This window comes from Nycticebus coucang, chromosome 3 (assembly GCF_027406575.1).
Source record: "Nycticebus coucang isolate mNycCou1 chromosome 3, mNycCou1.pri, whole genome shotgun sequence".
Classification (NCBI taxonomy): Eukaryota; Metazoa; Chordata; class Mammalia; order Primates; family Lorisidae; genus Nycticebus; species Nycticebus coucang.
Window position 1 is genome coordinate 30926042 of NC_069782.1, and position 72089 is coordinate 30998130.

At 35.9% G+C, this 72089-nt stretch overlaps 2 protein-coding genes and 1 pseudogene across 4 annotated transcripts; 2 read left to right on the forward strand and 1 right to left on the reverse strand.

Annotated features, from left to right (window-relative positions):
• The first annotated feature begins 13515 nt into the window (after positions 1–13515).
• On the forward strand, positions 13516–21850 carry LUM (lumican). Its single transcript, XM_053582592.1, has 3 exons — positions 13516–13931; positions 16357–17239; positions 20186–21850. The coding sequence occupies exons 2-3, from the start codon at positions 16378–16380 to the stop codon at positions 20338–20340; spliced, it is 1017 nt and encodes a 338-aa protein (XP_053438567.1). The 5' UTR covers positions 13516–13931; positions 16357–16377; the 3' UTR covers positions 20341–21850.
• Positions 21851–24862: 3012 nt separating this feature from the next.
• On the reverse strand, positions 24863–25652 carry LOC128580576 (CCR4-NOT transcription complex subunit 7-like; annotated as a pseudogene).
• A 24620-nt stretch (positions 25653–50272) lies between these two features.
• KERA (keratocan) lies at positions 50273–58351 on the forward strand. Of its 3 annotated transcripts, XM_053584728.1 has the most exons (4): positions 50273–50340; positions 50524–50574; positions 52008–52904; positions 57422–58351. In XM_053584728.1, the coding sequence occupies exons 3-4, from the start codon at positions 52016–52018 to the stop codon at positions 57592–57594; spliced, it is 1062 nt and encodes a 353-aa protein (XP_053440703.1). In that variant the 5' UTR covers positions 50273–50340; positions 50524–50574; positions 52008–52015; the 3' UTR covers positions 57595–58351. The 3 variants fall into 3 exon arrangements, with proteins under 3 accessions (XP_053440703.1, XP_053440702.1, XP_053440704.1); XM_053584727.1 differs by having other exon boundaries at positions 50318–50574; XM_053584729.1 differs by lacking the exons at positions 50273–50340; positions 50524–50574 and adding an exon at positions 51718–51795.
• The last annotated feature ends 13738 nt before the right edge of the window (positions 58352–72089 follow it).

Genomic DNA, 72089 nt, shown 5'->3' on the forward strand with positions numbered 1-72089 from the left:
ATCCAAACAGAAAATGTATTTTTGAAGGCTCCCAGTTTTTCAATATGTTTATTTCTTAAATTTGTATTATTTGTGGACTTGGTAGCTAGGCGGGAGGAAAACAACTCTGAGCTACACTCTGAATCCTCCTAGAGGACCCTCTCTTGACTTTCAATTTCTTTCACTGTAGACAAATACTTTATTAAATTTTTTTTTTAAAAGGCAAAGAATCTCTCTCTAAAGGACAACTGAAAATGAAGGAAGGCTGTGAAGGAGCTCTTTAGTGTAGAAAATTACAAGAAATCAAGGATTTGGAATCTGAGGTCTTTAGAAGATCATTTCAACAGTGCAATGGAGGAAGCTTTTCACGCCATATTGATCTGAGGCCTCTAAACTTAAGATGATAGGATTATCTATTACATAGAGAAGTAAAACTAGGGGGATTAATGGAATGTAAATTATTTCCACCCCCATTATCCTGATCCTTTTACATAATAGTTAAAAATATGTATTCCTCAGTCATGCCTATGTAATCAGGATCTCCAAGGGAAATCTCTTGGGTATCTGTATTTTCTAAAGTTACTTAATTATCAACATTAAGTTGATCAACAGCCAACTTTAAAAATCCTTATGTTATTTCAAAATTGGAATTATGGTCAACCTTAACTAGAGAAACAAAAATAAAAGACCTAAAAACTACAAAAATATCTCAAACAAAAAATCTTTGCCAAACTTAGTATAACGTGTTACCCAATTTTCTTCTTAGAAGGATTTTCTGTTGACATTAAGGTAATTCTTGTGCAAAGGAAGAAATTGGGCCTGGGTTGGAATATGATAGGTTTGGGTGAGTATTCAGAAAATATTTAGTCTACAGGAGGGAAGCTTAGAAGCATAACTAGAGTTTTCAATATTGAAATAATTATCATGAAAACATCTTTGTGGTTTATGAATAAGTCATCTACAACTTGTATTTTAAAACCCCAGAGCTATTTTCTGAAATTCCCTTCTGAAGCTTAAGGGAACCCATATAACTCTGGAAAATGTGTATCATCTGAAAGTATGTTAACTACATAATCTTAAGCCTCAATAATGTCCTTACAAATATAATAGAGGAAGGATATGGGAAATGTCAGGTACATATCACATTTCAAGACCAAAACTTTCAACACTAAAATAATGAGTACATATACCATTTGCCGTTAGAAGTCCGTTTGTTTTAAGTGGAACTTATTTTCTAATGAGTCAACATTATGTCATTGCTAAAACATGTCACATGGTTTTGGTCTACAAAAACACACATAGGATTATTTAAATCCTCAAAACTTTATGAGGATATGCCTACTGGACTCCTAAGAAAGTGTTGACTTGTACATAAGTTAAGTCAGAAATATATTTAATCTTAAATGTTACTTTCAAGTAACATTTAGAGTAATTTAGCTCCTTGGGAAATGATGTGTTCTGAGCCGTCCCAAAGTTAATCCAAAGAAAAGGAGGTTTATTTATAACTTGGAATATCTCTACAGACCTATTCTTGAATTCAGTCACAGAGAACCAGTCAATTTTCCGAAGTATAGGTTTCCCCCTTCATTTAAACCTTTATAAAAACTTCCCTCTGCCTGGAATTGCCTGGACATTTTTTTTCCTCTGGCTAACATCAGTCTGTCCTTTGCTCTAAAGCTGTATTTTAGTCTTCACTTCTCTGATAACCCAGGGCTGGGTATGATGCTGTTGCTGTACTATCCCATACTACCATGTTCTTCCTCCTGGGGAAACATTCATCACATGGAATAGTAACTGCAGCTTTATTTGCATCTCTTTCACGTAGTCTATGTGTTTCTTGAGGTCAGGAGTTGTTTTCTAGTGCAAACTGGTGCCTAAGTCTTTATAGATATTTATGTATGGAACACTGAATAAATGATGGGGGTTTCCATGAAGGGGCAAAAATCAGAGTTAAAGAAAAGTTTTATGTTTACTTTATAGGTTTGTATTGATTTTAATTTGAATTGCTACAGAAGTTATAAGGGAGTATTTCAAATATGGCCTTTTTATTATTAAATCATAGCTGTGTACAATAATGTGATCATGGGGCACCATACACTGGTTTTATAGACCATTTGATATATTTTCATCACACTGGTTAACATAGCCTTCCTGGCATTTTCTTAGTTATTGTGTTAAGACAATTATATTCTACATTTACTAAGTTTCACACGTACCCTTGTAAGATGCACCATAGGTGTAATCCCACTAATCACCCTCCCTCCGCCCATCCTCCCCTTTCCCCATATTCTTAGGTTATAACTGGGTTATAGCTTTCATATGAAAGCCATAAATTAGTTTCATAGTAGAGCTGAGTACATTGGATACTTTTTCTTCCATTTTTGAGATACTTTACTAAGAAGAATATGTTCCAGCTCCATCCATGTAAACATGAAAGAGGTAAAGTCTCCATCTTTCTTTATGGCTGCATAATATTCCATGGTGTACGTATACCACAATTTATTAATCCATTTGTGGATCGATGGGCACTTGAGCTTTTTCCACGACTTAGCAATTATGAATTGGGCTGCAATATACACTCTGGTACAAATATCTTTATTATAATGTGATTTTTGGTCTTCTGGGTATATACCTAGTAGAGGAATTATAGGATTGAATGGCAGATCTATTTTTAGATCTCTATGTGTTCTACAAACATCTTTCCAAAAGGAATGTATTAATTTGCATTCCCACCAGCAGTGTAGAAGTGTTCCCTTTTCTCCACATCCACGCCAACATCTCTGGTCTTGGGATTTTGTAATATGGGCTAATCTTACTGGAGTTAGATGATATCTCAAAGTAGTTTTGATTTGCATTTCTCTGATGATTAAGGATGATGAGCATTTTTTCATGTGTCTGTAGGCTGTGCGCCTGTCTTCTTCAGAGAAGTTTCTCTTCGAGTCCCTTACCCAGCCTGAGATGGGATCACTTGTTCATTTTTTGCTTATATGTTTGAGTTCTCTGTGGATTCTGGTTATTAAACCTTTGTTGGAGACATAACCTGCAAATATCTTCTCCCATTCTAAGAGCTGTCTGCTTGCTTTAATTACTGTGTTCCTGGATGTACAGAAGCTTTTTCGTTTGATCAGGTCCCAGTAGTGTATTTTTGAAGCTGCTTCAATTGCCCAGGGGTCCTCCTCATAAAATATTTGCCCAGACCGATTTCTTCAAGAGTTTTCCCTGCACTCTCTTCTAGTATTTTTATAGTTTCATGTCTTAAGTTTAAATCTTTAATCCAGTGAGAGTCTATCTTAGTTAATGGTGAAAGGTGTGGGTCATGTTTCAGTCTTCTACAGGTTGCCAGCCAGTTCACCCAGTACCATTTGTTAAATAGGGAATCTTTTCCCCACTGAATGTTTTTAATTGGCTTGTCAAAGATCAAATAATGGTAAGTAGCTGGATTCATCTCTTGGTTCTCTATTCTGTTCCAGACATCTACTTCTCTGTTTTTGTGCCAGTACCATGCTGTTTTGATCACTATTGATTTATAGTATAGTCTGAGGTCTGGTAGCGTGATTCCTCCTGCTTTGTTTTTATTTCTGAGTAATGTCTTGGCTATTTGAGTTTTTTTCTGATTCCATATAAAACGAAGTATTATTTTTTCAAGATCTTGAAAGTATGACAGTGGAGCTTTAATAGGGATTGCATTAAAATTGTATATTGCTTTGGGTAATATGGACATTTTAACAATGTTGATTCTTCCCAGCCATGAGCATGGTATGGTTTTTTCCATTTGTTAACATTTTTAGCTATTTCTTTTCTTAGAGTTTCATAGTTCTCTTTATAAAGGTCTTTCACGTCCTTTGTTAGATAAACTCCCAAATATTTCATCTTCTTTGGCCCTACTGTAAATGGAAAAGAGTCCTTAACTCTTTTTTCAGCTTGACTATTGTTGGTATATATAAAGGCTACCAATTTATGAATGTTGATTTTGTAACCTGAGACGCTGCTGTATTCCTTGATCACTTCTAAGGGTTTTGTAGTAGAATTCCTGGTGTTTTCCAGATATACAATCATATCATCTGCAAAGAGGGAAAGTTTGATCTCTTCTGACGCTATATGGATACCCTTGATCACCTTTTCTTTCCTAATTGCAATGGCTAAAACTTCTATTACAATGTTAAAGAGCAGTGGAGACAATGGGCACCTTGTCTGGTTCCTGATCTGAGTGGAAATGATATTATGGCCTTTTGATATACTGGACTAAAGAATAAACCTCCACGTCTCTCTGACCTTCCCTTTTCAACACGGGGAGTGATTCTCTCTAGAATTGTCTTATCTGACCAAGGAAAATTATCTCTAAGAAAAAAAAAAAAAGCAATTGTCTTAAGACAGTTTTCTCTAGAAATTTTATCAAATAACCAGGAAAGATGAATGACCAGAAAAGTGACTGAAAGTCACTCATCATCAGGTCCAGATAGACTTTTCATCTATTCTCAGGGGGCAGATCTAATGAATCCAGGAGACTTTACACACTAAGGTGAGCTTTTCCAAGGTGCAGTTCTGCCCCTCACCTTCCTTTAATTTATTGGCCTTCTTCAGTTTTCTAAGAAAATGATTTACAAGATAATGTCTGCCTCTGAGAACTATTCATTCCCCCTGAAAATCATTTACTGGTCCTCAAAATTGTCAGATTTTTCCCATTTTTTATTCTTGTACGAGAAGGGTATATAAGCATCTGCACATGACTGAGTTACTGGGTAACCCTGTCTTGTGAGTTTCTCCCACGAACATTAATAAATTTGTATATATTGTTCTCCTATTCATCTTCTTATCATAAGATCAGTTTCAGCAAACCTTCAGGGCATAAACAGAATGTTTTCCCTCTTTTCCCCTACTCTTGACTGTGTTGTAATTGTATATTCCAAGTACATTCCAATGTAACCTCTTTAGGGCAAAACATCATCTTTATTTATTGCTTAGACTAATACTGGTGTATTTCATTTGGACGTCCCACCTCCCATTCTCATTCCACTACTTTCAGTCATTAGCATCACAAAGACCTTGAACAAAAATCCAAAATCCATAGTATGCCCCCGACACCTCACATAAACCAGTCACCATTACATGTCCATTCACCATTTCCATGCCACTCAACCACTTTTACTGTCTCATGACCATTCAAAAATTCTGCATTGAAATGCCTGCATTGAACACCTTTCCTCTACTTCCTTACCTTTTCCTATCCAGCTTAAATATTATTTTATACAAGAGGGAGGCTTGTCCTGCTTTATAAAATTTCTTGTATTTATATAAGTATTATATTCCCTTTTGCTGCTTTTTTATTACTTTGTTTTATAACATTTAAAAATAACTTGTCATTCTTATTGGGTTTCACACCTTTTTAAATGTAAACATTAGCCTGAATATTAAGCACCCATTGATGAATATTAGTCTAGTTTGTATGTATGGGTTTATAAAAATCAATCACTACATGATTACAATGTTCTAGCAATTTTATTTATCAATTCGATACCCTTAATATCCCCATGATGGATGTAATTAACTCTATCTTACAAATGTTAGGAATGAAGTTTAGAGTTTATATACATGGAGGAAATAGCTGCAAAGCCAACAATAAAAGAGACAGAGTGGCGATTCTCACCTCAGGGAACTTGCTATTGCTACACTACGCACGGTGTTCCTGTGAACCTTTCAGAGATGCTGAAAGGATCTCTGTGATGGTAACAACAACTAAGACTGACTGAATGCTCACTCTATTGAAAGAATTATTCCAAGAAGTTTACATGTATTCACCAGTGAATCTCACAAAGAAAGTTTTATGAGATAGGCACATGACAATTCTTGTTTTAAAGATAAATAAACTGAGGCTAAGTGAATTGCCTTTGATCACACAACAAAGTGTTGTTGGATTATCTTCTTGTACTTCCTTATGTTCATATTTCAAATGCTATATTATACTTCTTCATATTTCACTTGAATTAAATCCAGGGCTATGTGTAATCATTATATATCATTACATATATCATTATATATAAACGCAGACAAACATATATATGCATAAATCTAAAGCATCTGACAGAAGTGCGTCACACTCAGTGGCATTCACCTGTTCTGAGAGCTTTAGAAGACATGCTGGACGGACTTCTAGGTTTCAACCCAGAACTTTGAAACAAAACTGTAAGTGTCATAAAAAAAAACTATATTAAAAAAAAAAACTGTAGCGTCAAAACTACAAGTGGCATTTTTTCTTTTCCTTTACTTGCCTTTCCCATATCAGCATTTTATCTCCTATGTTTGAATGGTTCATTTATTAAGACAAGAGAGTTTGGACCTAAAAAAAAAGCATTAAAAGAAAAAAGCTATTTTAAATTCTTTAGTACTTAAGATAGGATCCATAATAATTCTGTCATAGCATGGAATTTTCAAAAGTTAATTTATTATTGTGATTCACTTAAAAAAGCTAGATGTTCACACACACACACACACACACACACACACACACAAATGCTGAGACAATCCACCCTTGTGGTCAAAACACAACATTAGTAAGATGTCAATGATGTCAACTTCTCCTCAGATGATCTGTAAAATCAGCGTGATCAGTCTCACTGATATGATAATGATATCATTTCTGATACAGAAAAAATGTATATAAAATATATCTGAAAAACTAGACAATCGAGAATAGCAAGAAATATTTTAGAAAAATATTTTGTTCATTCAACAAATACGCATCGAGGCCTACTCAGTGTCAAGTCTAAGGGACAGGCTTGTTCTTGTGGAAGTGACATACTAGAATCTCAAAGTTAGAAAATAGTTGGCTAAGAAATGAACCCACTAAAATAGCTTCTAAGAGTGGTAAATGATTCAAAACTATTAAAATTATAGAGAATAACTAGACAAGGAGCTTGGAGACCACCCCAGGGTGGGAGGTTAGGAAACCTCACTGAGGAAGCTGAGACCTAAGTTACAAGAAGCCAACCATGGGCAGTGCCTGTGGCTCAAGGAGTAGGGCGCCGGCCCCATATGCCGGGGAGGTAGGGGGTTCAAACCCAGCCCTGGCCAAAAACCGCAAAAAAAAAAAAAAAAAAAAGAAGAAGCCAACTGTAATGTGGCTGAGGGCAGCAGTTCTCTGTGATGACTCATGAATCTTGAGGAAATCTATCCCATAAAAATTATTTTTATAATGATAGTAAGTTGTCATTTGCATTTTTCACTTTAATTCTCTTCAAAGTGAACAATGGCATTTTTCAGAAGCTACATCTGATGATGTCATTGTTCTTAATAGCTAATAAAATATCTGCTTATGAATTCTGGTATTTTCTAGAATTTTCTATAATGGTGGCATTAGACTACAAACCTGTTTTTAGAGATTACCTCGATTTACTTTTGGTAGCACTCTTGTCTTTCTAACTACTTAGTTTATGCCTGTTATTGATTTTGTGCACTAGTTATTATCCAATAAATTATTATTTATTATAATAATAATTATTGTAATTTGCTATAATCACTGCAAATTTATTTTGCAATATCTTTATTTTTTCAAAAATTTTAACCTTTGAAATTTTATGTAATGTTACTTATATTTTGAATTAATATTTTATTCATTTATTGAATTAATGATAAATAAAAGTTATAATATGTTCTTTGTATATAGATGGACAATTGTCTTTACGGCAAAAATTGATATATCAAGGAGTTCTCTGAATCATGAAAGGAGGACTCTACTCACAAAAAAGTAGGTGAAAATGGAAATAACAGAAAGATTATGAAAGTTATATTTATGTTGAAGTTATAGATGTTAACACTTTAACTTATTTTGTCTTATACAGCAGAACATTTAAAATAGATTTAGGGTAACATTGAGTTGTGGCATGATTTAGAGACCAATTATCGAGATTTTAAAGAAAAATGAACTAAACATTCAACTGTATATATGATGAACTCTAAAAGCAAAAGATTGTTTACTATGTGGAACATATTGAATGGTCTGAGAAGTGCTCACAAAAGCTGAGGACCTAAGCTGGCATTGCTGACAGCTTACTAGATGAAAAGTCAGTAAAATAAATCAGAGTGAACCACTTTCATGATCTGTTAATTTATCACAATAAGTATTATCCAAAACCTGAAGTTTGAGCTAACATCGTATCTGCAGAATTGTATTTTGTCTTAGAAATGAACAAATCTAGAGACAACTCTGGCTGAAGTAACCGCTTTTTTTTTTTTTTAATGGAACATAATTTTTAATTAAAAGTGTAACTGAATACAAATTACGATTTTTTAGATATTTGGTAAATATATTCTCAGGAAACAAAGTAAAGTGTGTCTTTTTTTTTTTTTTTTTGTAGAGACAGAGTCTCACTCTATGGCCCTCGGTAGAGTGCCGTGGCCTCACACAGCTCACAGCAACCTCCAACTCCTGGGCCCAAGCGATTCTCTTGCCTCAGTCTCCGGAGCAGCTGGGACTACAGGCGCCCGCCACAACGCCCGGCCATTTCTTGGTTGCAGTTTGGCCGGGGCGGGGTTTGATCCCGCCACCCTCCGTATATGGGGCCGGCGCCCTACCGACTGAGCCACAGGCGCCGCCCCAGTAAAGTGTGTCTTTTAGTTCAAGGAAAACAATTGACAATAGTTGACAAAACCTGAACTTACAAGAAAATATCAGAATTTTGGAAACTACATTAGAAAATGTTCCTTGATATGATTTCAGTTTCACATTGAAACTAATCTTTATTTTTTGTTAAAGAAAGGCAGCTGAAATTACCTAAAAATGCTATTACTATACTTTTTTTCAATTTGATATCTATGTGTGGTGAGATTTCCCTTGTATTCAACCAAAGCAACATATCATACCATATTGAACTGAACGGCAGACGTAAAAATCCAGCTCACTTGTATTAATTAACACATTAAATAGATTTGAAAACATATAAGGCAATATCATCCCTATTACTATGTATTTATTTATTTTTTTTTTGTAGAGACAGAGTTTCACTTTATTGCCCTCGGTAGAGTGCCGGGGCATCACACGGCTCACAGCAACCTCCAACTCCTGGGCTTAGGCGATTCTCCTGCTTCAGCCTCCGGAGCAGCTGGGACTACAGGCGCCTGCCACAATGCCCGGCTATTTTTTTTTTTGTTGTTGTTGCAGTTTGGCCGGGGCTGGGTTTGAACCCACCACCCTCAGCATATGGGGCCGGCGCCCTACTCACTGAGCCACAGGCGCCACCTGCTATGTATTTTTAAATATAGGTATTTTCATAAAAAAAATGTTATTTAGATTAACATGAAACGGTTCCATTATTATCTTAATGAATTACTTAAATACTTAAAATATTTCTCAGTATTAATTCTGAATGTGGTAAATAGTGAGAGATGGACCCTACATATATCTTTAGGATCCTCAAAATATCAATAATTTCTTAAGAATATAAAGAATCCGAAGGGGCGAGAGCAATTGGTGGGAGGAGAGAGGGCATTTGGTGGGAATCTCATCTAATGTGTGCCATGAAAGGCTTTGTTTCAAAATAACTAAGAGTAAATTTTAAATGTCTTAACACAAAATACAAGTAAGTGAGGTGATGGCAATGTTAATCAGTTTAATTTAAGAATTCTACTTTGTATATCAAATCATCACATTGTACCCCATAAATGTATACAGTTGTGATTTTAATTAAACATTAAATTAAAAAATAAAATATATCTTTAAAAAAAGAATCAATCATATAATAATTAACTGACTTGGTTAAGGGTTCAGGAGTGAGCCTTTCTTCCTCCCCACCACAAAAAAGAATATAAAGAATCCAGTGAACAAAAATGTTCCACAACTGCTGATCTGTGGGAAAAGCTTCTGAGTCAGAGAGAACAGCAGTTTAAGGCCCTGACAGAGGAACAACTTGGCGTATCCGAGGGCCAGGGTGAGCGCCAGAAAGGCCAGACCAGAGCATAAGGGAAAGAAGAAGGAAAGAAAATGACAGCAGGGAGTTTAGCCATGGGCAGGTCCGTAAAGGCCCTATAGGCCTACAATTAAAGAATAAAGCAGGGATGATGACACTACTGGATACTATTAAGGAAATAAAACATTCAAGAGCTCACAGGAATTCTCCACTTGATCATATTCAAACTTCAGGAAGGAATGGTGAAATTCTTATATACCATTGATGGCAGTGATACCCGAACAAAATTTTGAAGGTAATTAGGCAGTAGCTACACCATCTTAGCAAGTGTTCTCTTTTCTTCAGAAATCTCACTTACTTTTGGAATTTTCCTTAAGCCACTCTGCATACGATTTGTTTGATAACATGTTTTTGTTATAAGGAAAGAGGATTCATTTCTCCCTAAAACAAATTTATGACTCTCTCCTTGCCTAAGTGAAGCAAGCGTCTTAGTGCTGAGCTATTTAAGGTATCTCATAGGTTGTCATAAAAATGGAAATGAAATGCCATTGCGTGTACAGGACATGTCCAAAATATCTCAAGAAAATCTAAACAGCAATGACTCCTAGAGAGTGTGATTGGAGAGACAGTTGAGGGAAGGATACTTTTATATTTAGCCTGATATCTTGCTATGCTGGTAAATGTTTTAGCAAATTGTACCATTCATGTATGTTTATTCTAATGAAAACATAAGAATAAAAATATGCAGCAAACCATATCACTGATAATTCTAAAAATATATTTGTCATGTAAGATAGCAAGAAAAATGAAGGCAATTATAGAATAAGTTTAAAAATATACATCCATATGAGCATAAGGAACTGCGGAGATGAAAGATTGCTTCATGGCTCATAAACAATATTAAAATTCAGAGTGATAATGAGATTGAGGTGGGGAAGAAGAATAAAACTTTTTATTGTCTTATTTGAAAGTATAAACCACTTAATCAAGAGGTGTTTTTATTTAAATGTGTCCATTGAGATAAACAGAGTGGACAGAGCCCTGTTCAATTCAAAGAATAAAATTCCATTGTATGTGATACTGCTTTGTAAATTATAGGAGAAAGCAAGGGTTCCACAATAAAAATTAGCAACTACGTTATGAAACATTGACATAATAGAATTTCATGTGTCAAATAAAAGTGACATTAGAAAATAACATTTAATGATATAGAAAAGTATCCACAACTTAAAGGTGATATGAAAGTGGGTATAAAACTATAAGCATAATCTTATCTTTATGTGAAAACCAAAATGTCCATGTGTTTATGTTTGTACCCACTCACACATTAAGGAAAAACACAAAAAGATGGTTATTTCTGGGCTCACCATTTACTTTCTGCTTTTCTCCCACAAGTATTCTCCAAAAAAGGCTAGCATTTTTCTTTTTTTTTTTTTTTTTACTCCTGTAAGTCAAGGTCTGGGTTCAGAACAAGGTTGGTAAAATAATGATAACTTTCCTCGTTATTCTTGCTGGTTTTAGAGAACAGAGGGACTCCAGCAGGCTGGAGGGGGACAACTCAGTCATTTAAACCTGTGTTCTGATGGAACACATTCAGCCCTCAACACCTGTTACCATAAATGATGCAAGTCCCCATTTGTCACGGTGAAAAGTTCACCCTTCACCCCAAAGTTCTGAAATGTGGATGTGGCGATGTGTGTGCGTGTGAGTGTGTGATACACAATGAAGAAACTACTGCTCAGTTCACATTTGACTTAAAAATATCTATTGCCCAGTTAATATTGAAGCTTTTTCTCAATTCGTAATGCTATTGATTTTGATAATAATATTGCTTATAAAATATTTTAAGCCGATTGAATTAACCACCTTGTCTCAACTTTACTCTGTCCATCCTCTTTCCAATAAATGAAGGTGTTTCCTGGTTTCATTCCTATATTTACTTGACAGGTGACTTAGGTTTTCGAAGTCTCCATTTCTACTTCTGAAAATAAATGTATAAGTTTTTAAAATATGAGATTTAAAGTAAGAAATGTGAATATTTTGAGAATAAAGCATAGAATAGATTAGAAACACCATAAACATTAATTTCATTTCTTTCTAATAGACCCTGGCAATATATTTTGAAATGTGCAAGTTATTCAATTATTGGTCTCATAGAACTGATTTTATTAAAAATTATAGGTTGACAATATTAGCTTCACAAGGAGCTAAATTCAATTAGTTCTTTAAAATTTGTTATAGATTACCACACATTTACTGCTTTATAAAGAAAATCTTAAGGAATAGATAGGTGTAATTTTTCAAACATGATCTCAGATTATAGAACTCGAGGCACTCAAAACTGATACTTAATAATTGTTTTGACAACTTGCATATAACAAGATCACTATTTTGTCTTTTATGTTCTTGTTTCCTTTTAAGTTTATTTCCTTTATTAAAAAACTGATGTCTCTCCACTTTCTTAAAACAATAATAGTAAAAAATACTATACTTACGAATCATCTTACAATTTTGTGAATTGTTCTCAAGAAGGTTACTTTTTATTTTTCAAGATTTTTTTTAATAACAATAACATTGTTTAAGACAAGGACTAGAAAAAAACCTCATAAGAACGAACGAATATAAATACATTCGGAAAAGGAATCAGACAATTGCTACATTGAAATATTAAGCAATAACAATAATAATAATAATGCAAAGAAAGTAACATTCACATTGTCAAACAAGAGTATGTCTATTATAGAATGCTTTGACTCTGAGATTCAGTATGGAGATTCAAGATTTCTTTTAAAAAAATAAAATATTCAAACTGTCTTCTCAGGCAAACACAGCATTAGTATTAACTTTGCAGAGGTCTCACTGCTAAGAGGTGATATTGTTATCTTAAAAGGGAAAAAGATTACAATGTGGCAACTTAACATTGAAATGTCTGCTTGAAAGAGTCCTTTGAAACATGAAGAAATAAACCTTTTGGAGAACAAAAACCTCAGTAATACATCTGATAAAAATCACAAAATAAAATAGACAAGGACCCCAATAAATCTCTCCTTTGCTGAAAGCATGCATCAGGAACTGACAATGAAAGAAATTTCAAACCAGGCAAATGGGAGATCACAGCTTTGAATAACTCTTATATTTAGAAAAAAAAAAATCACTAACATGCACTGAAAGAATGAAATATTATTGCCTTGTGATATTCTTAGTAGACCTTTTTTCTCTGTTCTTTTATATTTTTTGGCATTAAGCTATAGAATGCTATTTCTAAGTAAGGTTTTGGGTGAATTACTAAATGAAACTCACAAAAATAAGAAACAGGCAAGCCATTGCTGATTGGTTCCAGACCTGAATAACATAAAAAGAGTCCTCTTAGCATAGAAGTAAACTGAAAATATTGACATTTTCCATCTGTAATCAGGTGTATATGAAGCATTTTTGTATTTCAGAAACTAATGTAGGTTATTCTCATGGCTAAAAATTAAATTAGTCCAAGTAAATCAATATAAATTCCAAGAATGAGGGGCAAACAAATTCAATTCCTTCAAATCTGCTTATTTGCATTTTCCTCAGATTATTTGTTCTGTATATAATTTACGACACTTTTAGATGAACATGACAGTTGGCTGAATGAATTGCACTTAATTGTTGCCACAGCCCCAGAAGTAAAGAGATCTGTGAGAGAAATGTTCTCACGGCAGCAGCCTTATTTAGAGTTGGACTCGATTCTGGGTTAAAAGCTATGGTATTTGAGCTAGTTAAACATGTCTCTCTCTCCCATTCCATAGGGAATGAGCTGTCCTCGTTCCCCACGTCCACCTGCACTTCGTTAAAGAGCAGTGTATCCGCATGCCACACCACAAGATCCCCACAATGACATAACTCCATTCGGAGACTGGCGTGACTGGGCTGGGTCCCCCCCCACCCCCTTCAGCTCTTGTATCACTAAGAATCTGGCAGTCAGCTCCCTCTTGACAGAGTTTACAGCACATATTGGTGGACTCCTGTCCATAGTGCATCTGCTTTAAGAATTAACGAAAGCAGTGTCAAGACAGAAAGGTAAGTGCTGTTTTAACTGTAGCACTGGGGATGCTGTTTGGGATAGCGTTTGTTGTAACAGGAACAGAAAAAATTCCAGAGCAACGTTGCCAATTGCTATTCAACAGCAAATCCACAATTTTGAGCATTTACTTTCACATTCTGTTTAATGTGCTTTCCATGATTTATGGATTTGAGATACATTTTATGCAATGTATGCTGTAGTGCTTGGCAAAGAAAGTTATAAAAAGTTTCAATGTTAGAATGAAGTAGACACGGTGGAAAAATATGGAAATTAGGATGTTTGTTACTAGTTATGCTAACTAGTTAATATCTGTTAGTGTTGTTGGAATTTAATATTGGAGCGAAGAAAGGTCATTTCAATCAGCATTCAAAATAGTTTACAATAAATGTGTTGTGACAATTTGCTGTAATTTGCAATGACATTCTATGCTGCTATAAGAGAGAACTGAAGGACTTGGACACTTACAGATTACTTGTTTTTATTCTGTTAGTTTTAAAGATTTGTTTTTGGATGTGTGTCGTAAGGAACATGTTTTAGACAAATTCTGGGAAAAGATTTACATCTTGAGAACAGCATTTTCTCTATTGCCACAGGCATTTGAACAAATGAGGGGAAGTACAGTGTGCTTTTGCCTCATAGTGGAGTCATTATATGGTTATAAACTTTCATTGAATTTAGATCCCCTGTTTTACTCTGCCAAAAATATGCAAGCATTTTTTTCCTTACTACTCAATACTCACACTATAGTCACCATGAGGATTTTGGTGTGTACTCAATTTGAAATAGCTTATTAATGAAGAAAGACAAATCTTTATAGTATTAACATCCTAGGAATATGTCATCATGCTCTTTCTAGTGCTATGAAGTTATTGTCACGGCCAAGTTCTGTCAACTAAATGAAATGCCTCTGTCACAATCTCAGGGAATAATTTACCAAGATCTGGCTGCATGCTGTTACATTATGTCAGCAATCAAACTATAACAACTGTTTTTAGTATTTCATCTGATGAACTAGAGCGCCTTATAATCCCAAATTAAAGAAAAGATGCTTTAAGTTTCTAATCCCAAAGATTCTGCTTATCTCAAACCACCTTGATCCAAAAGCTTGTATCATACTTTCATAGGAAGATAGAGTTTGCGTTATCTAAAAAAAACGTGAATCCTTCATATTTCTATTCTCCATCTATCGACTTCACCTGAGCCATAAACTCTTCACTCTAATAAAGTCCAACTCTTAGATAATAATTTTGCTTTCCCTAACTCTGAACTTCCCCAAGAAAAGTGAAATGGGCTTTTTTGAGCTTCATCTTAGATATATGTTAGAAATATGTTAATATGAAAAGATAACTATTACAAGTTATTTTAAATTTATGTTCTCAATTGAATCTTTTCCTAGATGATTCCTACTGCTAGTGTTAAATATAGACATTTCCTTTATTCTCACCTCTCTTCCATCTGCTTTCTGTGAGGCCACTAAAATCTGGATAAACAAACACTGTCACCTTAACTTTTGCATGAGAAGGAAGGGAACTTGTGATTTACTGAGAGAGACTATTACTTTGATTCAAAACTTGGAAAGAATATCTTTCTCTACCTGTTGGATATCTTTCTAGATTTAAAAGTTCTTAGAATGTGTGTGACATTTCCCTGATTAATACATACAGTTTTGCTAAAACTAGTTTACTAAATATTAGTTACAGTTAGTAACTAAATGTTTCTAAATATTAGTTACAGTTCTAAACATTAGAACACAGTTTTGCAGTGTTCTTAAAAGAATGGAATGTTAAAGCAATCTTGAAATGATATGCACGCACACTAGCACCAAGAATTCTATTCCCTTTCCTGGGAACCAACAATAACCAGATACTTTTAAAGACATGTATTCCCCTCTTCTCCCCCACATATGGTAAGAACAGCTTTCCTTCAGGCAAAACCACAGATTGCCCAAGTTCCCAGTAAAGCTCTTAATGAGACATCTTGATGATGTCAAATGGCAGGGTAGAGTGTACAGCTTACAACCGTCTTCTCATTTTCATTTCTTCTGGTTTTGAGGGATGTTCTGAGCAGTGGTCTAATATAGAGGTCAGCGAGCACCACCCGGAAACCTCTTGCAGGAAAGCATTTAATCAAAAAGGAGCTAAGCGACTCAGTGAAACAATTAGACCCGGCTCTCCCAGAAGGGGGCTCATGTGTATGCAGTCTAAGCTGAATCCTGTTCACCCCAAAGTTGTAAACAGACACCTTCATCCTCAAAATATAAACGAAAATTAAAAGATACCATTATATACACTCAAAAAAAGGTGACAAAATAACAAAGTGCACATTTACTAATGCATTTAGTGTTGCAGATTTAATTTATTTTCTTCTTTTGTGGGGGGAAGTCTACCATTTTATAGTAACAAATGTTCCCTCTTTATTTAGGGTTCAAACCATTTGCCAAAAATGAATCTGGGTGCATTTGCTCTCTGTTTGGCTTTAATTGGGGGTGCCAGTGGCCAGTACTATGATTATGATGTTCCCATGTCCATCTATGGGCTGTCATCGCCAAACTGTGCACCAGAATGCAACTGCCCGGAAAGCTACCCCTCTGCCATGTACTGTGACGAACTGAAACTGAAAAGTATGCCGATGGTGCCCCCCGGGATCAAGTACCTTTACCTGAGGAATAACCAGATTGACCATATTGATGACAAGGCCTTTGAGAATGTCACTGATCTGCAGTGGCTCATCCTAGACCACAACCTCCTAGAAAACTCCAAGATAAAAGGGAGAGTTTTCTCGAAGTTGAAACAGCTGAAGAAGCTTCATATAAACTACAACAACCTGACAGAGTCTGTGGGCCCCCTTCCCAAGTCTCTGGAGGATCTGCAGCTTACTAATAACAAGATCACAAAGCTGGGCTCCTTTGAGGGACTGCTAAATCTGACCTTCATCCATCTTCAACACAATCTGCTAAGGGATGAAGCGATTTCAGCTGCTTTCAGAGGACTTAAATCTCTGGAGTACCTCGATTTGAGCTTCAATCAGATGACTAAACTGCCTTCTGGCCTCCCAGTGTCTCTTCTCACTCTCTACTTAGACAACAATAAGATTAACAACATCCCCGATGAGTATTTCAAGCGCTTTAATGGGCTGCAGTATCTGCGTTTATCTCACAATGAACTGGCTGACGGTGGAGTCCCTGGAAATTCTTTCAATGTATCATCCCTGGTTGAGCTGGATCTCTCCTATAATAAACTTAAAAGCATTCCGACTGTCAATGAGAACCTTGAAAACTATTACCTGGAGGTCAATGAACTGGAAAGTAAGTAGAAATTGTGCCTGTGTTTGGTTTATGTATCCTCAACCTTTAAATGCCTGAGCTATGCAACACCAATATTACTCTGGCTCCATTAAAATAATAAATAAAAATGCCAATGAAGTATCCCTCTACTTCAAACATAAAAGAATTCTATCTCAATTATGTGCCCAATATCTAGTCTTTTCTTTGGAGTATCCAGATCAAGAACAATTAAGATCATAAAAATTAATATCTAATTCCTTCAAATTTAATATTCTGTGCTAATTTATCCTTCTGTGTTATCTCTTGATATTTATCTTGTATTCATTGCCCCCTTTATAACAGGTTTTCTGTGTCTTACATTTATTATTTATTTATTTATTTATTTATTTTGAGACAGAGTCTCAAGCTATCACCCTAGGTAGAGTGCTGTGGCATCACAGCTCACAGCAACCTTGAACTCTTGAGCTTAAGCGATTCTCTCGCCTCAACCTCCCAAGTAGCTGGGACTACAGGTGCCCACCACAATGCCTGGCTATTTTTTTTTTTTTTTGGTTGTAGTTATCATCATTGTTGTTTGGGGAAACCGGGCTGGATTCCAACCCACCAGTTCCGCTGTATGAGGCTGGTGCCCTAGCCACTTGAGCTACAGGTGCCAAGCCCTTACATTTATTTTTTAACAAGATCTAGCTTAGGAAGGAAGGAATGATCAAGTTCAGAAGGAGTACAGTTGGCAGGGGCATTCAAATCATCTTCCATAACCCCGGAGATGCCCATAAATTCTTATGGTCTTCCTTGACATGATTACTTGTAGCTCTGATGACCATTCATCTACCTCTGCTTGGAAGTATGTGGTCTTTGTAGTATTCTGATGAGGACTGTGAGAAAAATTAAGGAGGGAAGGAATATGATGAGGGTTTGGAACATCTTTATAAAAAATATGTATGACAAGGGTGGCACCTATGGGTCAGTGAGTAGGGCACTGGTCCCATATACAAGGGTGATGGGTTCAAACCCAGCCCCAGCCAAACTGCAACAAAAAAAATAGCTAGGTGTTGTGGCAGGTGCATGTGGTCCCAGCTACTCGGGAGGCTGAGGCAAGAGAGTCACCTAAGCCCAAGAGCTGGAGGTTGCTGTGAGCTGTGATGCCATGGCACTCTGCTAAGGGTGACAAAGTAAGACTCTGTCTCTAAAAATGTGTATATATATATATATATATATATGTATGTATGACAGGGCCCCTTTTCTTATGTACAACCTTTCTCCTCATCGGATGTTTCCACGGTTTCTTCCTTCCTTCTCCTGCTGCCATGGTTACCTTTTCATTTATGTTCTGGATGGACTTTGACCTGATTCACATAGATTATACACTTACCTGCTCTTTGGAGACTTTCAATTCTAGAAATACAGATTCAGGTGGGAAATTATTTCCCACTAACAGCGTTGACTGAAAAGAAAAGCCATGATTCATGGACAAGTGTTTAAAGTAAAAATCATGTGAGAAGCATCAACTCACATATACAGCAATTATATAGAAAAAATAATCTACCAAAATTAAACATCTTTATCTGCTAAAATATTTTCCTGCCATCCTGAATAAAGATAATGCTATCAGAAAAACTTGCAGCCTTATCCATGTCGCACTTTTATTCTTCCTTATCCACCTTATCCATGTCGTACTTCTTTCTTCCACAGTTTGATGTAACTCCTAGTAGGGTTGTGGTTATGAAGGAGGCCAGGATTGCCAGCTCTGAAGTACCACATGTTCTTTGCTATATCTGGAAAGCATCCAAGGTAACAGTTGGTGCGGCTTGACTGTCACACAACTGTTAAGCTAACAGTTAAACTCCTAGAGTTGTTTCCAGTGGAAAATTCACTATGTGGCAATACGTGATACCACATTTTAAACATGTGTGGTTAAAAAGAAGCATACTCTGAACGACTAAAATGCTAAAGGAGTTTGAGACGTTTCAGGGCTGAAGAAATCCATCAGCATTGGTGGGTGAAGGTTAGCCACACAGCTACTTCTTTCACTGAAACAAAAAAGGATACAGATGCAGGCCCCTTTGGGAGCACACACGTTATGAGTAAAAAGGAAGAACTGGCGTAGAAGGTGGGAAGAGGGGCTTCTAGGAGTGAAGCCGATGGGAACTGAAGGCTAAGTTGAGAGAGAAACCACAATGCCCAGAACACAGTGCATTTGAATAATGGCTCCTTTTCTTCTTTCTTTATCTTTGATGTTGTCAGGTACTCCACAATTTAGGTTAGTTTGCCAGGTAAAAATCATGCATTCCAACTCTCCATGTTCTATTAACTGTCAATAGAGTCCCTTAATATTTTTCTAATATCAAAGAATATATAGACAAAAACAATTTTCCATATTTCAGATTTGTAATTCGAAGCATTCGCCCAATCACAGATCTTCTTAATGTAGAGTAAATTAGAAAAGAAAAAAAAAATTAAAGGTCATCAGTAAATATTTAGGACATGCTGTGCACTGGTACTGTCTGAAGTACTTTATGCTCCTTAGTTAATTTAATCTTCATGCAGCTCAGTGAGATGGGTTTGTTATCTCTAACAGGGAAATCAGATAAGTCCTCCAAGGTCACTCACCTGGTAAGTGGGAGAGGTAGAATCCCAACATCCATCTATGCTCATCCTCTTTCCATTGTTCCATACTTTTTCTGAGGTAGGTACCGTAGAAAAATCCCTGGGATTAAACTACTGAGTTAAGGGGGCAACTTGAAGTAAAAAATTACTGTGTTTGGGTTTGCCCTGAAATTATGATTAATTGGAGTTGGAGAAGGAAACAGAAGGAAAAAACATGACCTTGGGTGATACACATGTCATGATTTGGTTTTGCCTGGAGTTTGTCCTATTTCATAATATAGACTTGAAGAATTTTTAAAATTATTATTGTAACCCAGTGTATTAAAAAATGAATACGATTTTCTATTCTTCAATTTTCAGAGTTTGAGGTAAAGAGCTTCTGTAAGATCCTGGGACCACTGTCCTACTCCAAGATCAAGCATTTGCGTCTGGATGGCAATCGCCTGACGGAAGGCAGTCTGCCTCCTGATATGTACGAGTGTCTACGGGTAGCAAATGAAATCACTGTTAATTAACTTCTGCTAATCCCAGTTATATTGAGGTGTATCCTGGAGGAAAACTGTATGGTTACATTTCTGTGTGTAAGTTTTCATTGTATCCTTTTTGTTGTTGTTGTTGTTGTTGTTACTGTTTATTCCATGAATTTTTAATTCTTAAGGAAAATGTTTTGTAAACATTTACCACTTTTTCTTAAAGAAAAGATGAAAGGCAGGCCTATTTCATCGCAAGAACACACACATACACACAAGTAGAAAACAAACTCAACTCTTTACTTGTAAATTTGGTGTTTTCTGTATCTCTCCTGTCAAATGATGTGCAAAACCTTCTACTCATTGCATGGACATCAAAGTTTATAATCCGTATATCTTAACTTAATGTGTCCAAAACCATGGATTACATATATTTGGATGTTTACTGTCTTGGACAAAATTATCTTGATATCCGAATTTGTTTCTGTTAAAAAATAGGTGATATATTTGGAGACCAATAATTCTGCAAAATATTAGACAAAAATTATAAAGCCACATGCATTTAAAGAAGTATTTTAGCATTAAGAATTTGCATACTTACCTAGTATAATTTTGTTTTCTAGAAGTATTTTTCACTCTAAGTCATGTATGTGTTTCTTTTTGATTATTTGCATGTTATGTTTAATAAGCTAATAGCAAAATAAAACATAGCAAATGGCATCAGTGTTCGACTTTTTGTGAAATTCATATCTCCCCCACATAAAATAAAAGAATAGATTAGGATTAAAAAGATATCTCTAGCCTGTAATATTTTACTAAGGTGGACATGGAATTTTTGATTAAATAATTTGCTTTTAGAATTCATTACAAGGAGTTTATAAACACATCTTATAATACATAATTAGATCTCAAAACTTTCTTAGTTTCTTTATTACCATCCTTGTTTTTATAGATTCATATCCAATAATATTTGATTAAATGAGAAGTCTCTCTAAGATCTCAGCAATCACTTAATGTGATTGTTAAGCAAAAATGGTAGATAACTCCCAGGATTAAAAATGTTAAAATTTTTTGAAAACGATACTTTAAAAATGAATTAATCTTGAAACCAATACATCTGGAACAGAGGTTTTGAGTTTGTAATATGTAATAACACTTTCAGCTTTCTATAATACTGGTACCCACAATTTGACACAATTGAAAGTAGTAGTGCATATAATTTATTAAAAATAACTTTCATCTTACTTAGTTAAAAACAAAAACTATGTTTGAAGCCAAATGTACTTAGAGAACATGGCACACTCATGGAAGCTTCCTAAAAACAATCTCTAATAATAATTAAGTTCTGTTCTTCAAAATATTCTTTGAGTATCTTGATCTACCACAGTTCTCTTCACTACCTATTTCCTATATCATTTTGGTAGCCTGAAATATTCCTTGAGTGGCCACAAATTTGTAGTCTAATGCATATTCATCCCATAAAAGTGAATTTGGAGTCAAACATGTATCTAAAACAGAGTAATATCTCCAAAGCATAATAAACTTTAAGAGATCATTTTTGGTGAACTCTGTTTTATGATAAAATGGGCTGTCATGAAGGGGTCATTATCCTGACTGATTGGAAGATGCCTGAGATCTATGGATTAGATTAGGTACACTGCATTTTTCGTTCTGTCTTTTCTACATTCAAGTAAACTCTTTGAGCTGTGACAGTACCCTTAGGTCATTTCTTGGTGTAAACGTAAGAGATATTTTTTTTCTCAATAAAACTAACTTCCTCTATGTCTAAAACCACCATCAATCTTTGGAGACTTATTCTCAAGTAGGTAGCAGAGAATGTGCCCTAAATTCTCTTTTAGAAAGAATGTAATGGACTTAAATGGATTTGTCTCCGTTCTACTTGGGGAAAGCGTCTCCCTAGCTGACTGTTGCCATATTCAAAAGCCTTTGATTTATCTCTATGCAAAGTCGTATGTTACTCTAAAATCTGCAAAGCACAACTATAAATTTAATAGCACTATTTCTTCTGGAGTTAACATTGGTGGACAAGGACCAAGGTAAGCCCAATGTGACATTTCTTGTAGAAGCGTCTGGGATCTGGGGAGGCGCGAGTTAGAGCCTGTTCTGGGACAACTACTCTACCAGGGCAGCCCTAGGGAGGTGCTGAGAGGAGGAACTCTGGAGACTCACTTACCTCCTCTTCCCTCACTTCCCTACATGGACTTCACTTTTTTTTTTTTTTTTTAATAAGAAAACATTTCTGAAGCCTTTTACAAAAGCCTTAAAAACAAGTAATACCCTCTGTTTGCAAATAATGTTTTGTTTAAAAAGGACCACCCAGTTACAGTATTATATGATGAACGAAGAATATACAAGGGAAACAAACCAATATGCCTAACATTTGGAGAGTTGCTAATATTACTGATTGAAGTGTAGGTAACACACATTATAACCTGCAGTCCATCATTTTGGGGCAGAGTTAATAATTACCAAAAAGTCTTTCTACACATGCTCTGGTCTGGTCACATATTCTGCCTGGCTAATTTCACAGTCTCTTTTGTCAATATATATAAAATAGATTGCAAAGATATACACAAAAAAATAAACAAGCATTACACTCCTCAGGTAATTTTAATAAGATATATATATGAAAATATAGATTTTGTATTTTGTTGTTTTGCACCAAATCTTTCCATTATTTATCTTTGTAGCAACTATGAAAGCACAATTTTTTGTCTTCTAATTTAATTTAGTACAAAATATACCTAACGACTGGTTTTCTTTGGATTTTAATAAAATTGATTTGTATAATCAACAAATCAAGAACATCATAAGTATGGCTATAAAATAAAAAGCAAGAGTAAACAGTGATGGAATAAAAAGAGTTGTTAAGGGGAAGTGTGCTATCATAAAATAACTGTAGCTTCAACATCTTGAGTACCAGTTTCCTGGCAGATATAAACATCCAATCACAAGGGATGTTTCCTGAAGGGTGTAAAGCTGGTTTAAAAGTTCTTCAGTCACAGAGCAGCCTACACATGCCAGTTAGAAACCAACAGACACTGGATGTTGGGAATCTTCCTAATCTTCCCTAATCTTGGGAAGATTAGGCACCAGGTACAGAAACAGTAGTTATTAAGCTCCTCAGTAATTTCTTGTCTTTGTTTTTGTTAGTCTTGCTGAGTGTGCACAATGAATGTGCTATATTCTGTGGATCAAAAACAAGTATACTGCATAAAGTTGGCAGATGGTCCTTTCTCCAGCTAAGAGCAAGGAAAACCAACTTTCTGATAAAACAGAGGATTTTGAGTCAGAATCTCTCTCTAAAGTGCAAAATTGATGGTCCACAATCTCAAATAGCTAAAACTCGTGGAGAATGGAAGGGAGAGACATGAAACAGGGAAATAAATTACAGTCAGTGCCAATTAATTTAGGAAAAGGGAAAAAATAAACCAAGCTCAAGTAGGTAAGTTTATCAAAATACTCAGTATGATAGAGCTTTCCCCACTCTGTGTTACAAATGCTTGCTAACAAGTATATTAAATTGAGGCCAAATTTAACCTGAATACGTTTCTACTTATTAAGATCTGAGTTAGGAACGGTCATACTTAGTACTGAAAGGCAGAAAATAAAATGGGCTCTAAAAATGAAAAAAGAAACTAGTGTATGGTGCCCCATGATCACATTAATGTACACAACTATGATTTAATGAATCACTCAGAGATCTAAAAATAGATCTGCCATTCAATCCTGTAATTCCTCTGCTGGGCATATACCCAGAAGACCAAAAATCACAACATAACAAAGATATTTGTACCAGAATGTTTATTGCAGCCCAATTCATAATAGCTAAGTCATGGAAAAAGCCCAAGTGCCCATCGATCCACGAATGGATTAATAAATTGTGGTATATGTATACCATGGAATACTATGCAGCCTTAAAGAAAGATGGAGACTTTACCTCTTTCATGTTTACATGGATGGAGCTGGAACATATTCTTCTTAGTAAAGTATCCCAAGAATGGAAGAAAAAATACCCAATGTACACAGCCCTACTATGAAACTAATTTGGGACTCTCACATGAAAGCTATAACCCAGCTACAACTTAACAATAGGGGGAAGTGGGAAAGGGGGGGGTAGAGGGAGGGGAATCGGTGGGATCACACCTGTGGTGCATATTACAGGGGTATTTGCGAAACTTGGTAAATGTAGAATGTAAATGTTTTGGCACAGTAACTGAGATAATGCCGGAAAGGCTATGTTAACCACTGTGATAAAAATGTGTCAAATGGTTTATGAAGTGAGTGTATGATGCCCCATAATCATATCATTGTATACAGTTATGATTTAATAAAAAAAAGAAAGAAAGAAAGAACCTTCTGATGGAAAAAAAGAAAAGTAAAGCTGTCTACTGTTCAAGGATTCAACCAGAGACAAAACCTATACACAAGCATGTGTGTAGCTCAAATAAAATAAAAACAAAAGAACTATTTCATGTCATGACTGCTTTTTGGCTTCCTCTTCATACGCATTCCCTGTGGCATTTTGTACATAGGATGAACCAGAACCAAGGCCATACAAATGACCACACTATTTGGCACCATCACTATGATCTTCAAAGAACATTTCTCTCATTTTGAAAAAGGTCATTCCTGTGGAGCAATGAATCAGATCCTGCCTGATGTTGTGGTCCTATCTGTTCCAGCTCTAACTGTTCAGCAACTTCTTGTAATCCACCTTTAAGATTTTTACAGCTCATCATGAGATACTTCACATCATAAATGACAGGAAAAAATAATCGAAGGATCTCAAAGAAGTCAAGTTCTTCTTCAGGCAAGTTAGAGTTGGTCAGGATTTTGATTAAATAGCCAAAGTCATAATCACTATCAAATGACAACCATTTGACTCCTTCACAGAGGACCACTCCCGAAGTCATAAGAAGTTCTGCAAAGTACTGGGTCTTAATTCCTTCCTCCTCGTGTTTCTTAAACTGGATACCAGATGTTGTTAGTAGTTCCATAGACTCCTGGGCATACATGTCCTCCGTCAAATTAAATTTAAAATTAAATTGCCAAGTTGAAGTTCCTGGGGGGTATTCTCCTTGCTCATTCATAAATGTCAGTTCTAGCTGAATTATCTTTAACAAGTCTACATTACATCGCAATAGTTGGTGCTGATAGTCAGCATTGCTCCTGAATTCTCCAAAGGGTCTTGCAACCACACCTGGAAACTCAGTGTCCATAGCAACATAATTATATTTTCGAATAACCTGACAAATTTTCTTCATCTCTTCATCCAGGTTGCAAGCCCAAACTTCACAAATTCTTTGGCTATGATCTATAGTTGCTGCTGGCATAGTGAGGACACAAGGGAGTAGCTTTCAAATTTTGGTTGGTCCAAAAAGCATCACCTATATTTTTGACTGGCTCCTCTTAAAATGCACCCACTATTCTAAAGAAAGAAAGAATTTTTAAAATATTTGAGAGCCTTAGCTACCTTATGCTATGGATTGTGTTTCAAACCCTTTCTATCCTCACTGCTACTGCCTTAGTTCAAGACTTTGCTCAATTTCCATCAAGATTTCTAAAAATTCTTATATTTGGGCTAACTTGATTATCCACAGTATTGTTAACATGAGTTTTCTAATACATAAATCTGATGCTTTACTATCTATTTAAAACTGAATTGCTTGAATTGTCAACCATACTTAAGAGTTTGAAGCTTGCTGTGTTTGCTTTCATGGTGATGAAAACTTCCCTTTCTTCCTGGAATTCCTGTATGCTCCTTTTGCTTGGAAATACATACAGATCTTTTAAGACTCATCTTAAGCTATTCTGTCCCTTCACCAGAATACCCCCGAACCTCCTCAGATAGAATTAATATCCTTTATTATAAAAATAAAATAAATAAACTAAAATAAAATTCATCATAAAAATAAAAATACTTTATCAAAGTTATTAAGTTCTTTGATAACTTCCTTCATTGTGCCCGTATCTGTATCTTTCTCATCAATCTGTCAACAAATACACATGTACTGTGGCAGCCCCTAGTGGCCCTATGGCCCTGGTCTTGATCACCACAGGAAGGAACCAGGCCCGACCTGATGCGGATTAGAAGTATAAGCTTGCAGGAGGCAGGCTAACCTTGATTGCAGGGTAGCCCCTAGCAACCTCCGCAGTAGCCTTTTATTGACACAGCACAAGACAGGTGAGGGGAGTATTAGACAATGACTGCGTGCCAAAGGATTGCCATGGGCTCAGGTTCTTTCTCTGCAAGGAGCACCTGCGGATGAATCACCTGAGGATCCACTCCCTTTCCCCCCCTTCCCCCTCACTCCCACCCCACCCCTGCTGCAAATCATCCTGCTCAGAGGTCACCTGGTTCTTGGGGTCCTCTACAATGTACTGCATTTTTTTCTTTCTATTTCTTTTTCTTTTCTTTTCTTTTTTTTTTTTTTTTACATGTACTGAATTTATTAAGTTTCTCCTATATTTTAGGAAAGGCTTAGATGCTAGCAATACACTAGTGAACAAGGCCAACAAATCCTTACTCCCCCAAACTTAGCATTTATAGGAAATTCCAACAATCAGTAGATAAACACATAGTTCATAGTATGATGTCAGGTAGTAAGAACTGGTAAAAAGAAAATCAAGTCCCTGAAGGGATGTGAAGGAAAGACAGAGAGGAAATTTTGATTGGATGATAAGGAAAGACTTTGGAGAAGAAATTTAATTGAAACAATAATATCTATTTGGACATTTATTTAGATTTATGATGTGTTAGCTAATTCAGAAAATGTTCTTTAAATCTTAGCTCAAAAAGGTTCGTTTCTATTTAGGCATGGAGAAAGTCAGAATGTAGGATCAGAGATATTTTAAGTATTGCAACCCTCATTTGAGACCAGAACTGCGCTCTGAAAGTGTATGTTACAACGTGGCATTAAGGGGAGCTTAGATGTGTTTACATGTGTGCTCATAAATTTCTTCTTCTCAGCCTTGAGAAAACAGAGGGCCCGGTAGTGAGCTCTTCCTATGTGGTTGCTGAATGGAATTAACTGGAAGGAAACTGTGGTGGGAAAGAACAAGTTACAAAGGTCAGTCTTGAGCCGGGCCTCCTTTAACAAGCTCCAGTACAATTTATTTTGCTCTACTCTCTTTAACTTCTGGTACAACATTTCAATTTACTTTAATTCACAGGATCATCCACTTCTATCAATTAAAATTGTCTTTTAAAATACTTGGCAAAAATTGTATATATTTACAGCAGACAATATGATATTCTGAGATATTTGTATAGATACAAACATACATTGTAAAATGTTTAAATAATTAATATGCCATCAGATCACATACTAATAATTTTCTGTTGGGAGAACATTTAAGACCTATTTTGTTCACACTTTTCAAGTACACAGCATGCTATTATTAACCGTAGTCACCATGCAACACCATACATATCTTGTACTTAGTCAATTCAAGAAACTTGGCTGATTGTTCCATATGAAAGAACACACTCTGTTGCTTGGATGCACAGATACCAAGAACTGGGGGAGAACAAATTCCAGCTACCTTTTTTTGAAATAACATTAATTAATGATGGTGGAGAAATGTGTAATCAACGCAGTTCTCATTATGCTTAACCTGGTACTTATCTGCTTGCTACCTGACTGTGACTGAAATAAAGTAAAACATCATGAGCCATAAATACGTGGGGAACATGTAACAAAGACATCTCAATGTACCCATAGGAAACAGGATGTCCAGGGCAGTAGCAAAAGTTACTGACTTGTGACAGTAGGTAGGTGTGTGAAACTGTAAGAAAGTTGCAGTCACGTGCATAGCAAGGAATAGGGCATCTGTATCACCAGTAACAGTTGCAAACATGTGCATAACAAATTAATCACTTCCCTAGGCAGAAACATTTAAGGCAGATACTGGTCAGATCTATAAACAGCAGCTGTCAAACGAGGTGTTCCCAACATCAAGATAAAGTAACCCAGAAAAGCAGTCACATCTGCACATCCTGCTACACAGGATAACAGTTATTGTAACTTCTTCCTTATACTCCTTTGTTTGAATCTCCATAAATACCAGTTGGAAGCTGGAATCAGGACTGTACCCTAACAGGACCTGGCCCCAGGACCCTCTGTTGAACACTTGTATTACACCAAGCATTTTGCATCTTCACTCTGGGGGGTTCCCAGAAACCTCCAGGCTCCTCCCTCTAGGGGTCGCCTCAAAGAACAGCACTCTCCTTATCAGATTTCCAGAGTTAGTTCTGTTCCTTAGCAAGACGTTGGGTGAGTTGCTTTGCTTCATGGGCTAACATCTAACAAGACTGAAAGATTTGGGCTGAGTAATACCCAAAGAACCTTTTGTTCTGAAGTCCTATATAGACTCACAGAGACCATGGCTTAAAATGGCTGGATTGTCATCAATCTTTGGTGTCCTGTAGATTCCTTCTCTATAATGGTTTGGTCATAAATACTGCTGTGAAAAGAGGATGGGGAAGTCTGGGGAGAGCATCCATTTTACTAATTACATTTGGCAAGTGTTGATTTTTCTTTCTTTCTTTTTTTTTTTTTTTTGCGTTTTTTGGCTGGGGCTGGGTTTGAACCCACCACCTCTGGCATATGGGGCTGGAACCCTACTCCTTTGAGCCTCAGGTGCCGTCTGTGTTGATTTTTGAGAGAGAGAGAGAGAGAGAGAGAGAGAGAGAGAGAGAGAGAGAGAGAGAAAAAAAAAAAAAAAGAAATCCCTTTAATTTTCTCATTTCTATTCCTTGGCATTTTCCCAGAAAAATACTAGGATAAAATTTCATTTCACTTTTTTTTTTAAATGGCCTGGAGTCTTGAATGCAATCATCTTAATTTTAGGTTTATTATTATACTTTTATTGTTCTGAAAGAATAATAACCTTTATTTGTCTAAGATGGAAACTACAAAAACTATGACTTCATAGTTCAGATGTGTAAAGAAGTGTTCAGAAGTCTTCGCTTTGAAAGTGTCAAGGTGTTGTCCGAATTTTTTGGTGAGACTTGCTTAAAGAAGGATATATTTTTTAAATTAAAAGAACAGGGAAGTAAATTCCATTTGCTAAACTTCCCAGTCAGGGCTTAGATATCACAATTTAGATCACATGAGTGAGGGATATTTCCCAATAAATACGCATTTAACATTTTAACAGAAAAGATTACCATGCATATGAATTAGTCACCACACTCTCAGAAGTTGATGTACCTATGATGTACCTGTGAAAAGACCCTTGGGGAAAGTTTCTTGGAGATTACAATTTTGGTTTTTTGTTGTTGTTGTTATTGTTGTTAGGGATTCCTTGAGGGTACAAGAAACCAGGTTATACTGATTGCATTTGTTAGGGAAAGTTCCTCTTACAATTGTGTCTTGCCCCCAAGAGATGTGTCACACACTGACACTCCACCCCCGTCCCTTCTTCCCTCTCTCTGCTCTTCTTTACCCACTGCCCACCGCGTACTATGTCATTAATTGTCCTCATATCAAAATTGAATACATAGGATTCATGCTTCTCCATTCTCGTGATGCTTTACTAAGAATAACGTGTTCCACTTCCATCCAGGTTAATACAAAGGATATAAATCTTGAAAACTACATTTGACTCCCATACAAGAGTATTTTCACTGAGGTCTCAGCTCTTGCTATGTCTAAACTTTTCTGAACTCTCACTAGCTTTCCCTTAGTTATTTCTAGGGTAATACTTTCCCTCAAAAAAAAAACAAAAAAAAAAAAACACAGAGAAAAACTAAAGAAATCTAAAAGCACTTTTACTCTGTTTTTTTCTATTTACCTCATTTTATTTATACCAATTCATTATTTGAGTTATTAAGCTAAAAGGTAATTACATGAAAAAAGTAGCTAAAAATAAGACTAAGCAATAAATGCCAAAGAGTAACTCTAAAGCAATTTTAGCTGACCTTTATGCAATAGATATATTTTTAAATATTCTCAGTTTCAAACAGGACAACCATTCTGAGTTTGCCTTTATCTCTAGCCTTTCTTTATCTTTCCAAAGAAATAAGAACCTAGTGGAATTGGATTTCATTTAGACCTTGCAAAAGTTATTGCAGATACGCTTTAGTGCTATTTGTAATTAGGGTAGTTGCCTCTACTTTGAGCAGAGAAGTCTTTCATTTTTGTACTTTCCCCCACAACCTGTATCTAATTCTCTCTTTAGAGATGAAATATCAGGCGGCAGTCTACCAGGTTCCAAATAATCCTTTTACTGTAGAAGTTAAATGCTTTCTTTGTTCCTGAAGTAAATCCATCCAATCCTTGCTGAGCTGATACACAAATTCCAATAGCATGAGTCTGGTCTCCCTCCCAGAGGGTGAGAATGTTTAGTTTAAGATAGAAGAATCCTCTCTCACTTACAATTTTTCCATCTCAAGTTTAGAGTGAGGACGAAGTTTGAAGGTCTGATTATTCATCTTACGTACGAGATTTGGCTTCTTGTCTTATTTTTACTCTATTCTCCTCCTGCACCTCCTCTCTTCTTCACTTTCACCTGGGACCACACACTCTAAGCTGTGGCTATAAACATGAAAAGCATTGATAAAACGAATAATTCAATTTATACCAAACCGCTCACATAGGTTATTTTTCTAGTCATTGACATCTTTATTCAAAACCTCATCTCATTATCAGGATCTCCTAATAATCACATGAGTTCTATGAGGTGGATCCCATCCCCATTTACAAACCAGGATTTTGAGGCTCAGAAGAGTTCAATCGGCCAAATTTCACACAGTAGTAAGTTTTGCAGCTAACATTTAAACCCCAGGTAAGTCATATTCAAAAGACTATGAATTATTCCATAGACATTAATGACTATTTTTGAAATGAAAATGAAATGAAGCAGGATTTTTTTAGCCACATTGTGGTTTCATACAGTGAAAAGAGGACTCCCGGGGAAATAAAGAGGCTGCCATTAAATATGTGATTAAGTGATTTGCTCTCTGAACTTTGATTTCCTCATCCACAAGTGAAAGAAGCTGTACTAGCAGGTTCTAAAGTCCTCTGAGCTCTACAATTCTGTGCTTCTAACTTATTCAAGACCAAAGAAGTAGACACAGACTCGCCCTGAGCCCTCTTTCCCCTTTTGTCATCTCTAGATTGCCCACTGAGCTCTAGACACCTAGAGCAGGACACCGGAGCAGAAAGTAACATTCATGGCTCCTCTCCATCCTTTTGAGAGGAAAGGAGTAACTCAGCGATGCTTATGCAAACTAGTCTCTCTTCTTAGGCCCAATTCCTAATACTTGCCCATCTCCAATGTCCTCACACCTGTGGAACCTCCTCCCAGCAGTAATACGCTTCCTCTGACTCTTTTGGTTGAAGTTGATTTTATTAAGCACTGAGGTGAGTTGGAGGAGCAAGATGGCAGCCGAGTAACAGATTCCTTACAACTGGGCACGGTGAGTCTGGGGAGACAAGACTCCAGGTATCTCTGGCTGGTGAGATCTGCCTATAACTCTGATTCCATTAACTCAAAGTTGAAACCCCCTCACACACCCTGTCCAACTCCCCTGAGCTTGTCACCACCTAACATAAATATTTTACTGATTTACATCTTCTTATTATGTATTGCTCCTCACAGAATATATGTTCTAGGGAGGTAGAGATTTTTAGTCTTTTTTTTTTTTTTCAACGTGATATCTGCAGGATATGAATAGCTCCTGCCAGATAGAAGTCATATAGCAGGCATTTGTGTGATGCCTGGATATTTATGAGACTAAGGTGTTGGCATATAGTCTATCTCTTGGGATTTTTAGTCTACTTCTGAATTTTCCCACCTTCTTCCTCCCCTCTCTTGTGTCCTTATATTCTCTTCCTTCTCTGTGTCTCTCATTCTTTCTTACACAAGTCTGCTTTTGCTTGTTACTTTTCTTTCTTACAAGCCGATGGACCAGTAGGATGGTACAAGGTAAAATTTTCCCTGCCAGACCCATACCTAGGACTTACTTTTCTCACCTTTTTAATGAAATGGAAAGGAATCTAATGTTCAGAGTAGGCTTGGACAGGAGTAAGGCTGCTGTTAGTGTTCTTGGCCTCTGATGCCTGTCTGTAACTTTGCAAAAGGATATTTTCCATGTGGGTCAAGATAGTTACTCAGAAATGCTGTGGAAAGACAATCTCAAAAAATGCGATTTGTATGGTCTTGACTTCTGTACATTTATTCTCCTGGTTCCTGGAGTGGAGAAGGGGAGTGATATGCAGGACAAAATAGAGACATGATCCCTTGGTCACAGCCATTGTTCAATCTTTTTCCCCTTGGATTCAGGAAATTGAAAGGTTAAGAGTAAAAAAACAAATTTCAAGAGAATACAATACACAGTAATAATTTGAAGGAGGCCAGATTTCTTATTCAATGTGTTTTCCTGTATTATTGAAAATGGGTAGCCGGGCATTATAGTGGGCACCTGTAGTCCCAGCTACTTGGGAGGCTGAGGCAAGAGACTCTCATAAGCCCAAAAGTTTGAAGTTGCTGTGAGCTGTAACCCTACAGTACTCTACAGAGGGCGACATAGTGGATTCTGTCTCAAAAAAAAAAGAAAGAAAGAAGAAAATGGGGCTAGATATGGAAAGAAATATATCATGATTTCACTGTTAGTATACATTAAATATGCACATATTCTAAAATATGACACAAATATTTTCTTTGAGTGATATATGCAATTTCTTTTTCTTACAGGAAGCACAATAGGATCAGTAAGTTGTGACATTTAAGCCAATTTTATCAAGATATGTGTCCTTTCCCCAAAAGTTAACACACAATGAAAGAAAGGTAAAGTGTGATACCTAAAAAAAATCTCATTTACAAGACCTTTTTTTTCTTTTTCCTTTTGGGAGATTAGCTTGGCTCGCTTTTTGTGTTTTTGACTACAGAGAAAAAGACAAAGAACAAAAAAACTTTTAAACTCTGTGTCCTAAATGATGATTAGGTCAGTAAAATAAGACGGGCTTGTCTTCGATACCAAACATGCATGGTGCTCAGTGGTGCAGGCTCTTCCGTCTTATTTTGTTTAAAAGTTTCCTAGCTCCTCTCAGCCCAGTAAAGCCTATTCTGTACCCTGTAGAACATCCACTTGACTAAATGCTGATTAGACAAATAAAGTGTCTGGTGAGGTGCTTATTACTAATAATCCTAACTGACCATGGGCTCCTCTTAGAGATTGAATTTCCCACCTTCCCAGGTCCTTGTCCCAGGTGCTTTTAGGCGATTTCAGTGCCACTTTTGTATAAAGTCATTATTGCAATGCACAATGAAATCAAATCACCTTTGCCTGAGTTTCTTCTCATTCCCTTTCCTTTTCTTCCTTCTCCTCCCTGCCCTTCTCTTCTGTTCTCTTTTCTTTCTTTTATCTGAACCCTATGACCTTTACACCTGTCTCATGCCTCATACTCCTTTATAACTTGTGTTAAGCTCATTTCCACACCTCTTATCCAACGTTTAGAATACTAGTTCTATGGAAGAGGTGTTTATCCTCATTTTGCAAAAGATTACTGAGGATTAAACCTTTGCCAAGAAGTGTGTTAGTTTGGGGGACACAAAGTGATATCTAACCTGGAATGTAAGTTTCAATGTGCCAAAGCATCTGTTGGGTTAGACCAGTTAGGAAAAGAAGAAAGTTTTCTTTCTCTATGCCCGCGGAGTAAGTTCATGCTTACACATTTAAAAAAAAAAAGAACAAAATTAAGTAATTGTAGAGACTAATTAATGGCTTTTGCAACAATCTTTGTTAGTGTTCCAGAGATAGACGCAAGGGCTAGCAATAGGGTTTCTGTCAACACTGGAGTTTGTCTACACCACACCCTCCTAGCCCAAGGGCCTTTTCTAAAAAATTGATTGTTATGATAGATTCCATCTGGTGAAAATGGCAAGAAAAGAACACAGGTTTTTCATTACAGTCCTCACATTGGCATTGCAGCCAGTTGGCAGCCGCGCACATTTGCAGTTTCTCTACTTTTTTCCTCTCCCGTCTCATAGGCTATGGAAAGTTCTAAATTTTAAAGGACAACAAGGCTATATTTCAGAGGTGACAGAGTGAAATTCTATGCCCTTCCTTCCACTCAAGTTCAAGTAACTCCCTACGAACAGATTATAATGGAGTAGAAAGAAAGAACAGACCTGACTTCTTCTTCCATATGATTTACTCTCATGAGAAGCAGGAGGGAAAAGAAAATTGAGGTTGAGGTCAAGAATAATTTAGTAAAAAATGTAGAGTAGATTTGCTGAGAGTGTTATGCTTGGCCGATCTGAGTCAGTGTCACCCTGGAGTCATTATAGTAAGTGCAAATTTCTGGGCTTCTTCTCAAACCTAAGTCAGAATCTCTAAAATTAGCATTTAGCAACATGAAATTTTGACAAGCTCCCTGGATGATTCTAAATTCTGAGTCGCGTACGTAGAGGTATTGAAAGTATATGGAAGGATTCTAGAAACAAATATTTATTTAAAAGTTGCTTCATTTTATCTTCTTGGATTATTTATAGAGGATAATTGTTTTTAAACTTTGAGTTTATTGTTTTCGTCTTTTAAGAATTTTGAAGAGAGAGGGACTCTGCCTAACAGAATCAAATATTTTGACCTGTTTTTTTATACTCTCCCATTAATCTGAAATAAATTTACTTTACAATTAAGAAAGAAACACTAAGTGATGTCGATGGATTAAATAAATAATGTCTGAAAAATAAAAAAAAGGAAGAGTGTAAGGTATATATTAATAATTACCTTGGAGCATTCTACTCAACCTTCATAGAGTGAATACGTTAAAAATAAAGTAATTAGTTTGGCCATTAAAAAACTTAGAAAGCCAAAGAATTCACTTTTTCTTGTGAAAAGATTATGAAGTTGAACTGAAATCCTAGAAATGAGTGTGGGGAGTGAGTTTTCAATTTATCATGCCAACAGGTTAAAGGCTTTTTCAGCAGTTGAAAAGGAATATAACACTGAAAATATTTATTGTCCTTGGGCTGACAGTATTATTTAGAATTAAGTTGTTGGCTTTGGAGAAATTTGTGAAATATATAGTATATAACGTGGCCAGCTTTTTTAAAGTTTCTAATAGTTTGAATAAAATCCACAGTTCTCTACATGTGGAAAATAAAATGTTTAGTGGCACATAGTTCTGGCCAAAGTCATTTTAGATTCCAAAAGCTTTGCTTTACAAGAATTCTTTTCTATAAAATATGTGTACTTGTTTAATTCTTACGTTTTCTTCTTCTCTAAATGAATTTTAGTTAGTCAAATTCCAAAAAGATGTAGGAATAACTCTGAATACAATTGAAAATATACAAAGGTGAAAATAACATTCATTTTGGATACAGGCCCATTTATAAACAAAATGCTTGAACTCACTACATCAGTTCAACAAGATATGAAGAAACTATTTTATAGTTTCTAGAAGCAATAAAAAAACGCATTTTGAAAACCCACTGTCCAGCAATCCTTTTGTTAAGGTTTCTTAAGATTGATTTCAGTGCATAAAGTGTATTTCATAGTCCTTCAAATAGTCATTTGACACCGTGCTACCTCCTGTGTGCTAACTGATCACGTTTCAAGGCAAAAATTACAGAGTTTAAGCTTGTATCAAATTTTAATTGGATATTCGTCTTTCCCTTCTGGTTCAATAAGGTAAATTCATTTTTAGTAACAGCACTCTTACACACACAAAGACTGAAATGTTAAGGATTCTATAAATAAGATCTTCAAAAATAATTGACACAGTTAAAATGATGCGCTAGATATCATTCCACGAAATCTTCAGAGTTTAACAGTCAAATATAAGAGAATCCAACTATTTGAATTGAATTTGGGGGAAAGTTTTGATTGTGTGACATTTTTAGGTTGCATAGTCTAAGAATAGTTTCAGAGCATTTATTCCAAGCTCATTTATACATACATTAGCATGCATTGCACACTTCAGCATTTAATTAATTTATAAAAACATTAAATGCAAATTATGCAGAGATTAGAGTCAGTTTATTACAACGAATTTTTCTTTGAGATACTGACTTAACGTGTAAATGGATGGTGAAGGAGTTTGAGACCTAATTGAAATTTATGAACTCTGGAGTGAACTATCTCTTCTATATCTCTGTAAATTTTGCAGCACTTACTATGGTATTTCGTGACTATTTATGAATGGTTGTTGAGTTAACATTGATCTAGAACTTCCCATAAGTTATTACCATCAAATTCTAAATTACTTACAAGCAAAATATGTGTTAAAAGACAATGACAATTTCATAATTATTATCCTTCTTGAACTTTCTGAAGCATTGAACACCAATAGGTACTTGGCATTAATATACATACACATGTTTATACAGGGTATCCATAAAGTTTGTGTGCAAAATAAAATAGTGTGCAATTTATGACTGCACACAAACTTTATGGACACACACGTGTGTGTGTATGTATATTTGAAACACTAAGTTACACAGTGTTTTTATTTTATTTTATTTTATTTTAGAGACAGAGTCTTACTATGTTGCTCTCGGTAGAGTGCTATGACGTCCCAGCTCACAGCAACCTCAAACACCAGGGCTTAAGCAATTCTTTTGTCTCAGCATCTCAAGTAGCTGAGAATACAGGCACCCGCCACAACACCCGGCTATTTTTTTGTTTGTTTTTGTTTTTGTTGTAGTTGTCGTTGTTTGGCAAGCACGGGCTGGGTTCAAACCCGCCACCTCTGCTTTATGTGGCTGACGCCCTAGCCACTGAGCTACAGGCGCTGAGCCTACATAGTGTTGTTAAAATATTTTTATTTGTTTATTTATATACTAATTCATTTGTATTTTCACCACGAAGAAAAACTAAATTACAATGTGTACAAAATTATAGGAATGGAATCACTTATATGCAAACAGTGGTGAAAATCAGTGATGAGATAATTTTAATGGAAAAGAATGTAGTTGATTACTTTTCCTTTATACTTAGAGAAAATGTCTTTAAAAAACTTAAGAAAGATAAAAAGGGTGAGATGGAGGCATCGCAATATAATTGCAATCCTTTTGTTTCTGTTTCCCTAATTTAGCAGATAGAGGGTGGAGAATATTTGGCAGTGTTACCATCAGTGCGGTTTAGTTTTTCAAATTCAGTAAATGAAATTCTCAGTGGTTTCTGGAATTTCCATTACTACACTGGCAGCCAACACAGAAGAATAAGCACATACTTTGGTTTTATTCAAGAATTATATGTAAGAAAAGTAGGTTTGTGTTACACTTCTTCACAATTTCTGGTTAGTTATTATGTTACTCATATTACTATTTGATACAATAACATCAAACATATTTTAGGTATACATTTGTAGATAGCTTCTGTTTTTAAATTTCCGATTAATATGAGGGTACAAATAATTAGGTTACATTGTTTGAGTTTGTCAGGCATAAGTAAAAGATAGAAACTTTATATCTTTTGCATTTACCTGGATGGAGTTGATGGCTTCTTTCTGAATGCCTTCATTAGGATTGGTATTCCTTTAATAAAAAAAGAAATCACATCTTATCCAAATTTATGAATATGGAAAACATGGATATGATCTCCATCCAGGAATATGAATGACTATTCCAAGAAGAAAATGAAAAGAGGAAAACTATTACACAACATTCTAGTTGTTTCTCAAAGAATATACTCCTATGAAAAATAAGCTTTTAAATTAAAAGTCATGGACCAGATGTATATATTGCAAGAATAAAACAAAAATGCTGGGTGCAGTGGCTCATGCCTGTAATCCTAGCACTCTGGGAGGCTGGGGTGAGTGGATTGCCTGAGCGCAGGTGTTCGAGACCAGCCTGCACAAGGATGAGACCCCTGTCTCCACTAAACATAGAAAAATTACCTGGGCATGGTGGCATATGCCCGTGGTCCTAGTCTCTGGAAGGAGGACTGCTTGAGCTCAAGAGTTTGAGGTTGCTGTGAACTATGACACCACTGAACTCTAACCAGGGCAACAGACTGCGACTCTGTGTCATAAAAACAAATAAACAAATAAAATATCCAAGAGAAGAAATCAATTAGAATATTCAGCTCCACAGTGTAGTGGTAGTCAGTAGAACTGCAAATGCCTAAGGGAATAAAAGATAACTATGCTAATTACTAATGATATGAAATAATTTCATTTTTTCATAACCAATGCTCAAAGTACAGAAAAGAGTTAGGAACTGGATGCTTAAAATTCAAGAGGAAAGGAAGCTTAGTTAATTTGTTAGGGGGATAAAGGTTGATGAATAAAGTTATTAAGCACATTTAATTCCTCTTTTTAATCAAACAAGCACCTAGAATATGTCCCCACACAGCTAGTCATTGAAAAAGAAAAAAGAAAAAAAAAAATTACCTGGCAAGTTATAAGCTTGCAAACAAGGAGAAATGTATGGCAAACACTACACATTGTTTTATTTGAAGTCATTTGAGGCTTCTTTGAGAACAGTAGTTCCTGAAAGGAGCATGCACTTATTTCTAAAAGTGGAAGGGAGTAAACTTGGAAACCTTTATGGAGGAAGCTGTGCTCTGTGTGAATGTGCGGTCTGTGGACCGGTGGGTGGTAACAGGGTTTCTGGCAGAGGAAACATTGCAAGCAAGGCTTGGACCTAAAGATTTAACAGTAAATTGGGAAAATTGCAAAAAGTTTGGTAAGGCTGCAGCAACGTACCTGGGGATTCAGGCTAGACAAAGAGTCCGGGAGGGACAAATCATGGAGAAGTTTCCTGAAGGGGGGAAAAAGTCTGGTTTATTAGTTTAATTAGCCTTTATACCTTTATATACTCATGGGTAAAAGACAATTACTTCTTCATCTATCCCAACACCAAAGTCTTCTACTAGATGTACAGAAATTCTTTTAATTTTCATCTCACTGTGACTCAGTAGCCCTAAGTATTTCTCCCCTGCTTACCCTTGTAAGGCCAAGGTGGAACATGCCATAGCTTAGCCCAGCAGATGCTTGCTCTTTGTTTAAGATGAGTCTGCACTGGCCCCCAGGGAAGGCTGTGTAGGTGGGAACTCATGCTCCCCATGAAGTTCAGTGCCAATGACAGTGGCCACCTGGGCAGATTATTTCTCTCTATTTGCCAAGAGCCTCCTTGACTCCCGCCTGGTTTCCAAGTCCACTCTTTCAGCCTCCTCTCATTTATGTGATTCCACACAACTCCTTGAAAGAAATCCTTCTATTGCTAAGATGCCTGGAGTTACTATTGGTGTTTATAACCTGTTTAATCGGTAACAGAAATTGGTTATTGACAACAGATTTTTGGCAACATGGGAACCTTAAGATGGGCTGTCTGCGTGCCTTAGGTAAAAGGTAGTCAAAACCCCGAAATTATTCAGGAATGAGAGTTTGGAAGATAGTGACATGTAAAGATGGAAGGTGTCATCTGTATCATCCATTGTTGACTGAAATGACACAGCTCTTGAAGGTTTGCAGGGCCATACATCCATTGCCATGGAAAAGCATGAAGGAATCAATAGGACTGGCAGGTGAGGAGCTGCTTAAAGGCCCATGGGATGGCTAGATAAGAGAGAATGAGAAACTCAGCTTCTTTAATCCTTAGCTCAAGTTTAGGGCTTGTCATTCGGGGGCTTTAAACAATCTTTAAAATGTAAAGGTCTTATTTCTTTCCATTGCAGGATAAGAGAGCTAAAATCAAAAACTACATTCTGAATTGGGAGACCTTTGTCTTCATCAAAAATTAGATCATTGATCTGGAAACAGACAGGTCCCCCTCACCCTGTGTGTTCATGTGTGCGCGCACACACACACCAAGAATTGGAATAGGAATTATACAATAAGATCCAGAAGAGTTGGAGTGCCTAGGATCCCCACCCCCACTGAACTTCTTTGCTGTTGACAAAGCCCCACTCTCCTTGACTCGTAAAACGCTTCCTAGCTGTCTGAAGATGCTGATACTTCCCCAATGCAGGGCAATCACTTTTGGAGGAACTTTATTAATTTCATGCCCTGTTCCCCTTCATCTTCAATGTTTCTGGACCCAGTATGAGAAATAGCATAAGGTATCAATTAAAAAATGGGATTTAGGGAATAAGACATTAATCTGAATGAATTTCAGGAATTCCCTAATTTATACTGGCTAAATATTAAGAAATATACATAGATTCTGAGGATACTCAACTAGTAAGGGAGAATAATGACAGTGCAGCAGACTGAATTTAGTTACGAGCACGCTTCCAGAGATGATAGATACATTAGTGTAAGCAGCTAGGAGTCTAAAAAAATATTTCATTCTCAACATGCTATGGAAAACACCTTTTGTAATTTCATTGCCACTTACTTTCTAGGCTTCTTCCCTGCCAGCATGAACAAGCTACCCTTAAGATGGCAAAACCGTGTCAATAGTCTAGGCACATACTTTGATTAATTCTACTGCTTCTTGTTGGAGGTATAAAAACTACACTTTTGATTCACAATCAGACATTTCATATTTGATGACCCATTTGAAATGGACATAAGCCAGAAAGTATCTTTTTGCTGTCTCCTTGTATGGGAGAAAGGATGAGTGGTCTTTCTGAGGCTTCTTTTGTTACTTTTATTAGGGTCTTATTCTCATTCTTGAGGGCTCTGCTCTTGTCACCTAATCACCTTAGAAAGTCCCAAACTCCTAATATCATCAGGTTGGGGGGTACAATTTTAATATGTGAATTTCAGGGGAACACAAACATTCAGAGAATAGCACTGGTGGAGATGGAGTGATGCAAATTAATTCTCTAATTTCAAGGAGGAAGGACGATCTTGAGTATGAGAGATCAATTAGTGTCACTTAACTGCCAATGAGTATAGTAGATATACTCACCATTTGGATAGCCTGCTAGTAACATGAAAAGCAGTGTGAACATGGCTGGATACTCTGAACAGTCCTTGTATAGTTGTAATAGATGACCTCAGGAAGTGATTGATTTCTCCCACTGGCTCTGCAATCCTTGAAGGAAAGACCATTCTGACAGAAAACAACTACTCCAGTATTGCATAGCTCCTCACTTCTACAAAAATATCAGATGTGATAGTAAAATCACTTCAATAAAAATATCAGAAGTATCCATGCCACCTTCAAAGACTCAAAAATACAAGGCTAACGACTCCCAGCAGATTCCCACTTAAATCTACTGTTGGCAATAGAGTTGATGAATAGTCGTAGAGGATAAAAATGAATTTTCCAAAGTTTAATTAGACGGCAACTCCTGTTGTAACTGCTGTTCCATATGTGGTTCAGATCATTACAGCTCTTAGTGCCTTGTGGAAAGCAAATGATCTGAATAATGTCTGTTCCTTCTATTCCAATAAACAAAATAACCAGAAGCAATCTGCTTTCTTTTACCAGACAAGAATGGCAAAATAATTTTGGCCTACTATTTCTGGATTGTGTTAATTTATTGACTTTGTGCCACATTTTATTCTGCAGAAATACCATCTCATAGGACATTATGTGATACAATCTAGAGGGCAGACTTTATTAGGTAGATACTTTGTTTAGGTTAGCCACTTGAATGCCAGAACATTGGAGATAAATAAAATGGAAAACTATACGCTGCCAACTCAAGTCATTGATTTATGGTAGGATTTTCGTGGTCTAGGGAAAGTTGGGCTATCTCTCCAAAGTGAAAACATTTTGCTGAACCCTGTATCTATTACTAATAGTGCCATGGATAATCTCTTTGAATTGTGCAGAGCACCTGTTACCACATGTGTATTCTCTATTGAGAAACTATAGGAGTTGGGTTTGTCCCATGGCAAGAAAAGGCTTTCCAGGGATTTGAGGACACTGCCATCCCACTACTTATCACCCATCTGATTCAATGATGCCCAAAGCGTGTATGACAGATCAAACAGCTATACATAGCCAGTGGTAAACCATAACAGGAGAATTGAAACTCCAGCTTGCCAAACCAAAGGCATTCTATCTTTAGTAAATAACTATTATCTTTTTGAGAAACTGGATCCTAGAGGAGGTTGAAAAACAGTTTGATGTTAGCTGCCCATAAACTCAGTGTTACCTGATCTGCCCAGCTTAAACTGTATCTCCCTGTAGTGTGGAGTCAGCAAATATATGAAATAAATGGAAAGGGGACCAAATAAATCTCAGTCTTGTGGCCTGGCTGCCTCTCTGTTAAATCACACTTAAGACCTCTGGGAGGCTTTTTTTTATGACCAGCTGACCGTGAAGGGTAGAAATACTATCAGATAGTCAATATCATACGATATACAGGAGCTACTTGATAGTGACTTTTGTGATAATATAGCTCCTATTTGAAATGGTCTGGGAGGGCAATTTCATAAGAGACTAAGGATGACAGAATGCATCTAGGATTTAATGGCCTCTCCTCAAGATTACTGCAGACGTAATGAGTCTGGTAGTATGTGGTCAGCACTCTGATGGCATGGTGTCTTGCAGAAACCTCTTCTAAAGTGTGTTGGAGATGAGCTTTGAACAGATTGGATTCTAAGCTGCTTACCTGCTGCTCCTTTAATACCTTCTGCAGGGTGGAGGCGCTAAAGCTAACTTGGTAGAAATGAAGAGGACTTGAGAAATCGGAATGAAACCAGAAAGAGAGAGTCGTAAACGTCAAAGTTGGATCAAACTGTAGGGATCTCAAAAGTGACAGGGTTTACAACTAGCTTCATATCAGTTTTGGAATCAGAATAGCCTCAAAATGCTTCAGACACAAAGACCAAGCTCTGAACAGGGGGTTAGCTATTATTTATTCACAATGATAAAAAAAAAAAAAAACTCACTGTTTTCGGTGTTAATGAAGACTCATAAAAAGTTCACTGAGAACCAAGAATTTTCCTTGTCAATTAATACCCAGTATATAAACATATACGTGGGTGTTAATAACGTATGTAAGTATGTTTGAGACCGAGAAAAAATAAATTCTAGGAAAATTGAATGATTACAGAAAAAAGACACATAGACACTGAACTGGGAGTTGATTCTTCTCAATGAAATAGCAAAGTCTATATCTGTTCTCTCTAGAGCAGTGTTTTTCAACCTTTTTTATCTCACGGCACACTAGAACGTGTAGTTAAACTTCCACAGAACACTTAAATTATGTTGATAAAAATAAGAGTTAAATAAAAGGATATACTTACTGTGTTTTGAACTTCTTCGAAAATAATGTAGTTAATGATCTTTAAAATTTTCATGGCATGCCTAAGATCCTCTCACAACACAAGGGTGTGCTGTGTGGCATACTGGCTGAAAAATCACTGCTCTGGAGTGAGGCCAGCAAGTGCTATCAATTTTCATAGATTTTTCCAATAAGGACTTTCCTTTTAAATGTCAATTTTCAGCAAAGAACCATTTACACATGTGAGGAAAGTGTCACAGCTCCTATGGCTCCTATGGCCGTGGTTTCGATCCCTGCAGGAAGGAACCAGGCATGATGCAGATTAGAAGTACAAACTTACAGGAGGCGGGCTAACCTTGCTTGCAGGATAGCCCAGAGCAACCTCCCTATTTTAGCCTTTTATTGAGACAGCACAAGACAGGTGAGGGGAGTGTTAGACAATGACTGCATGCCTAAGAATCACCAGGGGCTCGGGCTCTTTCTCTGCAAGGAGCACCTGTGGAAGAATTGTCCAAGCGTACGTTCCGCAGCTGCAAATCATCTTGCTCAGAGGTCGTCTGGCTCCTGGTCTCCTCTACAGGAAAGACTCCAACATAAAAATTCTCTAAGATTTGGATCAAATCAAGAAAAAAAATTAAAGAAAATTATCATCACAGGGAGAAGAAAAAGCCTACACAGCCATCAAAACTCTACAGTAAATATCCTGAGACAAGAGATGATAGTAATTACATGACACAAAAGAATGCTCTAGGAAAAGAATAACGAGAGAACGCATTTTCAGAATAAATCTGTAATATAGAAAATTCAAAAAATAAAGAGATGAAATTAAAGAACATCACCAGGAAGCATTTTTGAGAAGGGGATTAGAAAAGATGAAATAGAATTAGAAAATCTAACCAAAGGGTTCACTAAGACTTAGAAAAAGAGAGAATAGAAAAAGATCGATGTATGATAACAGACACAAGCTTTCAGGTAGAAAGGACTCCTTGCATATCTAGTGAGTCAGAGAAATACATGATCTTACATTACATTATTATAAAATTGCAGAAACTGAAGATGAAGTCATGATTTTATTGACCTTTACAATCTCTACTTCAAAAACCACAAGACAATGACTTCTTTAAATATCTTCAAAAAACATTATTTCAAAATAGAATCCTATCCTGTCAAAATATCAGGTAAGTGGATAGGTTTTATTCAGCCCACATGTTTGAACATGTGATGTGAGTTCTCAAAAAAAAAAGTATCTCAGGCAAGAGGAAACGAGCAGAGAATGTTCTACACTGATGTGTAGAATTATAGAGTTAACCAAGAAAGGGAAGAACCAGGATGGAGGAAGCAAAATGGGATGTAACACAGGAGATGGATGAAGGGCCCAGGGCCACAACCATCCCTCAGCCACAGAGAGCAAGGGTTGTGTCATACATTTACTTTAAAAGGCAGTAGTTCAAAAAGACAGTGTGATTTATTTTTTTGTTAGTTTTAACCTATGCCTTAGGTATTCTGGTATACTTAGATCACATTTGAAGAAAACTTATAATTAAGGCCCACTGCACGAATTATTTTTTGAAATAGAGTCTGTTGCCCAGGCTAGAGTACCGTGGAATCAGCATAGCTCATAGCAACATCAAACTCCTGGGTACAAGTGATCCTCCTGCCTCAGCCTCCCAAGTAGCTGGGACTACAGGTGCCCACCAAACACCCAGCTAATTTTTTCTGTTTTTGTGTAGAGACAGGGTCTTGCCCTTGCTCTTACTCAAGCTGGTCTCAAACTCCTGAGCTTGAAGCGTTCCCACTCAGCCTCCCCTCACAGGTGTGAGCCACTGTGCCCAGCTGCATGAATTCTTTTAATGCCTGTTGGATGTGATTGACTTGCACTTACTCTCATTGATCATAACATCTCCATGGAGGTTGTAAGGGAGGATCCCTATACTCTTCATTAACTATGAGGCAACTGAAATGTCCCTGAGGAACCTAATGACTGTGATCTGCTAAATTAGCTTAGGTTTGCACGCAACAGCAGACAAACTATTTGGAAGCAGGAGGATGTGACATTCCAGGGTAAATCCCCCCCCGGGAGAACAAAATGAACCCAATATATCTGATTTTATTCATCATCACTTTTGTAATTTTCTAAATCATTTATTGATTCATTTGATCATTGCAAAACCTCTCTGAGGTGAGCATTATTACTATTATTATTTTTATTATCACTATTATTATTCTTAATTTACAGAGGAGGAGATTAAGGCAAAGAAATAATTGTCTAAATTTTCACAGCTAGTAAATGGCAGATGTATATTTAAACCCTAGAAAGTCTGTTTTTTTACCATCACACAATGTCATTTCTACACATTGAGTAGAAACTTTCAAAATGTTTTTATAATTCTACTTTAGATTTTAGAAAGTACTAATGAAATATTTGTGTATGTATATATAATGTATTACATGCGAGGTCAGACAAAGTTTGTTTACTCTTCCTAGAAAAAATGCTTTATACCTCATTGCAGAATATCACAAGGGTCACCTTCGGAGCTCTCTCCTTGGCCATCTGGAGACCAGAGTGATATTCAGCAATGAGATATGTAGCAGTTTTTCTAGAATGAGTTTGCAAACTTCACTATCAGACATTGTACAGGAGGGCTCTGATGGCCATTCCAGAAAAAGAGTTCCAAAATTGCTTTGAAGGGTGGACTAAGTGCTGGTGACAGTGCATAGCTTCCCGAGGGGAGTACCTCAAAAGGGTCTGTAGGGATTTTTAGCAATGAGGTATGTAGCACTTTTTCTAGGATGAGTTCTTGAACTTAATTGTCCAACCTCATGGTTATATAGAGCAAACAAATGCTCTACAACGAAGGAATTACAATATTTTGCAGTTTGTTTTAGTGAAGGTATTATTTATATTGCATAATTAATTATGCACTAAATATTTACTTAATCAAAGTTTATGATATGTATATATTAGGAGTTATTGAAGGGAATCATGGCTTTAGGTGAAGTAAGAAATTAGACCAAGCAAGAATGCCAAATTTTTGTTTACTAAGAAAATAGAACACTCTGGGAGGCCCAGAAAATAGAACACTCTGTAGTCCCAACTACTTGGGAGGCTGAGGCAAGAGGATCACTTGAGCCCAAGAGTTTGAGGTTGCTGTGAGCTATGATGCCACAGTACTCTACCCAGGGTGACAAAGTGAGACTCTGTCTCAAAAAAAAAAAAAGGAAGGAAGGAAGGACAGAAGGAAGGGAGGGAGGGAGGAAGAAATAAAGAAAATAGAAGATGTTTAAAATTTATAAACTTACCAAAAATAATATAATTAAGAATATTCAAGAAAATTTTAAAGAAATCTATAATAAAGTTGAAAATAATGGTTTCTTAGGAGCAGGATGGCTGGTATGAAATAAATGGGGTACGTAATTTGTTACCTTCATTATCAGTTTTATGGTGTTCTTAACCTTTTAAATCTATCATTACGGTATTTTAATGTATTATCTTGATAAAACTTTTAAATTACATATATGTGTGTTAGCTATGTAGTTTAGTAGGGTCCTTTTATATTTTGTAAATTATTTAAGAGAGGTTAAATAATTGACATTGATTTACTGAGAGGAAATCATTTTCCTTAGCAAAAGTTCATATACACAAACTAAGCTCCCATGCAAACATAAGTAGTCCAAGCAACCATCACTAAAATACCTGTCAGACACATGTGCCAGCAAACGTGCAATTTCATGTCCCATAAGCTCTTACGCATTCCCTTGTCTTTTAAAATGTCAATGGAAGTAAATATGAAACAAAAAAAATGCTAAAATTGAAAAGACAAAAGAAGTTAAAATAGCAATGACACTTAGACTCCATCTCATGTTCTGGAAGGACTTCTCTCAGGTAGGCAAAAATATCGACTATTACATTCTCTACTGAAAGAAATTTCTGGCCTCATTTTCATACATATCAAAAACAATCACTTGAATAGATGATTTATAAGATAAACTGCATTTTAACTTTTTTTCTAGGAAATTTGCCTACATTTGCCCAACATCTTCATCTTCATTACCTCACTTGATCTTCAAAGGACCTTGAAGATTTATCAGGGCAGGTGCATTGTGGGTAGATTTGGGCTCATGATGATCAAACGGCCCATGCAAAATCAAATAACTACAACTTTCATAAGGAAAACTCAAACTCACATTTTATAAGCCACATATTTAATGCTCTTCACTATGTTTTTACTGCATTGTTACACTGATAGAAAAATTCACCACCATCAAAGTAATACACATACCTTATGTGTTTATTTGCTCATCTATAACTCATTTAATATTTATTGAACACCTACTATGTGCAAAGCCTCATGGACTTCTGAAATATCAAACTCTAGAAAGATAGTTTCACAACAACATCATTATACCTTAGTCTTTCCTTTCTTCCTCTTTGCAGAATCAGATAGGACTTGGACAGAATCTTAATTCTTGTATCAACTCACATGACTCAGACACCTCATTATCTTATTATTTTAATTTATTCAACTTCCACTTAATTAAGCAACTGCAGAGAAGAGTTAAAGTCTCTATTCTCCATGAATCAATAATTAAAGAAAGGTAGATTGGATTGTTATAGGAAAAAATCAAGATACAAATGACAGATAATCCTCACAGTGAAAAGTATTTTGTATTTTTTAGTCTGGAAACAATGATATCCAAAGCTGGCAAACACTGTAGATGATCATTTTTATTTGGGTCATGTCTCCCAGAATCCTTAAAATGTGATTGTTATCATATGTGCACAAAATGAGAGGGAAGAGTCAAGAATGATTTCCAGATTTCTGGTTTGGAAGACTGAATATGATGATAGTGTTGCCCTAAAAAGTATAAAATGACAAAAGTAGTAGAAGTAGCATAAGACATAGAATTCCATTTTAGATATGTGCCCTTGAGACTTGTGGTGGGAGATGTCTAGAAAGCAGGTGCACACGCACGTGTGTGCGTGCACACACATACACATATGGCCTTGGAGTGCAGGTCTTATTCCATAGACTGGGTTGGGAGATACAGACTCGGGAGTCATCATGATGGAAGAGACCATCAGAACCATGGACTCATGCAGGAAATGTGTACAGACCAAGAAAATCATGAAACAGGACAGAATCTCAAAGAGCTCTAGATGCTAAAAACATATACAAATGTTAGAAGGAAAAAACAGAGAACTTTGGGGTGAAGAGAGAAAGAGGAAATCAGGAGAAGGGAGGAAGAAATAGGAGGGGAGGCCCAACACTTAATAAAAACAGTGGGAATTAAATTGGTGAAGTTCCTAAGTCATGTAAGCTCAACACTACAGTGTTTCAATAGATTAGTAACTATGAAGATTGTTGCTGATTTTTGTCTGAACAATTTTAGGGAAGCAGAACTAGAAGTCCCTTTTTGGTGGGTGAATTGGGTGTGGAATGGTGAACAGGCTGCTGATTGAAGGCAGCCAGTACACTGCTCTAAATTTGCTACAATGAACGTGTAGCTACATTGGTGTGATAAAATTAAGAAGGACATGAATTCGCTTGACTAAAAAAGGAAATTGAGGAATAAGAGGGTAGCTAGCAGGAGCTGTACAGATTTGAAGGTCATCTGTTATTTGAAACTTTGGTGTATAGAAAAAGAAGAGAGAGGGACAGAATGAAAAAATCCAAGAGAGAGGGGGAATAACCATGAGAAAGCAAATAACATTTTTTTTCTTAAAATATGTATGAATGTATGTACAAGGTTACTAGGAGATCGTGTCTGAATCAGATCTTAGTCTATAAAAGATTTGAAACATAAATGCATTTTCCCTTTATGTCTGACCAATACCATATCATTTACAATAAAACTAAGGCTAGCCCTGTGAGGTAGCCCATTACTATTTTATAGATAACAAAATTGAACTCTATTTGACCTTCAACCAGCCTATGGTTAGGAGGAAGGAAAGAAGTGGTTTAGGAAAGGTTTTTTGAATCCAGTGTTCTATAGATGCTCTCTCTTTGGTAATTCTCCTTGTGAGCAGTGTTAAATGAGTCACACAAATTCAGTATCCTGATCCAACAGAATAAGATAGGTTTTGAAAAGTAAAAAGAATTACAACCAATCAAAAAATAATGTCAGAAAGCATTTTATGTTTGCATCCTTTTCCAAGAAGCACAACTTTTTTTTCTTAAATATAAGAAATGGAAGACTTATTATCTTAGATATGAATTTAAAAAATGACAGTGTAACAGAATGTCTTATAAGGGACTAAAGCAACATCTGTTATAATGAGTAAAAAAATGCATCCTATTTTTTGTAATTACTTGGAATACATTATTAAAAGAAATACAACAGGAAATAGACATACAAAAATCATTTCTATAAAACAAAGCATAAGACCATGTTTTTGTGCCAAAATTGGGTATAGCCCCCCAGATATCATTTTAAAATTTTTCAAATACATTTTTTTCTATTTCTTTTTCCCTTAAACCTATTACAGCATCTGTTTTATATCTGAAACCAATACAACATGTTCACATACACAGAGACATTGGCTGTTATTTTGTATTCATTTTTTTTGAAAGATCTAGTGAAAAATGCTTTAAAATCTCTTTCTTGTTACACTTGAAATGATAGCCATCTTCAGTTGCCTGCTAGTAAATCAGGTGTAGATATTAGTACCTTATAACATCTTTTGAGCTGTAAATTAGGAGTGAAATTACCCTGAAATTTTGTTATACATTCTTGAGATTAAATAAGACTTTCCTTTGCTAGGCTGCCTAGGTACCAGAGATTCTGTGGTTGCTGGAGGGGTTAAAGTTGGAGCCATTAGTGCATATATATTACAGAGGATTCCTAAAAACACGACAGTAGAGCCTGGGTCAATCCATTACTGTGAACAAGCAGGGACCAATAGAAACCGGGGAAGAAGATCCAAGGAGGCTGAGGTAAGCGGTCTTCTGAGTCCCTCTTACAGTGGAAACAATAGATCAAAAGGTGTTCTTGGTGACGGGGGTGAGTAGGTTTTACTTTTTCTCATCAGAGGTTTGACAGCATGAAGTAAAAACAAATTATTTTAGTGAACTTTTCTTTTTTTTCCTCATAAGTGATTTTTTTTTTTTTTTTTTTAGCAAACTTCAGACCCAGACCCAGGACTCAACGGTATATTCCTGGAAGGCACGGTAAACTATTTTGCACTTTTTCAAACTCTTGAAAGTTAAGAATTCAAAGTTTTGACTAATCAGATGCAGGGTTACAACTTTGATAACTAAAGTAAATCCCTATTCTGAAAAAAAAAAAAAAAAAATTAATGTTGTCTGTGTTGGAAACTGGCCAGAGCAGCGTACCGCCGGTCCTAGGGACTTGGACAGCTTGGGGAAGCAGCTCTGCACTTGCCACTTTCTGAAATTTAATGACATAATTTAAAGATCAGCATTTCATAAATGAAGTTGATTTTGTCTTTTCCTAAGGAATCAGTAAAATTTGTTCTGTCCTTATTACCAAATGATTCAACTAAATGCACATAGGTCTGAAATATATAACATATATATATTATAAATACACGATTAAATGTATGTTATATATATATTTTTATAAAATATATTATATATATACATATATATCTTTCCTGTTAAGATAGTTCTTCTTACCCATAACCTTTGATGATATTCAATGAGGAGGGCTTATGTTTTAAATGTACCAAATACCAGTAAATACTAACCTATTCTTTATTATCCATACTGGAAACATGAATACACCCCTATAAAGGAATTCTCTACCTTTATTCTAAATATGTTTTTTGTTTCATTTGTTTCTTATTTCATAATAATGCCATAGTTGTACTTGTGTAATTGTGATACCCCTCCCAGTGTTTACAACTCTTCACAATAAACTCTTTCTCTTTACGTATACACAACATATCTATAAAGAGCTTATAAATCAGTTTCTCACCTGAACAACTTGATTATGTACTTAGAAGTATAGAGTTCTTTTCCCACTCCAAAAAATAAAACTTACCTGAGAAGTTCAGCTACAGAACAAGAGATTAATCACACACTTTTCTTCAGATGCTAGAACCTTCCTTCACGGTAAATTGCTAAAATGTTCTTTGATCGCTTCATTTCTTTGGTTCCAGGGCCAGAAGTCCTGTGAAATCTCATCCAGATGTTATGCTCATTTAGGACTAAAAGGAAAAGCACATGCCTACTCTTAGGAACGACACAGACGCCCAGCTGGAATTATTAACAGATCTCTTTTTTGTAGTCTTGTATTCAGCTACTAGTTTTAGTGCAGTTCTTTAATTCAAATAGCTTGAAATGGGAAAACACTGAGAGCTGCTAAAATTCACTTTCCATTCCTCAGCTTTCATTGTGATTGGGTTAGAAGCAGAAGCCTACCAGCTGGTGAATTAGTTTCAATGTTTACAAAATGTTTTGTCTATGATGTCTGCTAAATATATGTGTATTTATTAATGTTATCTTACTGTGAAATGTTGACATCTCTTCAACTCTTCTCTGGAGAAGCAATGTTTACTGATCGTTTTGATGTATACAATTATCAAACTATTCAAGGTCAAATTCTCCAGTCTCTAACAGTTACATCTCTTATACCTCAGGTACTATAATGGCGGCCACACTCTTCTTCATCATCTGGGTGTTTTTCATGACAGATACCGTGTGGACTCGAAGTGTGAGACAGGTCTATGAGGCACACAATCCAGAGGATTGGAGTGTTCATCATGACTTCGACTGTCCCATGGAGTGTTTCTGTCCCCCCAGTTTCCCTACTGCCTTATATTGTGAAAACAGAGGTCTCAAGGAAATTCCTGCTATTCCTTCAAGGATCTGGTATCTTTATCTTGAAAACAACCTGATAGAAACCATTCCTGAGAAGCCATTTGAGAATGCCACCCAGCTGAGATGGATAAATCTTAACAAGAATAAAATAACCAACTATGGAATTGAGAAAGGAGCCTTAAGCCAGCTGAAGAAGCTACTTTTCTTATTTCTAGAAGATAATGAGCTAGAGGAGGTACCGTCTCCATTGCCAAGAAGTTTAGAACAATTACAATTAGCTAGAAATAAGGTGTCCAGAATTCCTCAAGGGACCTTCAGCAATCTGGAGAACCTGACCCTTCTTGATCTACAGCACAATAAACTAGTAGACAATGCCTTTCAAAGAGACACCTTTAAGGGCCTCAAGAACCTGATGCAACTAAACATGGCCAAGAACGCCCTGAGGAATATGCCCCCAAGACTGCCAGCCAATACAATGCAACTGTTTTTAGACAACAATTCCATTGAAGGAATACCAGAAAACTATTTTAACGTGATTCCTAAAGTGGCCTTTCTGAGACTAAACCACAACAAATTATCAGATGCAGGTCTCCCATCAAGTGGCTTTGATGTGTCATCAATTCTAGATCTTCAACTATCTTACAATCAACTCACAAAAGTTCCCCGAATCAATGCCCACCTGCAGCATCTTCACCTTGATCATAACAAAATTCAAAGTAAGTAACTATCAGGGTGTGTATAAGAGTCTCATGGTTGTTAAATGTATTCTACATCTTCGTTAGAAATAGCAATGTGCTGCCCCTTCCCTGCCACCACCATATGTCCTATTTTTCATATATTTTCAGTTTTCATTATTAAATTTTCCTAGTCCCAGACAGTCTTAATGGGCCAAGAAGTTCAAATATTTACGTTAAATACCAAAAAGTGGACTTCAGTAATCCAAGTGGCCATTATTTATTGGACAAACTAAATGGCTCTATCTTCTTTTCCTCTAGAAAATTCTAATAGTTCTACCTCACTGAGTAGACTTATTTATGAAAATTTACCAACCACAAACAACCTAATGGGTATGCAGAGGGAACATGATTTAAGAGGTATTAGGAAGGAATCTGTGTCCTATTGAGCAGATGATCCCTGAAACTCTTCTAAGTTGAATCTGTAACTAAATGCCACATTGGAGTGGAAGTCTCAAACTTTATGTGTACAAGGTGGTGGCTCCATCTCCAGAATTTCTGCCTCAGTAGGTCTGGGTGGATCCTGAGAATTGTCATGTCTAACAAATTCACAGGTGACAGTGATACTGATGCTTTGGGAAACACATATTTAGAATCCCTACTGAAGTTTAAGGCTTTACTTAATTAAAAGGGAAACGAATGCCCCTGGAAGCTGGCAAGTCCTTACGACTTACTGGCAATCATCAAGGTGGAAAGAATACTCTATCTTTTTCCCTGAAAATAGCTATTGATAAGAGAGGAAGGGGCAAGTGCAAAATTTTTGGAGGCAGAGGTGTCAGCAAGAGAAGTGGTTATAGAAAGTGAAGGCTAGAGACATTCAACACAAACTGAGCATCTGCATAAATAAACCTCAGATCAGGCTGGATCTGGGGTAGAAGTCAGCAAGACCTTGGTCCAGCCTGACACCTACCCATGCACCTTCAATCCAAACATAAAGCCATTAAGAAAATAACTTTCAGTAGATTTTTCCTGGACGACCTAAAAAAATACAGTCCTAAAGTCAGATTCGGTCAGAATGGTTTGTAAGAAAGTAACAGAGATAACTGTCAAAAGTTTGTCCTGCCCAGTTATTACTCACCAAATTTTCCTTTAAGCAAATAATGACATAAACATACCATTTATAAGAATGGAATATTTTTTCCACTGGGTACGGCTCAAGATGTTTAAGATTTTTATTTTTTTTTTAATATAACAGCATACTTTGAGCATAAAATCCAGGAATGGGTGAAGTGGCAAATTGCCCCCGCAGCGGTGATTTTTCCATGATAATGAAAGATACAACAGAAAAACGTTTCTTAATAGATCAATCTGTTTAGCTGAACCAAATAGTACAATAGCAGAGACTGACCTGAACATGCCATTTTTTTCTGATGTTTTCTGTGGTTCCACAGGTCCCTTCCTTATGTGACAATAAAAGCCCCACGGACAACTGTGGGAAGTTAATTTCAAGTGATTCCGCATAGAACCTATTTGTGAATTGTGGATTCTATCTCAAGAATTTGTGAACGAGGATGTTTAGACGTGAGATAGTAATATGCAAAATATAGTCAAGAAGTATAAGACTATCCTTCTTCCATCTGCATGTGGTTTTTTTCTAAGTATTATCTTCTATGTTCCTATTTTTCAGTTGTTCTCTTTGTCTCATTGTAGTGGACACCTGAAGACTGAATTAAAACACAGGTTTCTGGTCCCATCTCTAGGGTTTATGCCTCAGTAGGAATGAGATGGGGCCTAATAATTTAGTTTCCAGGTAGCACTGACACTGCTGGTCCATGATGTGAGAACCACTAATTAATTCCAAAAAGAACCTTGTGAGGCATTATTAGCAATTTCTGAATAATGAGAAACTGAAGCCCAGCTACTTGAAAATATTTGCCAAAGGACAAAGAGTAAGTACGACAGCTAGCACCTGATGTTTTAAGTGTTTTTCTCCACTCAGACAGTGTAATAACAACACTTTTATTCAATTCCCTGAATATAAGCATTTAGAAAAAATTTTCTAGGGCGGTGCCTGTGGCTCAAAGGGGTGGGGCGCCGGCCCCATATGCCGGAGGTGGCGGGTTCAAACCCAGCCCTGGCCAAAAACTGCGGAAAAAAAAAAAAAATTAAAAATTAAAAATCAAACCCAACCCCTGCCAAAAACTGCAAAGAAAAAAGAATTCTATCAGTAGAACAACGACGACATCAACAAAGAGAAATTGACTTATTTGCTTCTTAACGCAGATATCAAATGTGGTTTCTATATGCCAAGAAAATAAATGTGAAATAAGAATTTTCCTGGCTAGAATTTTTGGCTACCAATTATATCACACCTTTTTCTAATAACTGTTAAAGAACTTAGTTCTTCTTTCTACATCATCTACTATAGCTGTTAATAAAGTAGTTTCCGAGAAACATACTTTTTATATGAAAAGTCCTCAGAATGTATTGGACAGTGAACTTTTCTTATGCAGTGTGATAAAAGACTTATTCATTTCTTCTGAATACCTTAAAGGACTTCAAATATGGTAAAAAAAAATTATTTATTCAAATCACTTCCTGGCATTCTCTGAGAAACACCATAATTAATTTACGAAAAAATATATTTAGAACACTTGTTTCTTAGATTTCATTGATTCAGACATGCATTAATTATGGGGCATGAGAGGGATAAGGATCAGGGGATGGCGCATGCAAAGAAACACTTCCTTTTCATTATAACCAGAAAAGAAGGAGGCTGGGCCGCAGCTCTGCTACTCACTTGCTAAAATACCTTGTGTACATTTCCTTACTTCTCTGCACCACTGTTCCCACAATGCTTAAGTGGGGAAATTAATATTCCCTGATAAAGCCTGTGTTATGATAAAGTAGTGATACATGTAAAAAAAAAGTTTACAACCACAAAACGGCTATACAAATACTAGTCATAATTATCTTTATCAAGATGAATTCACACAATGACACAAGATCAGAGCAAAGCTTTGCTGTCAGCATAAAATTATTCAATACAATATGCATATATGTGTAACAATAGGACTCAGAGGAGGGTCACTGCCCAGGTTAGGAGGTCCAATCAAGGAAGGTATTTTTGCCTAGAAAAGTTTTGAAAGGGGTTTAAAGGCAGTATGTGAATTACAGGTTGAAATCGGCTGTTACACATGTCTCTAAAATAAATTTTGCTACTTTACAGCCTTCTCTTCTAGATGTTCCTAAATCTCAATATAGCCATTAGTGCCAAGGGCTCTGATCCAAGGCAGGTGTGCAATTTCTTCCATCCTCACCAAGTAAAAAGGCTTATGGGATATTTCCTGGCTTGACATCTTTGCAATTCAAATCTTGGCAAATGTTTTCTTTCCAATTAAATACACTTAAGTATGAAGACTCAAGGTTGTTTTCTGTGTCACATATGTAAGATTATGTTAATTCCACTTTTTAAAACGTGTTTTCATAGACTATTTTTCATCTTTTAAGGTAATTTAAAGCATTTTCTCTTAATTACACTGATTTTCTACCTACTCATCCATCCATCCATCCATCCATCCATCCATCCATCCATCCTTTCATCCATCCAGCCATCTTTTTGTTGATCTTACCCATTCTTCCAGTAACAAATCTGAATTGTTGTCTCCACCTCTAATACCCTAACTCAGGGTTTTCAACCTTCATTATATCACAGCACACTTGAACCTGTAGTTAAACTTTCACGGCACATTTAAATTATGTTGATCAAAAAAAGAAGTGAAAAAAATATATACTGGGGCGGTGCCTATGGCTCAGTGAGTAGGGCGCCGGCCCCATATGCTGAGGGTGGCAGGTTCAAACCCAGCCCCGGCCAAACTGCAACCAAAAAAATAGCCGGCCGTTGTGGCGGGCGCCTGTAGTCCCAGCTGCTCGGGAGGCTGAGGCAGGAGAATCGCGTAAGCCCAAGAGTTAGAGGTTGCTGTGAGCCGTGTGACACCACGGCACTCTACCCAAGGGCGGTACAGTGAGACCCTGTCTCTACAAAAAAAAAAAAAAAAATATATATATATATATATATATATATACTTACTGTGCTTTGAAATTCTTTTGAAAATAATTGAATCAATGATCTTTCATAATCTTCGTGGCACACCTCAGAGTCCCTCAAGGCACTCCAGCGTGTCTCCGCACACCAGTTGAAAATCATTGCCCTAGAGACCATCTGTCTTACCCTGTAGTAAATTAAACCTGCCTATCTCACCCGCAAGCTTAGAAGACCACTGTTATCTTACATACGTAAGTTTCCTGTGCTCTATATTAAGTAGTGCAGAACGTGGAGTGAGACAGCTGTACTTTTACGGAATGTTTATTCTAGGTTCCTTTTAGATAAAGAGCAATGCACAGTCTCTAAATGACCAGAAATAGTTTATGTCTCTAAGAGATTCAGGCATCAGGCCACCAAGCCCCCCATCAGACCATTGCAATAGTTTCTTGGTCTCCCATCCTCCAGTGTCTCTCTCCTTCTAATTCATTCCTTCCCGTTGACCTTGACTCTGCAGGTGTTAACGTCTCCGTCATATGCCCCGGCTCCTCCACGCTGCCTGCTGAGCAAGACTCCTTGGGTTACGGACCGCGCCTAAGCTACCTCCGCCTGGATGGAAACGAAATCAAAGCCCCAATCCCAATGGATTTAATGACCTGCTTCAGGCTTCTTCAGGCTGTCATTATTTAAACACATTCTCACCAAATCAAAAAATTGGTCTAATAAGCTGTTGTTTCTGACAAGAAATTGGGTTACCACTTATATGCTTAGGACAAAAGTCACGTTTCCAATTGCCCTTGACCGCCATTTTCATTCGTGCAGCTTCTTTTTTTCTGTTCAAAGATGCTTTCACCAAAACCAGCACACCCTGTATTATTATTTTTTTTTATTTTAATTAACAGAACAGACACAGGGTTAAGATAATTTAACTCAAAGATAGTTCTTTTTGGTCTTTTACGCAGCTTATAAATACCAAATAATGCAATTACCCTGTTACATAATAAAAGGACGTATTGGTTTGTATATATTCAGAATTACTTAGTCAGATACTATATTTACAGAATAAACACAGTAACCAATAGGAGTTAAGAAGATCTAAAGAAAATTTTAAAATAAGGTAGTTCTTTACCATAATCATAATGAAATAAATGCAGATTGCTCAGTAGTTTTTAGAAGTATAATTTTGGTATTTACCTTGAGAAAGAGAATGAAAAGAATCAAATACTTCATAATGAGAGTATTTAGTCAATTCTAGAAAAAGTAATGGTGATTTCTAGTTCATTACCATTTCTTGTAGGTGTTTTATTTAGATGTAGTCCACTATATTCTAACAATTATACAATTCCTAAAATATACATTTATTATAAGGCACTTCTTACACTTGAAATCCACTTGAATTAGAAATTGTTCAATTCTTATATTTGGTTGTGTTTTTCAGATTTTTGAAATAAAATAATGAGTGCTTTCTAACAAAACAGAAGTAAAACAATTATTTCAAAGATATTTTTCACAAGATTCATTGAAAAACATAGTTTAAAAAGTTTTACAGTAAAAATTATTTCTAACTTTAACATAAATACATTCAAATATGTTTCCCCCACCTTGATGTTCCTATTTCTGTAAACAGAAGAGAAAATTCGTGCTCTAATCACTTAATATAATATGCGTGATTGTCATGAGTTACAAAGAAATAATCCAGGCTTTCATTAAGTAACAAAGTCCTGTATATTTCAGTTTAGCTTTCTGATTTTATAAGACATATACTATAAGCAATCAATATGCTATAGAGATTAATACATGCTTATGTACAGAAGGTGCCAAAAACGTATACACATTTTAAGAAAGGGAAAAACTACATTAAAATCATAATACTCAATATCCACTGATAACAAAAAGATGAATTCAAATCACGTAGAGCAGCTCTTATAATTGCAGAAGTGAGGCATGACTTGAGTATCACAATTTTCATGTAGTTTTTTCCTTTCTTAAATTGTATATACATTTTTTGGTACCCTTTGTATGCATTTTCTGAACAGTGTTGTGAAAAATTTTATAAAACTCGGTACATTTCTCTAAAATATAAAGATTATATGCATTTGTGAAGCACTAGGTTAAGAAGTCCTATAGGCTAGTGTATTCCAAAGCTTCTCAGAGACTTAGTATGCTATTACATAATGTGAATTCCCAAGAAGAAAATGTGACATGCAATATTGGCTACTCATTTTCACATCAAAATGTATTTGGAAGGGAGGGAAAAAAATGAACACATTTTGAAAACAGTTTTGAAAATGCTGAAGGCAAGAAAACAAATTAATTGACCTTAAGTAAAAGAAAAAAATAAAATATATCAGGGTACATAAATGTGATAAAAGATATCAGAGCAAATAAATAAAGGTCATATAAAATGTCAAAAACAAAGGTAATCAGATACCATTACCAGATTTAAGAAGAAGAATATGTTAATGAAAGGGATTCCTAATCTGGAAACGAAGTTGTTATGAAATGTTCTTTTTAGACCTGTCAATTCTAACAACTTTCATCCTTTCCACCTTCCTCCCTTCTTTTTTTTTTTAACCTCCCTTTTCTTCATTTATTTATGTATTGAGTACTACCCTGTTTCCCCGAAAATAAGACAGTGTCTTCTTTTAAGGTGTGCTCCCAAAGATGCGAGGTCTTATTTTCAGGGGACGTCTTATCTTTCCTGTAAGTAGGTCTTATTTTCAGAGGAAAAGGGTATTACTATACACAGGGAATATAATATTGTTCACAATTTATGCTATAGTGAGTGACACACAAAATATGTAAATTTTTTCTATGATAAAGACTACTAATAGAGCTGAATGATGCAAAGGCATTAAAAATAGTGATTCGATAGAAGGATTTTTCAAAGAAATAATGATTAAGGAAACATATAAAAGATTAAAAATGATGTCATGGCACTCTACCCGAGGGCGGTACAGTGAGACTCTGTCTCTACAAAAAAAAAAAAAAAATTTAACAATACATGATGGAAGGGAAAAATAGGGTTAGAGTTAAGTTTAAGAGCATTTAAAGATCCTAAAGTCCCTAGGAACAATTTGAAAGTTACCTAACAGTTTTAAGTCAGGAGAGATTGTGTTCACTGAGGGCAATATCATGTAAAGAACATTAATACTGAAGTGAAAATTGCTGAGTTCAAGTCCCAGATTCACCGTGCACTAGCTATGTGGCCCTGAGATGACTATTTAGATTCTCTGGGCCTCAGTGTTTCTGCATCTATAAGACAAGGGACAAATAATAGTACCTGCCTCAGGGTAAGGGTTAAATAAGCTGTAATCTGTAAGTGCCTTTAACAACACCTCTCCCATGGTAAGTACTAACTAAGTGTTATTTATAAATATTATTTTATATACGGGCGTGTGTTTCTTCTTGGCACTGTGCCTAAAACAGTTGAGAGGGAACCGAGCCTGGATTTGAGGAAAATAAAAGGTAGTGTGGAGAATGAGGGCCTTGATGGTCATGGTGAGAACAGGGAGAAATGGATAAATGTGAGAGCATTAGGAGGTAAAATTGCCAATATTTGGTCATGGCCTCCCTTCCTCGAGAAAAAGGAGGGCAGCCATCTCTCCCTGCAAGACTTTTTGTAAGAAACTCTGCCACGGTCACCAGCTATTCATTAACTTTTAGGACTTGGGTTGGCACAAGCGGATCATTGCACCCAAGGGAATCATGGCAAATTACTGCCATGGAGCTTGTCCTTTCTCACTGACCACCTCTCTCAACAGCTCCAATTCTGCTTCCATGCAAGCACTGATGCATGCAGTTGACCCAGAGATCCCCCAGGCTATTTGTGTCCCACCAAGCTCTCTCCCCTTTCCATGCTCTACCAGGACAATAATGACAACGTTATTCTACGACATTATGAAGACCTGGTAGTTGATGAATGTGGGTGTGGGTAGGATGTCAGAAGTAGGAATTAAAGGTGTATTCTTTGGGCAAATATTCTAATAAAACTACCTGACATGTCAAAAAAAAAAAAAAAAGAGGGTGTTAAGGCTTCTGGTTTGAATGATAGAAACGGAGGCAGTACATTTTCTGAGAGGGACATATTTAGGGAAGGTCATGAGTTTGGTATTGGACATGGTAGAAACTGATTTGAGTCATCAAAGAGCTGTCATGTAAAATGATGAACAAATGATGCTTAGAGTTACTAGGAGATATGTACATCAGTGGTTCTCAGCCTTCCTAATGCCGCGATGTATTTTCATCGTTACAAATGGGTCACAACCCCCAGGTTGAGAACCGCATCTAGATGGATAGGTAAACATATACATACAATTTTCTAGGTCTTATGAATGTGCCCAATAATTTTGGAAGAATTCCATGTTTAAACATTCATACTCTCCTGGAGTAAAACTGATTAGGGACTGGGGACAGATTAGGAGAATGCAGGCATTATTTTAAATCCTGACAAATAAAGCAACAAATGATGGAATAAACTTTCTTTATATAACTCTTTTTTTTTTTAACTTATGCACATAGAGATTCCCTGAAGTCCTCAAATATACACTGTTCTCTTTCTTGATGTCATAAATGATGTGATTATTATTTAAAAATTTTGAGATTAATAGCTAGAAGATAAGCTCTAGTCATTGTATAAATTATGAACTGTTAATAATTATCCAATCTCCTATTTTATGGACCCAATTAAAATAAAAAACAAAATAAAATAGCGTTATCTTCTTGTGGATGTCATGGACCCAATTCCTAGGCAAGAAAAAAAGGGCACTGATCAAAGAAAAAGGAATACCTAATTACAGAGATTGAGCAATTTATTTGTGAATGTTATTTAAAAAAATTCTTTTTGTGATAAGAACTCTGTAGCAAAATTCTTTAACTTCTCCAAATCCCCTTAAAAACAAATTAGATCGAATAACTGGAAAGACAGTCAAACTTCTCAGATGACATCTTTGATAAAACTGGTGTCAACGAATCCAATAAACCCTCAAAAACAATTGAGTAAAAGTGTATGTGTATGTGTGAGAGGCAGGAGAGAAGTTGTTTTACCTACTCACATCTCTTCACCTCTTGTTCACCAAGATGTATGGGGATTTACACCCACCAACAACCAGTTCTCAAGGAGATACTACCTGGGGATTCCAAAATACAATTGAATTCTGACACTATATACCTAGGGATGGTGTCATATCCCAGAGATTAAGGGTTCAGTTCCATAAGAGGGGCAGCCCCACCTATTTCAGGCACCAATCACAAGTCATAGTTTATCATCTACAGTTCTGACCAACCAGAATCATCCAGGATAATTTGGAATCTCCACAATAAATATGATCACATTGTAGAACTTACTACTCTTAAGCAAATATAATACAATTTGCAAAATCACAGAAGTATTATCTCTAAATTTGTATTTATTGTTCTACCTTTGAAAAAATATCACTTTCTCTGTGACATTCAGCTGAGTAAATGAAATTCAAGTGCAGCAAAAGACTCATTGTCTGAGTTCTTAAAGGTTTCTGAAGAAAAGTTAAAAATGTCCTGAAAAAAGATCAAAACAGTAAAATGACTAGCAGGACTATATTTTGCAAAAGCCATCTGAAAAGCTATACCTTGTATATGCTGTGGTGCCAGGGTTTGTTTCAAAGAGGGCAAGAGTCTTGCCACATATTCCAGTCATTAATATATATATCATTTAACATATATATATATATCATTTAATATGTAAACTATATTATATAATTTTTAATATATGTATTTATGTAATCTATGTATTTATATAATATAATTTAAATATATATTTTTAATTATATAATGTAATTATATCATATAATTTTTATATATTTTTTAATTACATAATATAATTTTTCATTTATAAGACAACAGCGTATAAGCTTGGTAAAAATCAAATAGCTAAGAAAAGTTTCCAGTGAAAACAGTAATTACTGTCCTATCCTTTCTACCCCACTCTAGAAATAATCATTTATAGTATTTACTATTTTCTGTAGTTGTCTTCATACTGCTAATAATAAATACATTTGCATCTCTTTTGCTTTACAATACATTTGTAAGCAACCTACATTAACTCAGCTATGGAAGAGCATTAATCTATAATTTATATTATAGTGTATTGTAAATACAGTGGTTTCAAGAGTTTACAAAATCCTGATCCAGACAGTTAATGCATATTTAACTATTTACTCCCTTCTTATATTTTTGTAGCTATCTTATTACTTGTACTTCTTCATTTAGTTAATAAACTTTTGAAGGAAAACTCCTCATATTTCTATTTCTAGTTTCAACTGTTCCACAAGGTCATCTCAACTTTTCTGTAGGTGAGATAAGGTAATTACTTTTCTAATTATTCTCTCTATGTTGACATCACCTTCTGTCAAATGAACTTTTAGTTTAATGGTCAAAGTTGTTCACATTTATATTGTCTTAAAGTATTAACTGCGTTTGCCATGCGTTTCCTATAGACTGATTCTAAAAACATTAAAGTTAAAACAAAGACACAGTTTGCAGCAGAAGGAGTGTATGAAGACTGTGTTTCCTCTGGGTTTCTATAAGAGACAGACTTTTCTGCATCTATCCCTTAGCAAAAATTGTCCTCACTGACCCTCCAGCCAACACATTCTCACCTTGTTTCCCTTATCATTCAAAGTTATACTGAAATCCATTGCCCACAGTTGACCTCCACCTCAAACCTCTTTGCAGAAATGGATTTATTCCTTTTTGAAATTCTGCATAATGATTTTGATGGGATGCTGGGAGGAATGTGAGACCAACGTGCTCAGATGGCATCTGCTTTGTATTACTCCCCTTAAAAGACTTCACGTCATGTAGCTTTTGAAATCTTCCACCCGAATTATCTGTGTGAGTCCTGGGATAAGGAAAAAGTGTGTGGGAAAGTGTTAGTGGGGAGCTAAGAGTTAGGGAGTGGGGAGTTAACAGTAGAGCAGCCAGGAACAGAGTATCAGGGAAGAGCTGCAACAGGAAGGCAGAGGGGGGATGCCCAGTCCCCTGGGCCGCTCAACTGAGCTAAGTCTAAATGACCTCTGACTACATCTGGAGCTGCATATGTGGAGGTGGGTACACATTCCACATTTGGGAGGCCAGTGCCTTTAAGCTTTTAGTAACAACTCATTGTTCCACGTGGTCTCTGAAAGCACCTTCGTTCGCATGCTCCACTGATGCTAATCCAGCATCGCCTCCAAACCTCCTCTCCTGTACTCACCCTCTCTTCACTCTTCTCTCTAATTACAAGGATTCGTCCTTCAGTTCAATATTAAAATGCCTTGTAGTTGCCGGTTCTTTTTTTCTTCAAATCTATATGACTCCAAATTCTACCTATGCTTATCATTACTTTCCAGGTTTATAGTTAAATGTGCCTCTCTCAGTTCCAAACTTTAGAATGTACAGATCCAGAACTCCTGAGCTCAAGCAATTCACTCACCTCAGCCTCCCAGGGTGCTAGGACAAACTGATGTCTTGATCTTTGACTTTTAGCCTCCAAAACTATGAGAAATAAATTCCTCCTCCTATATTAATCAGTCACACAAAGATAGCATCTGAGAATGTTTCCTTTTACTGTTTGTTTAGGTATTTTATTGAGTAACTAATAAAAGTGTACAATATAGATTTTATGTGTCTTTCTCCCCCACACGTGGCAGCCCAGCCACTACTATTTAGTAACATACACAAGGATTCACGGTAGGAGTTTTTAGAACTGAGAGGATAATCTGACAGCATTAAGTTGCTGTAGCTTTAAGACTTATCTAATTGGTTCTTTAGAAGCCTTAAATGCAAGTCATCTCAGCAAAAGAAAAACACACTGATCACTGCTACATTCAAGCCTTAATTATTAGCTCCACGAATATATAAAACTTTAAATATAAACATACATAATTTCTGATAGAAATGCAACTAATTAGTGAAACTGGTACATTGCTTATAAAAATGGAAGCTTTTGCTCTGAGGATTGAAGGAAATAAACTTTATAAAGAATGGACGATCACTCTAAATTCTCAGCAATAATAAAGACCAAGATAGTTCAACAATGTCTAAGCTATCTGATGGAATATTTTTGTCCTAAGGACTAATTCCAAATGCCTGGCAGAAGATCTCAATAGAATAAAATGAAAATTGCCACATCAAAGCTTCTGTTTTTATAAAAGAAACAGCTGTGACTGAGGAGCCTGAGGGGAATGAATTAATATTCAAAGTTAGATTTCAGAAATGGAGTTATGAATTTAAACATGTTCACTAGAAAATATGATAAGCTCACAGCCATTTGAAATGATTTTTACAAATGCCATGTAAATATATGCCAATCAGCTTTTCAATTTAATACCACATAATTAGTTCAGGGCCTTCGTGCCAAAAGCATATTGTAATTGTTCTAAATTTAGATCATGCACAGTGGCAAATGAGAATGGAGATTCCAAAATGACAGCCCATTTTAGTGTGTTCCCCTACACATGCAAGAATGTATGTACACACATTCATATAAACAATAAAACACACATACACAACAAAATGAAGCCAACTAAATCTGGAAAGAATTGTATCATTTCTATTGGCAAACCCAAAGAAGAGTTCACAAGAAAACTAGTTTTACATTTAATTTCTCGTATTTTATGCACACTGAAAAAAGTTGGCAAGTACATTTTGTTTCAGTGTAACTTTCATGACTTATTCTACAGTCATTTTACAAAGATGTGCAAATATTCATTCTTTATCTGCTTTATTAAATAGGAAGAATTTTGATTCCAGATGGTACATACTATACAATATCAGTCATCAAAAAACTGTGGGAGTCTAAGTACATAAAGCTGTTTCGCAAAAAAAAGAAAGAAAAAAGTTTAACTTCTCTAAAGTCTTTTTTTTTATTTTTATTTTTCCCATTCATTTGGGGAATGGTGGTTGTGGTATTAATTTCTGGTAAGGTGAAACATAATAGTATCCTTGGAAAGCAAAAGCAATAAAGATTCAGAGATCACTATTCCTTTTTTTCTAAGTAGAAAGTCAGCCTTTACTCATAGTTTTTTTTTTTTTTTTTTAATAAGCATTTATTGAGCTGTGTACTTTGTCTAGAGAGTGTGAAAGGCTTTGCAAGATAACTAGCTTAAAAGAAAACCATCGGGCCTGGCGCTGTAGCTCATGCCTATAATCCTAGCATTCTGGGAGGCCAAGGTGGGTGCATTGCCTGAGCTCAGGAGTTCAAGACTAGCCTGAGCCAGAGCAAGACCTTGTCTCTAAAAAAGTACCTAGGTGTTGTGGCCGGCACCTGTAGTCCCAACTACTCAGGAGGCTAAGGCAAGAGAATCACTTGAGACCAAGAGTTTAAGGTTGTTGTGAGCTGTAATGTTACAGCACTCTAACCGAGGGCAACAAAATGAGCCTCTGTCTCCAAAAATAAATAAATAAATAAAATAAAAAAGAAAGAAAATCATCAACATTCCTGGAACAGCAAAGAAAATAATTGGTCCAATTTAAGCAGATGATAATGTGTCAAAAATGTTATGCTATGTCTTCTTAAGGCTTAGAAACAAATCAGAAATTAGAATGAGAAGTTCTACCAGAGTCTTAGGTCTTAGTAGAATCAATTTCCTATAATCAATTAGCCCATAGTCTAAGAGAATAAAGCAGTCATTGAGGTTATGACTGGAAATAGGAAGAAAAAGAATTTTAAGGAAAAAGTGGTGGTCTTTTTTTTTAATCACCAAAAAGGAAATTGCAAAATGCGTAGATAACATTGTAAGTACACGCGTGTCTAACGTACATGATCAGTAAACAGTAGTAGAAGTCTTAACTACACAAACAACCCAGCAAAGTTATTTTAAATAAGAAATTAAAGATGTTATTTCTCAGTATAAAAAGCAGAGAAAAGAGGTTGTAGAATCATAAAAAGCTCAAGAATGTCAGTCCTCTTCTATTTCAGACTTACTCCAGCCACAGAGAACCTAGTCTCATTTCCTTTAGTTTGTGATGAGTAAATAACAGATGTTTGTCACTCACACCACTGATTTCTTGTGTGATTTCAGTGAACTCACAGTATACCTAGACTTTAGTTTTATTTGTTAAATGTGATTAATAACAAATGCTACAGCATAAATGACTTGTTGGCCACTCCATAACCATTCCAATGATCCATTTTCCTATAGAGACTTGAAAAGCTTCACACGTCCCAATTCTTCTTTTGTCCTAACTTAAGTTCTCCATAAAACAGATTTTGAGACTAGGATTTGGGTGTGAATAGCTAAGTAAAGTTATTTCAGGAATAAATTGAGGGGTAATTGAGGCAGAAAAGCAAGTTAAATTAATAACCTATGTTATAATGAACAATTACCAAGGTGGGAAAGTAGAAATCAAACACTATCAGAATCATCTTAGATACCACATAGAACCCCTCTTGGAGATATCCAGGGAGGAAAGAGGTAGCTGGGGTTTTTGTGTAACTATTCTCATTCTTACCAATTCAATTATTCTCTGCAAAATGGGTAACTGAAAATTATTGCATCAAGACCAATGATAGATGAAGGCGTAATTTGAACAACGTCATGTTTAAATATATGGTTTATATATTATTGCAAATATGTCCTGGTAGTAGAAAGAGTATGGAATTTGACCAGGATTTCTCCCTTTTATCTCATCCTAGCCTTGTCAGTAATTGATAGCAGTTAGTGTCTGTCTAGATCTTAAGTCTTGTCATTTGTAAAACAGTAATCTTGAATCTTTGATGAAAGTAACTCTTCTTCCATGTCTAAGAATCTTTGATTAAATGCCTCTTATGAGGCTTGCAGTAATTCTACTCCTTTTATTGTTGAGGCCTAAAAACCTTCACTGCCACAATTCACCTTCTTTTTGTTAAATTCAAGGCATAGAAAATAGAATGCCTTTCCCATATCAGAAAACCATCTGCAAATTGAATAATGAGCACAGCTAAGACAAAATCTCTACACAGGAGAAATCAAGCAATCTGTTAAAGTAATTGGACAAGCTCATGAATTCTCACGATGGTCCCTGCAGTACAAGCACTATTACCTCAAAACTTGGTTAAAAAGTAGTCAGTCTTTAATTTTGAATTTTAAAGAAAGAAGAGAAAGAATGATGCCATGTGTAAGTAATAAAAATACAATTCCAAACAAACCAGATCCTCAAGAAAACCTTATGATTAAAATTGTTTCCCAAACTATCATATTATTGATGCCAGATGTTAATCATGAAAGCAGAAGATGAACAACTTATGGAAAGAGAAAGCTCCATTTCAAACAGTAGGAAGTTAACTTATGAAAATAAGGAGCCAGTGTAAGTCTGGTAAGGCAATAAACCTTCTGTAACATATTAAAACATTTTTCCATTGACAACTGTAGTGTATATAGTCAAAATCTTTTTACAGGATTAAACACCTGCATTTATATGAAGTTTTAGACTATTAGAGACTAAAGCAGAAAATAAAATTAAAAGTGAATTTTGAGAGATTTCTAAGAGTTTTTTCTTTTTTGTGCATTTTATTTTCCTACAAAGAGATTAGTCACAATTTCTGATCTTTACCTCTATAAATCTTATAATCCAAACCCATGTTTTAGAACTTTTATAACATCTTGACGTGATTGCTACTTAAGCACCACAAACTTTGTGCCCAAACTTTACTTCTTTTCACTGAAATCTCTTTACTCTTGATGATTTCCTTTTTATTCAAAAATGCATTCTTTCAGTCAATAGTTCCTTCATTCATATAACTATCTCTGTAGTCAAAGAACTTCTACAGTCTACCAGGAGGTAGATTTATTGATGAAAGCTAAGGTATATACAAAGGGTAATGACATATCTTTCCTACTCTTGAGGGGTCTATCAGGTGATTGCCATATAAAGTAGTTATAATACAATGGAGTAATTCTACGTATGCCTTCGCTGTAAAGGAAGCCAAGAATACTTATGTACTCGGAAAATTCTCAAGAGGTTGCTTCAGATAGAATCATATGACTTAAATCTTGAAAGCTGAGTGAGATTATTCAGTTTACAAAGAGAAGCAGTAATACAGCATCAACAAAACCAAAGGATGGGGGAGGCAAAAGAAATGTGACATGTCCTAACTCTGTGTTTCAAGGGGTATAGTTCTATGTATTTTCATCCTTCCTGCCATTATTATCACACATACTATGTTTGTATATGTTATCATTCCTATATAAAAGCATGTGATTTTGCTGTAAGAACATATGCAATTTTTAAATAAAGAAAATATTGTTTATGCTTATCTTATATATTTATTATTTCTGATGTTTCACATTTTTCTTCAGCTTCAATTTTTTTCTTAACCCTGAAAGCTTTTTCATAAGTATAGTTCAGCTGATTCAAATGCTTAAATTCTTAATTTATTGAAAACTCCTTTATCTTTATTTTTTTATTTATTTTTTTTTTTTTTTGTAGAGACAGAGTCTTACTTTATGGCCCTCGGTAGAGTGCCGTGGCATCACCCAGCTCACAGCAACCTCCAACTCCTGGGCTTAAGCGATTCTCTTGCCTCAGCCTCCCGAGTAGCTGGGACTACAGGCGCCCACCACAACGCCCGGCTATTTTTTGTTGTTGTTGTTGTTGTTGTTGTTGTTGCAGTTCAGCCGAGGCCGGGCTTGAACCCGCCACCCTCGGTATATGGGGCCGGCGCCTTACCAACTGAGCCACAGGCGCCGCCCTTATCTTTATTTTTTAAAAGAATACTTTCTCCTGAATATAAATTTCATAGTAGATATCCTTTCAACACTCTAAAGATGTCATTCCACCGTCATTTGAACTCCATTGCTTTTGATATGGAGTCAGCTGTTATTTGTGTTGTTAATTCCCTATAGGCAATACATGGTTTTTCTCTACCTGCTATTAGGTCATTCTATTTATTTTTTATTTTCAACAGTTTTATCATGATAAAACTAGCTATGTTTTTCTTTATATTTATCTTTCTTGGAGTTTACTGAGGATCTTGGACTTATTGGTAGATGTCTGCCACCACATTGGAAAAAATTGGGCAATTTTTTCTCTATTGTGAACTAAATTGTGTTCTACCAAAATTCATATGCTGAAGACCTGACATCCCTTCCCCCAATATAACCGTATTTGGAGATAAGACCTATAGGGCTAAATAAAGTCATGGGATCAGGCCTCAATCGAATAGGACTGGTGTCCTTACAAAAAGAAAAAAAAAAAAAAAACGACACCAGATATTGCTCTCTCTCCTTCCATGCATAAAGAAGAGGTGAGATAAGGATGTAGCCAAAAGGCAGCTATCTACAAAATGCATTCAGGAAAAGCGGCCTTACCAGAAACCAATCCTTAAAATACCTTTATCTTGAACTTGTAGTATCCAGAATTATGAGAAAACAAATTTCCCTTGTTTATGCCACCAAATCTATAATATTGCATTATTGCAGCCCAAGGAGACTAAAATATATTCTCCAAATATTTTTTCCCAATTCTTTCTCTCCTTTTCAATTTGGATTTCAATCACATGTATCTTAGACTCTTTGATGTAATCTCATGGATCACTGAGAATCCATAGATTTATTTTCAACCTTTCTTCTCTTTCCTACTTCAATTGTTTATCTGTTTATTCATCTGTCTCAAGCTTAGTAACCATTTATTCTGCCACATATGAAGACATTTTCAATAGTACATATGGTTTTTCTCGGTTTTAGAATTTCCATTCAGTTATTTTCTAGAGTTTCCATTTCTCTGCTGAGATTCCTTATCTGACTATTCATTATGACCATCCTTTACTTCAAGTTCCCAAACTTATTTGTAATTATTTATTTAAAATTCTTGTATTCTGATTTTAATATTCAGGGCATTTGAGCATTGTATTTTTTGAGTTTTTTTTTTTTTTTTCTCATGACTGGGTCACAATTTGTTTTTTCTCATTGTCTATTACTTTTTTTATTGCATGATGGATACTGTGAATAATGCATTGGAAAGACCAGAGTCTATCTTTTTTGAAGATTATTCCTTTGTAATCTAGTACGAATGAAATTGGTTTGACTCAACTTCAAAATTCTGGCTCCCCTGAGGTGAAAAGATAAACTACTAATTTTTCTTAGTCTTTCAGCTCTTTCTTTTTATTGAGTGCTCTGAAGTCTCCCCTATGTGTATATAGCTTGGTGATTAAAAAGTAATTTCAGTGAAATTTATGTATACTTCTGGGACTCCCCTCTCAGTTATTCCCTCTTTTGGGATTTCTCTCATTACTTTTCCAATCTAGCAAAAGTTGAGCTTGTGTATTAACTTTAGAGTACTTAGATACATCAGATTTTATCTCTCTCTCTCTCTTTTTTATTTCATTTTTGGTTATCTTTGGTAATTTTTATTTTTTACATACTAGTTGATGTCAGATACTTTTGTGAAATATATTTGTATATCTCTCAAGTCTATTATTATTCTATTGAGTGATATATCACATAGAAATAGGTGCATGCCTTGGCTCTGGACTCTGAGTTGTGAATTACATAATACTACCTGAGCAATTATAAATTCAAATCAGATTTTGAAAACATTTTATATCTGATGGCATTTTGACTAAAGAGTATGTGTTCGATACATGCTGATATGAATTAAGTTGCTAACATATATAATTTTTACATAATAACTTACTTCTACATATATTACTATCAAATAAAGTTTTTCAGATAAAATTGGCAATTTCCTTATTTGAAATGCTTCTTTGACACTGATCTATGTGTGGTTTAGTAGGAACGTGGAAAATCTGAGAATTTCATTAATAAAGCTTGAAGTAATTTGTTTTAATTAGTCCCTGGTAGATGAAAGTAAAATATAGTTATTCAACTTATTCCCAAACAATTGAGGGAGATTATTGTAAGAATACAACTGGATATAGAAAAGCAGGAAACTAAAACATGAAATCAATTCTGAAGAATAATGGAAATCGTAGTAGCACCTGGCATCATAAATACTGGCTAGAACTAGATTCTAAGCAGCTCTAGAAGATTCAGTACTGATCAAATTTTATTTTATTTATTTATTTATTTACTTTTGAGACAGAGTCTCAGTTTGTTGCCCTCAGTAGAGTGCTGTGGCATCATCGCTTGCAGCAACATCAAACTTTTGGGCTCAAGCAACACTCCTGCCTCAGCCTCCTGAGTAGCTGGGACCTGTCAAAATGCCTGGCTAATTTTTCTATTTTTAGC

Bases quoted from the DNA above. Each gene is read 5' to 3' on its own strand.
- LUM (XM_053582592.1), top strand. From the start codon at position 16,378: ATGAATCTGGGTGCATTTGCTCTCTGTTTGGCTTTAATTGGGGGTGCC. The intron at 17,240-20,185 runs GTAAGTAGAAAT...TTCAATTTTCAG, and splicing joins GGAGGTCAATGAACTGGAAA to AGTTTGAGGTAAAGAGCTTC.
- KERA (XM_053584728.1), top strand. From the start codon at position 52,016: ATGGCGGCCACACTCTTCTTCATCATCTGGGTGTTTTTCATGACAGAT. The intron at 52,905-57,421 runs GTAAGTAACTAT...TTGACTCTGCAG, and splicing joins TGATCATAACAAAATTCAAA to GTGTTAACGTCTCCGTCATA.